The sequence below is a fragment of the Epinephelus moara genome, chromosome 1 (assembly GCF_006386435.1).
Source record: "Epinephelus moara isolate mb chromosome 1, YSFRI_EMoa_1.0, whole genome shotgun sequence".
NCBI classification, from domain to species: domain Eukaryota; kingdom Metazoa; phylum Chordata; class Actinopteri; order Perciformes; family Serranidae; genus Epinephelus; species Epinephelus moara.
In genome coordinates this window covers 16,488,102-16,540,723 of record NC_065506.1, presented here as the reverse complement: position 1 = coordinate 16,540,723, position 52,622 = coordinate 16,488,102, and the positions used below count along the sequence as shown (strand labels likewise).

Genomic DNA, 52,622 nt, shown 5'->3' with positions numbered 1-52,622 from the left:
AAACTGAGTAGCAGGTGGCACCTTGTACAGTAGCCTCGGCCACCAGTGTATGAATGTGTGTGTGAATGGGTGAATGTGACTCGTAGTGTAAAAAGTGCTTTGAGTGGTCACTAGATGACTAGAAAGGCGCTATACAAATGCAGGTCCATTTACCATTTACCATTGCAAATTTTCACAACGAATAGAACAATAAAATGCATCAGAATCAGTATACAAAGGCCTTTACTCCTGCCAGCGCATAGATCAAGTGATCGCAGCCTTCCAAAATACCTGGGCAATGCACAAATTACTGGCTCATGATTCTGTGGGACATGTACACATTGTGGTGCATTACTTTTGGTTGGAAAATGTACAAACAGTGCATGAGAACAGCCTGGTTTAATTCGTACAGAGAAAGCAGAGTCGTGCTTGCAGTTTCCATCTGTCTCCCATCTTTAGCTAAACTAACCAGCTGCTGGCTTTAGCTTCATATTTAGCATACAGATATGAGAGTTGTATCTATCTTTTCATCTAACTCTTGGAAAGAAAGCAAACAAGCATATTTCATAAATGTAGAGCCACTTTATTACAGGCCCATTGTTAAACCAGTGTTATTGCTGTGCACCTAAACAGGGGGAATAGTAATGGAGAGGGATGAAGAGACCAACACGCAGCTCATCCTCACTCGTCTGTACTTCAGAGTATGACTGACAAAACTGGTACACAAAGATGATGGACTCAAGTGCACAACTCAGGAGACAGCTCAGTTGGGTAATCAAAAGTCTTAACTTCACAAAAAAGGGTTCGGTACACAGGCAGGAAGAGAGACAGCCAAACAATCCAAAAAGGGCTAGGCAAAAGACGAGGTCAAGAAACATAAGCAAGGATCTAAAAAACCTGGAACACTAACAGACTAACAGCACACAGACTAAATACACAAGGGAGGTGGGGATAATTGGACACAGGTGAAACACATCAGGGCGGAGTAGACAATCACAGAAGCGGGAAACACATGAGAGCAGGAAGTGGGGATTTGAAACAAGAGGACGGTGAGTTACCAAATGAAACAGGAAATACATCTAAAGAATGAGTGGTAAGCATTGTCGCCTCACAGCAAGAGGGTTCCCTGTTCAAATCCGGGGTGAGGGAGCCCTTCTGTGCAGAGTTTTCATGTTCTCTCCCTGTCAGCGTGGGTTTTCTGCGGGTACTCCAGCTTCCTCCCACAGTCCAAAGACATGCAGGTTAGGTTGATTGGTGACTGAATTGTCCGTAGGTGTGAATGTGAGTGTGAATGGTTGTCTGTCTCTATGTGTCAGCCCTGTGATAGTCTGGTGACCTGTCCGGGTGTACCCTGCCTCTCACTCAGTGTCAGCTGGGATAGGATCCAGCCTCCTGCAATCCCTCGCGGGATAAGCAGTTGCGGAAAATGAATGAAAATGAAAGGAATAATGCAAACAAAAAGCATACCTTTCAACATACAAACACTGTCATTATCAGAATCACAGCTACCATGACAAGACTATCTTTTTAACTTTCTCTAAGAATCTGTATAACCTATCTGCATTACTCGTTTTGTATCATAGCCTTAGCAGTGACCATTACTGATACACATCTAGCCTACAATAGATTACTGCTGTAACTTAAATGAGACCAGAATGACATGAGCTTTTCTCTAAATTAAGTGTCTATCTACTTTACTGTCAATCAAGATGCTCATTCATCCAAGTCTTATGCTACTAGGAAGTCATACCAACTAGATTGCCTTTGCCAAAGTACATCTGGATATCTGTCTTTCCATTAATCCACACATCTACTTGTCTTTTTGTCTGCTCATGCAGTCAATTATTAGTACGAATCTATATTCTAAAACAATAATTTTCTTAGGTCTCACATCCATATCTCATCCAAACATCCACGCTGCAGCAGCAGGAGGAGGATGGCAGTGACGTTTCTCATGTTGAGGACAAGAGAGGAGAAAGGAGAGAAGGTGGGGAGATTGTCAGCAGTGTTGATTCCCTCCTCTCACAGTTGACGATGGATGGCTGCAACACTCCCGTCACTGTTGGCTTCTGATAAGCCCTCTTTTTGAGGCCCAAGGTGGAGGGCCCTCTTAATGGAATTGCTCTCATCCGGGTAGCAGTGGTCTATCGACCGCTCTCACCAGTGAAAGAGGACCCCCTTTGTGAACCGAATGAACTGGGAGATTGATGAGGCTTGGCTGTGTGAAATCAACCCAGCCCCATCTCCTATCTAGCCCGAAGCCTCCGAAGGACGTCTATTTGGGGGTATAATTCATATGCATGTGAAAATGAAATGCCTCCACTGGGTTGTTGAGAAAGCAATGTAATGCCAACATATGTCACACTCAAGTGAAACAGCCTGGAGATCCTCCATGTAATTGGCAACAGGAAACACAACATAATGTATGTCTCTGTCACAGTGCTGTGGATCATCAGCCTCAGAAAATATGTTAACATAGACTGTAGAACAATAGAAAAAGATGAGAAATGTTTATGTAATAGTACAAGAATAAATGGCACTGCATAAACTTTTAGCATGTCCTATTTTCTGCCTGAGAGAAATGATTCATGAGTTAATTGATACACTGTCAGAGGGATGTTTTCTTTCCTAAATGTATGCTGTACAAAGGCACAAAAACAGAAGGGTTCTTTGTCTGCTGGTAGCAGCGGCTGTCTAACATTGTGTATTACAACAGGTATCCTGTGAGAGTTCAGGAGGCAGACGACAGGCAGATAAGATAGTTATCGCCGCTGAGGCTCTACAGCCTTATCTTTCTCATAGAGGCTCTTACCTTTTGGCTCTCACACAGCCAGACAATGATCCATTCTCAACAGGAATTTCAGCTCTGTGCAGAGAAAACAATTTGTTTTCTTTGTCAGTTTTCTGTGACTGGGGAAACTCTTTGAGCTGCTGCTCTAACTTCATATATGTCTGAGAAGAAATGGAAATATATACATTGATAACTGATGTAAATTGTTGACATTGTGGTCAGAAATTGCAGACTTTTTATTGTAAAAACTCTATTTAACATTCTGTTTTTACTCATATCTGCAGGACATATCCTTGGTCATGATGAATACTAGCATTAATCCAGAAGATGCACTACACTTTTGTGCAAATAGCAATTCAAATATCACTGCATGGCAAAAAGCCAATTCTGTTAATGCAATTGTCCCCCAGTAATGGAAAGTCCTTTGTCTTTTCTGTTGCCCCCTGTCTCCTCCACAGTAGTGCAGCCATTTAGCCAATTTAGAGATCCCATCCATCAGGTTTGTGAGTGCCCTCATGTCTGATCATCTGTCACCGGCTTCCTTGCGTCCTTCATCCCTCCTGCTGCTTCTCAAAATAGAGCGGGAGATTAGGAAGAGAAGGAGCATTTTAGCCAAGTCCCAGGAGGTCCGTCACACCCCTCATCCCTTCTTCAAACCTCCCCATTCTCCAACCCCCTCTTTCCCCAGTCCCTCCTTTAAACCTCGACCTTGTCCACCCTTCTTTCCCCTCCTCCTCTTGTTCCTTTTCCCTGCCATTTCCTCTAGCATCTCCACCTGATGGAGCCATCAGGGGAAATCATTGTCCTGAAGATGTGCTGTATGCTTTGGGGGCCCACCATCAGTCACAGGCAGACACACTTGTCCAGACATGGACACACACTGGTAGGGCAGAAAGGATAAATATTGACTAGCAGAGACAAAATACACTGCCGATCAAGCAGTGAAAATGTGAAGTCATTGCAAATGGTCTAAAGGGAAAAAAACACACAAAAGGAATAGAAATTGGTGAACAAAGAATTGCTTGTAACTTTTGATTCACACAAGTGAACAAGACACACAAGTGGGCTCGACCTTCAGTGCTCAGGGGAATTTCTGTGGAGCACAGTTAATCATTCATTCATTAAAGTAATTTAGCATTCCATCCAATGTGTTCATGTTTATAACCATTGACTATTCAAGTTCCTCATAGGACTCTTTATTTATTAATTCCTTGAAACGTTCAAGAAAGAGGATAATAAACTCTGCTTCACAGACATTATTCTACCAAGGCTGCTAATTGACTTTTTTCACAGGAGACGTTTTGATGTGCCATTCCAAGACAAAGAACAAGTGAAACTAGAAAATACTTTTCCCGCAGAAAAGTGCATGTGAATGCTGGCAGCCAAAATGAGTTCAAAAGCATTGCTGAAAATGCAGAAATATGAAACAAACTGCACGTAAGATTAAGAAATCTGGCAGAACATTACTACCTAAAGAAGGTTAGAGCTGAAATACAGTACATCGCTAGAAAAGCTGGAAGCTAAACTGTAACACTGTCAATAGTGGAAGTTAAAATAAACTGAAAAGGCTGAAAGAAGAAATGCTCCTTACTTTAAAAAGTTGAATACAAGCATGCATTTCCTTATAGAGCATACTGTTTTGACATTTAAATGGTTTCTGAAGCTGAAAGTATGTAATACTGGTAGTTGATCAAAAAGTGTACAAGAGAAATGTAATTATTTTTGACCTGTTTAGAAATTAAAGTCTGTACATTTAAGTCTGTAGTTTATTTTTTTAATTACTGCAACTACTGAAAGCTTTACATTTTTTCATATCACTATCTAGCGGCATTCATTTTTGAAAATTTTGCTTTTTGTCTGGGTCCCCATTAATCTGATATGGGGACATTGGGGGGCTTTTATTTTTTAAATCCAGCCTTGTCCAGGTACCTCTGGTGATCTACTGTTACCATCTGGGTTTTTTTTGTTTTGAAAATCCAACCAGATTGCAACCAGTTTGGCCAAAGCCACCATTGTGAGCTACTGTTACCTGGCTGGTGCATCAGTGAAAGATGCCTAGAGGGTACAGATATTGCTAGAAAAGCTGGAAGCTAAACTGTAATACTCTAAATTACAGTTTAGCTTAGCTAGAATTGTCTAAAAGGGCTTAAAGAAGAAATGCTGTGTATGAATATCACTGCCATTATAAAAAAAGAGGTGAAAACAGCACAATATTTAAAAGAAAATAGTGGGGGAAAAAGCAGAATCATGACAAAGTTTCACACAAGGAGTAGACCCAAACGCTTGACTCCAGGACACAAGGGCTTTTTCAAAAACACAGAGTCTTTAATGAAGACGGCAGGTAAAGGTGAAAAAGTTACCAAAAAGGGCAAGACAGAGTCGAAGTCCAAAAACAGCAAAAGTCAAAACAATGGGAAACTGACACTAGAAAACAGAAGGCTGGAATGGTAGTAGAACTACTGATAGGCCGTTTACACGTTGCCGGCTATTTTCATAAACGGACATTTCACCGTCTCCGTTTTCAAAAAGATCTTCGTTTACACTTACCCGTGTATATATACACAAGAGCATGCCAAACCTGTAGGTGGCAGTGTAACGAGAAGCTCAAGCCTTTCATGTATCCATTGTCACCATAGCAACGTAGGTCGCACTTTTGACACAGGCGCAAGCTCCGGCACATACTGTGACGTCGGCTGCCTATAACTCCATTTATCTCCGTTTATCTCAGTTTACATGCAAACGCACAACTGGAGTTTTCCAAAATCTCCACTCTGGTTGGAGTTTTTAGGAAGACTCGTTTTCAGAAGAGAAATCTCCATTTGCGTGTAAACGAAGGGCACAAACGAAGGAAGATGTCTCCGTTTATCAAATTCACCGTGTACATGTAAACGGCCTCTCAGATGAACTGGCACTGAGAGGAGGGACCACACAGACTAAATACATGAGGAGAGGGAAGACAATGAGACACAGGTGCAACACATTAGGACGGGGCAGGTAATCACACTGGAGGGAAACTTGACAGGAAGTAATCTGAAATGAGAGGAGAGTAGACAAAATAAAACAGGAAATGCAGAACTTAAATGAGAAAACAAAACTTGACAAGACATGACAAAACATAACAGAAATGTCAACAGTTTGTCATCTGAATGATTTCTGTAGGGTTAGATAATAAATAGTGGGTAAATCAAAGATAGGAGGGCTTAATGTTTTAAAAGGCATAAACAGTTCAAAAAACAGCATAAACCAGACCAACCAAGACTTTGTTTATTTTGGGGCACAGCAGTTTTGAAAAACAGGTGCATGGGAACGTCTGCATGCTCCAGTGGCGTCACTCTCACTTTTGAGCACATCTGTCATGCATCTACATTGAAAACAATGCACATGCAGTGTGTACAGGCCCTCAGAGTCTATTTACTATTTCAAGCAGTATAGGGCAGAGAGAGCAACGTGCCGGAACAAAAGACACAATTCATCTAATGTTGCTCAGTCTGAATGTGTCAGACATCAAAACCACACACAAACAAACAAACAAACAAACAGAAAACAAAAAGAACAGCAAGACTGACAATAAAAAGGCAGTCAATGATAAACGAAATATAAAAGTGAAGGTAAAAAGTATAAAGACTAATAAGAAAAGTAAAAATAAGAGAATTAATGTAAAATAATAATGTGAAGAATTACATTAATTAAAAGCCAGACTAAATAAATAGGTTTTCAGCTGTTGTTTAAAAATGTTCACTGAGCCTGCATCTCTTTTGGAAAGGTATTCTATAACTTTGGAGCACAGTTAACAAAAGCTGCACTTCCTATTTTTTGTGCTATAATTGTGTGTATTTAAAAACCCAGCAGTAGAATATCTGACACCTCGTAAAGGATTAGTGTCGGTAATGTAAAATGGTCCCAAACCACTAAGAGCTTTAAAAACAAAGTAATAAAAAGCTCTTTGGTCACCTTTCCTGTGTGTGGAATAAAATTTTAATCTGAATCTAGAATAATAACCAATCATGTTACTTAAGATTTAATCTCAGCACCTAAATGCACAAGTAGAGTAAATCACGTTCAGTTTGGGGGCAATTAAGAGAATCTCAGTTTTATTTTTGTTTGTTTCAAAAAGTTATTGCTCATCCAGTTTTTAACTGCTGCTATCCCAGTACTCAGGGGACACAGGGCACTGCCATCGTCAGTATGAATGAGTGATATCTAGCTGCATATTATCAATGTGACTATGCAAAATCAAGTTTATGTTCCCTGTTAATGTTATGCACCAAGACAGTTTCCCTGGCTTTAATTCTATTTTCTTGATAATGAATGTGGGCTCTACACAGCAGCACTGTGGCTGAATACACAATAACAATACAAACAATACGTTTTTGAGATTTCCACCTTTGATTTGATTTGACTGGAATTTCATATGTGATGGTCTCCATAGGCTCTACTTGATTGAATTTGCTGTTATTTTCTTATTGGTTTGAGTGGAAGATATTAATGTCACTGAATAATGTGGGTGGTATTTTTAGTGTGGTATTCTTTGCCTTAAATGATTAACCAATCAGACATCTTGAGGTATTGGTGTTATGTACGTGGAGCCTGGTCTAACTCCGAAGTCGTGGAAATCTGGCGCTTGGGTAGTGACTTGCAGCATCAGAAACCAACGAAAAAAGGTGTCCTTAACGTCAGCATGATTCGCGGCTGGTTGCCATTATAGTTTAGGGGCACCCGGTGGCGTCAGGGGGAAACTTGCCGGGAGACTCAGACTGGTTCTGTGCATGGTTATTGGCATTTAATAATGCCTACTTAGAGGTCAAGAACAGTTAATTTGCATCTTCCATAGTGTTTTACAGAACAGCCTACTTAACAGGAATACTTGTTTATGGGCAGTATAAGGCTGGATATAAAGACACAGTTGTCTTTGCATTGGTTGTCAGCCATTTTAAATGCTGATGCAGGCTGAATGAATCTACCACGAATTTCCTATCTTAGAAATAAATATTTTTTTAAAATGTCAGAACAAATATGACATATTATAGTGATTAGCATTACCAAATCTTGGATGTATTTTGTTATAGGCCAGTATATCAAAGTAATTTAACCGTTTAATAGAAGTGTAATGGATTGAGGTAATTTTTTTTTTACAGATTTTACCGTAATTAAACATGAAAATAATAATATGAGGTAAATTTAACCCAACATTCAGGTCAATATAACCCAACATTTTGAAATATATTTAACTAATGTAAGTGATAGAATTAACCCAGCATTGTGGTAAATTTTATCCAACATTTGGATTGAATTTTCAACTCATCTTGCTGGGTTAAACAAACCATCCATTTTGCTGGGTTAGATTAAGCCAGCGTGTAGTTGTACCAATAGTTACCCAGCAGTGTAGATCAAAACTATCCATATTAGGTTGTTTTTTAACTTTGGCAGTCCTGTCAAATCATCCATCCACTGCGTGAGAGCATTGAGTGGGCCAGTCTGGTCCCGCAGAGTGAGTGATCTGACATGGTGCGTTCATAAATTCAATCTGATGCTCTACACTAAAATGAGAGCCCTGTTGGTCCAAGAAACCGAACACTCTATTTCTGTATGAATTAACGGACGAATGAATTAAGTTAGTCACACATTAACTCTGCTTGGCGCTCTGCTGCTCCGTCTCACCAGACAGAGTGGCCAGAGTGTGCTCTGCAACTCCAAGAGTCGGTGCTCTTGATAACCAAATAGTACCTGGGAAAAAATAAGGATACAGTTGGTGGGCTAGCGCGCTAATGCTAGCATGCAAATTTTTGCATGCTAATGCTAGCACGCTACAGCTAGCCCACTAACTTCAGCAGCCAGAAACAAACATCTATGACTCACTGTCCCTTTGACAATCCAGACAAATAGCAAATTTATTTGTAGTGGCCTTTCTAAAATGAGCAGGAATGAAAGTTAACATTGGAGTATTCTGTTATGATCAAGGAGTTAATACTAAGCAGCTAGCTCCCTAGCTGGCTAACTGTTAGCTCACCTTTGCAAACTAATGTGAGCTTATTTCCATGCTGGCAAAATACAAACAATTTATCTATAAAGCAAATATATATTTTAATGTCTGTAGTAGCAGACTAGTGTAAACTAAAGTAAAACTTTCAGGTTGGGTCTCATCTTGTTATTTTTGCCTCTCTGCATGGCTGTTTTGTAAATATCTTGCAGGGCCCATGAAGATGTCTCTCTGATGACATCATAAATGTTGATTGGCTGAGGCAGTTGTTGTCTTAGGGCTATCATACAAAATGTTGCTCTCAGGACAGATTCAACTTTGTCCAATACCATGACACGGTTATTTTGTCAGGTGGACTATAGTCTCTATATACAGACTCTACATTCAGTGAATGTAGAGAATGTAGAGCAAACCCCGGAGATCTTGCCTCCGGAAGAAGAGCGGAAGAGCCCTGGTTTCCGGTTGTAGGCTGTTTGTAGTGATATTGACCAATCACGTTTGAGCCGGCTGCGTTGTTGCCAGGTTAAACGGTGCGTGCGGTGTATAACAATTGTTGGTTTTAGTGGTGTAACTATTTTTTGTCGTGAAAGCTAAGCTGGCTGTTTCATCATGCTTTCTGTCTTCATGCTAAGATAAGCTAATCAGCTCCTGGCTCCAGCTCCATACTTAATGCACAGTCATATTAATCATATCAATATTTTTGTCTAACTCTTGGCAAAAAGCAAATAAGTGTATTTTCCGAAATGTTAAAGATTTTCTTTAATTTAGTCTAGAAAATCAAGATTCTTGTCTGTAAACTAGGAACAAAAACAAATATCAATATCATTAGGGCCTATAGGGTGACCATATTTTGATTTCCAAAAAAGAGGACACTCGGCCCGGCCACGACATAGCCTACTTAAATGATACTCGCAGTTTACTCAAAGATGCCTTATCATTTTAAGATATTTAAAATTTATATGTATGGATAGAAAATTCAGTTATATTACAAAATAATATCTCTCAAAGATAGAAATTCAGATAGGTCCCAATAGGGGACACATACACACACTGAGTGTGGCGATCCGAGCCCGACGGTACCCGACGGGTCGGGCGGGTTTGGTCAAAAATGTAGCTATNTATTTCTCCCTCTCCTCTCGCTAGAAGCGTCGGACCTCCCGCCTCCCGCTCCCGTCTCAAACACGGAGGTCTCCCTCTCCGCGGAGCACCCACAGCGCACGCCCGGCCTGTTAAATAGCCTGTAACCGTAACAACTGTGTGACACAAACTCAGTGCTCAGTGTCATTAAATAATGTCGGGCTCAGTTCAGGTTCGGACAGAAATATGCTGCCCGTGCCGCACTCTAACACACACACACAAACACACGGAAAACTGGACATTATCATCATTATAAAAAACCCCCGGATGCCCCGGACGGGACGTGAAAAGTGGACATGTCCGGTCAAAAGAGGACGTTTGGTCAGCCTAGTATGTGTACAAAGTGTAAGTGACTTTGTGACTTTGTGTTGCACCAACAGTTACAACATATTGTGCATACCCAGGATCAGCTGCTGTGCTGACTTCTATGTGGTGGCAGCAAAACCAGCACCTTTTTCCTCAGAGAGCGAGGATGTGGACACCCTTGGAGATTAAAGGTACCCTACACTCAGTGGCTTTCAGTGAGAATGCCTTCATTTCTATCTCTGTGTTTCCGTCAGTGTCTTTGTCTTTCTGTCCTATGCTGCTCATTGTGACTTGGATTGATTAGCTAATCGAACACTATCTCTCTTTAGGTGCCTTTGGAATATGGACAGACCTATGGGAGAAAGAGCCATTTCACCTCCCTTAATGACTTATAGAAGGTAGGAAGTCTTGTTTGTCAAATCAGATTTGTAGTTCTTAAACATGGGAACATTTGCCACAAATAATTAGCATGACCCATTTAGATTTACTCCGAATCAGATTAGACCAGTCTGCCATCGGTCAGATGAGGACACCAGGGCAGAAATCAAAGATGTGGAGAACTTTGTGGATCTGCTCAAGAACATGCTTCGTCTGGACGTCAGTAAATGGACAACGCCCAGCCTTCTTCTTGAGGATCCATTCATCACCATGAGTGACCTCACTGACAGCTACCCCAACAGCTTCTAGTAGTTCTACATTAAAATGCTCACCAATACAGAATATCTGTGCTGGTGCAAATGGACGAATGTTGATTTAATGATTGATTTCCTTTCAGTGTGAAATCACTCTGTGAAAAGGTGGAAGTCTGTCCGGATTAGAGTTCGAGCTCGAATGGCATGGTTTCAAACACATTTCATCTATGCAGAAGTCCATACAGCGGCTCACCGGAGAGAAAGAAGATGAAGATGAGCCTGGGGGATGAATCTGAAGAGGCTCCAACTGAAGCCCCGTCCACTGAGGTCAACATTAAAGCTGGATGAGACGACAGAGGCTCCAAAAGATGAGGTGGACACACAAACAAAAAGTAAGCTCATCTTTGACTCCTGTTCAGTGGGTCTCAGCTTAGTCATGTCTTATATATAAAAATAAAGAAGAAGGGCTGTGCGCACATCCAAAGACCGTATTAGGTACCAGGTGCAGGACAAACAGGTGAAATCAAAAAAGAAGGAAAGTGTCTGCACACTGAGTTTAAGCTCCCGCTTTTATTTGGTCTTGAGCCAAATAAAGTTCAGGCTAAAAGTTCAGATATTGATGACAAGTAGGTGTTATGTCACCTCCCTGTTTTGATGAGATTGTGCTGTTACAGTATGAAGATAATTAAACATTTAATATTTGCAGAAACTCAGATGACCCATCTCCAGAGAGCAGGACCAGATAAAGAAAAAGAAAAACATACCCTCTGGTGACGATGGCCCAGACCAGGGGCCTCTGTTATAAAATTGTGTGCAGGAAAGGTGACTTAAGGTGACGTACAAACAAAGCACAGAAAGTGCTTACGCACAAAATTGTAACAATGTTAACACAGTGCGCAAGCATGTCCCACGCCTGTTTCCCTTTATAAATCATAATCAACTCAAAATGTGGCGCAGATGAGAGAGCGTCTTGCCCCACCCATAGATGCCTATATATGGCCAGTGAAACACCCTGAATTAATATTCATTAACAAAAAAACAGCACGAAGGAGAGCACGGCAAATGTACAAGAAAAGTAAAAGAAAATGAAACTTCACACAATGTGAGGTTGAAGTTCTTGTTGGGGAGGTTGATAACAATGAAAGACGATGTTGTTTGGTGACTCAATATGGACATTACTAAGGCTAAAAATGCAGTGGAGTGGCAGCTGGTGGCAGATGCTGTAAATGTTGCTGCCTCAGACTGTTTCAGAGGTCAAGAAGAAGTGGTCCGATATAGGTGTTAAGGCTATTTGCGCTGATTTATTTAGACAGAAAACCGAGGGATGTTTGGAGCTGACAGTTTCAGTGACTGTCTGAAATAAACATTCTGAATGAGGGACACAGTTGCCATAGCTGTTTGACAAACAATCTGACTGTCTTGACTCAAATTAGTTCTTAAAATACGTTTTCATAAACAATGCATCACATCCGGACGCTGGCGCAGCAGCAGCAGCAGCATTTGGCTCAAATGCCTGGGGATAGAGGTGTCAAGCAGTAGTGATGCATTTTTCAGCTGTGTCACATTGTGCAGCACAGCACCGGCACAGCTTGGTTCCTGTGGGTGCTTCTTGGTAACGCCGGGCCTAACGTAGCGCAGAGATCCAGCAGCACTGCACGCAGCAGTCAGAATCGGCTCATATGCCACTCATCATCGTTGGCCAGTAGGTCTTGCTGGTCCCTGCCTCCAGAGTTTTTGTTCGTTTATTCATGTTTATCCATTTTTGCAAGTGCGCTCTTCATATATAAAAAGTGAGAGGTCATATCTGTCTTTATTTTACACAATGATGTCAAATTCACACTTCTTCCTTTTCATCTTTCTACACAAGGGTCGCAGTTTCTCATGTCTACAGTCAGAGCTTCCGTGGAAGACCGCACATTTTCCCGGCAAGTTAGATTTTTATAAATCCCAAAGTTTGCTTAGAAAGTGGCGTACGCCACCTTCTGTGCATACGCCTCACTTATAAATGAGGCCCCAGGAAACTGTGTTGCATCACTTCCTTTTTCGATGGTATATCCCATTAGACTTTACGATTCAAGAGACTGAAACCAGGTTTGATCTATGCAGAAATCCAGCTCTTCCACAGAGCAAGAAGATGAAGATGAGCCTGGATGAAGGTGCACCTGCACGTTCAGGTAGACTCATTTATGGCAACTCACACTTCAGATGAGCTGATTTTAAATCAAGTGAGGTCTGATACTTATGAAGCTTAAAATCTGTAACAGAAAGCTTGTATTGCAAACTTGAGATGTGGCGTTTGAAAGAAATTTGCTTTTAGGCCTCATGTAGGATCTAACTGAGGATGCTATTGGGTTGCATTGTGCAAATGAGTACATCTGGCACGGCATGGAGGAAGACTCAACCGACTTCACGGCCGCTATGGATAATGTGCCGCTAGGGGTGCTGTCTGAGGATGAAATACCCAGGAGGTTTCTCTGAGGGGGATGCTGAAGTTTTGATAGAGGATGTGGAGAACTCATTGTTCTTTCTCATTGTTAAAATAGTTATTTCACAGGTCATACTTTTTAAATAATCTTTGATGATACTTTTTAGATAATCTTTGCTGTAAGAAACACGACCTTGCTCTATACCCTGCAGAGGTACTCACACTACAAGATAAACCATTAGCTGCAAGGCTGTGCATGATAATAACTGTTGTGGTACCTACAGCAGCAAAGAACAAACAAAGGATTATCCTGCTTAACGTAATATAATGAAACAATAATGAACCAGCTAGACTTCACATTAATCAGACTGGGACCTGCACAACTCTGCATATGTATAAGTCATGGAAATGTGATGTTAGGAGGGCTAAGTTAGTTTCTTGAAATGCAGATCAAAAACCACCTTAACCCTAAAAGTTTGGTTTAGATTGCCTCATCTGGCCCACCTTTACATTCCTTTATCCCTGTAACAGTATAGGATTTTTATTTGGCCTTACAGCTGTGTGTCTCTCAACAAAATATCACAGTATGCACCCACCACATGGGAATGGTGGACAATTATAAGGAGTTGTGGCGCTCCAACTATAAAGGAGGAGATTTTCCCATTAAGAAATGAACATAGCTGACAACAAGAAACACTTACATTTTCTTACAAATTAGGAAGTCCATCCTTCCACCACTATATCTGTAGACCAGCAGAGCAATTTTCAGGTTTGTAAAAGGTATCTGTATCTGCTTATCTTCGGCAAATTAGGTATTGTCATTAAGATCCCACAGAACTTCTAAGGAGAGAGGAGAGCGCTGCATCTTTAGACAGTTTTAAATCGATGCTCAGACAATAATTCAGTTCCATCTCTTCTCTTCAGTCGAGGGGCTGCATAAGGGAATCACAACAAGATGGATGGTCCATTTCACTGAGATCATTGCTTTTCCTATTGATCGTCCGATGCAGGTCTAGCCTGAGTCCAGACACCGCTGGAGAAATATATACGTAGCGGTAGAGGAACATAACATGCACTCACTGCCTCGAGCTCCCCCACACACACAAACAGATGTTGATACAATGTGGTAGTTCTAGTTAAGCAAGCTGATGGGTCAGAGATGCATTTTAACTGTACTAATACCCATTAGCTGTTCTGTATTGCTTACTTTGCAGAGCCAGTTAGCAATCTGTCTTGTTTTCCTCTGCATCTGTTTTCTGTGTATGCACGCTGCTTTGTCAGACAGCACCCATGCTTTAGTCTCAGCACCACCATGCTGACGAAGACCCTCCATGCTGCTGTAATTGCCCCACAACTTATGCAAAAGGTATGAGGTGCAGCTCTCTCTGGACACTATCTCATACAGGAATGTTTGGTTTTGTTGTCCTCTTTGTTCTGTGTGGAGGAAACTTTCTGCTACAGTGCCCACACAGTATTGAGTAAGCATCTGGAATGAGTCATAGCCCCTCTAATGGAAATCCATTTAGCCTGGTCTGAAGTATAAGTCTGCGCAGGGAAGCATATCGTCACGCTGAACTGAACCCCTAGCTACCTTTCAGCAAAGGGAGGACAGGCAAGCAGCACTCAAGGTGAAAAGAACTCCTAAACAACCGGCAACAAAAGGCTCATTTTGAGGGCAAACAATGAAAAGGAGTAGATTGCAGGGCAGAGTGTTTGCAGCTGATTGCATCTTTATCACAATTTTTTTTAGTATTAACCATTTTCTGACTGGATACACACTAATGATCACATTCTTATTCAGTCAACAGTAAGTGATTGAAAACTGAGTGTCCTCAGTGGAAGAATTATCTGATCTGAGTGAGAAGAGCCATGAAAGCTCCAGAAGATGAGGCAAAATGCAGATCCATGGATCATTAATATTTACATATACTTCAAGCCGGGGAGAATTGTATTTTGAGGCCGGCCTTTTAGTGTAATGTATGCGCTCTGGCTCTTGATTGTGATGCTGCCGCAGCCTTAGAGGCAAACTGTGAATACATTTGAAGTGAATCTTTTAATGGAGACATGAAAGAAGGCCCGTGAAGGTCAGTCTCTCAGTGGTGTTGCTGTGCTCTCCTAAAATGTTTGGGTTAGAAATAAGACTGGCTTCCCTTCCAAAGGGGAGGTTTGGTAATGTATTGACTAAATTGTGCAGTCTTCTCTTTTACCAATGGAAATATGAAGCTTAGTGTTTTCTTTGGACCAGGGGATCATCATTGTAAGGTATTGTTGCTGGTGGATAACAGCACTGAAACTCTGAGAGCTCTTTTCAAAAACAAAGTAATGCACTAGTATTCTGTAACTTACAACATTACAGTAACAAAAAAGGCAGATGCTTTTAGCACTCAAGTGTCCATATCAATGCTATTTACACCCAGGTGTCATTGCAATGTCAAAATATTGTGTTACAGTAACACAAACGGTTTTATTAAGCTATTCTGCTAAAGTTTATGTAAACAGTCTGCATCCAGCAGCTTTATACATCCCACAAACTGATCATAATAACCCTAACTACATCTAAAAATAATAAACCAGCATTGTCTCACACAGGAATTGAACACTGTTCTTCTGTGTGAAAGCCCTGTGCTTGATCCATTCATTTGCCAGCCCCATCATTATTTCCTCCACAAACTGTCGCTCTTTACGCAGTGTGCCACTTGATTTCTGGTGGTGCATTTGTAAGTCTTTCTCAAAATGTACCCCTATAATCTTTGAGAATATCTGAGTTTGACTAATCCTAGATCTAATCATGACCTCTTTGCCCTGATACTAAGCGCTTCTGACATTAACGCATCAGCGTGAGGAGCACTAGCCCATCACAGTACACAGTGGGAGCCATAATACTGCGTCGTAGGGATGGGTGTTAATGGCCAAATAGCTGCAGACACTAAGAAAAAAAATCATGTGTTTCATTAAATGTTTGAACATTCATGATTTCACCAGTCTAGATTTATGAAACTTACTCTGCAACATATCAAAACAATCAAGGGAAACATAAAAGGTTAAGCTATCATCTTGATATTCCATTTTCTCAAGCAGAGGTGGTGTTAGAGTCCCTATTAAAGTGGCACACAACTGCTGAATGAGTAATGAGCTCCATCACTTTTTTCATCTCTTTGTTCATCCCTCTCTTCAACTTTTATCATTTTGTTCTCTCTCACTTTCGCTCTGGGAGTGTGTGTGTGTGTGTGTGTGTGTGTGTGTGTTTGTTCAAAAGATTTTATGATTCATTTACAATTCTGTGCCCTATCTCAGCCACCAATTTATTTTCAAGTCCTTGGAGGTAAATCTGTCACTGACTGGTGATGTGCATTGAAACAACCCCTTACAAGGACAGAGTGGCAATTAGATAAAGATGAAACAGATAGACAGACGGACAACTGGACAGGCAGACAGGCAGATAGATAGATAGATAGATAGATAGATAGATAGATAGATAGATAGATAGATAGATAGATAGATTATCCACTAATTTGGATTTCGATCCCGGCTTCTCCAGTCTGCATATCAAAGCACATTTAGGCAAGATACTAAACTCCAAATTGCTCCTGTGTGAGTGTGTGTGCAGGTGGCACCTTGTATGGTAGCCTCAGGCAGACTAAAAAGGTGCTATACAAGTGCCAGTCCATTGATAGATAATTATTGACTGTAATTATTTTTCTGTGGCTTTTGAATTTTTTTGATCCAGATTGTATTTACAGTATGTGGCCATTGATATATACATATGGAAAATAAATGGTAAATAGAGTGCATAAATCTGATCAACAGTGAATATAAGGCTTCTTTTTCTATCATAAAACCCCAAACTCTCCACTGTGCAAATTCAGTTTGCTGTCCATTTGAGCATCATCCCCCCTGAAAGCTCCTCTGAGTCCATCCAGCAAAAACTCACCCTGAAATACTTAAAAGATAAACACAGGGTTCCAAACACATACAGCATATTTTATTCAGTAGCCATTCACACCGCTCTCCCCATGAAAATTACTCCCCACATTGCCATTCACCACCAACAGAGAATTAGAATACATTATATCATTCACTATATATCCTGATTACCCATTTCCCAGCACTGTGAGCTGTTTTTTAAAGGTAAGTTTTATACCTTTGCTTCTAACGGCAATTGAAAAGATTTTTTTCATTAGATAAAAATTTTACAGTATGTGGAAAATAAAATGACCTTAAGCCTAATTTTTAAAAAGAAGGCTGTTTATGTGAAAGAGGAAAAAGCTGTATAGAGCTGTATAGTCAGAGTGTCTGTGGGGATGACACCTGTCTTATTGCTCTCCAGATGCTCTGCTGTAACATGAGGTCATTTCGAGTCACAATGGGACTGGTCCTTCTTCAGCCACTGATTCTGCCGTGTCTTTCAAAGCCAGACGTCATTACTGCAGCTCTGTGCCTGTGTTCTCAATTTGCTCTAACAAGGCTCACACAGACCACTATAAAAGTGTTGCTTGTCTATTAATATCAGGAATCACCTGCTGTCTGTAAAAGCGTCTGGTTTTGTCTCTATGCTGCTGCACGGTTTAAAGCATCTTTGGGACACTGACCAGAGGAGTTGGCAGGAACAGATTACATTAATTAAATGAATCTGGGGTGAAAAAAAGATAACTGCAGGCTCTTGCAGTTAGTTACATACTAATGAGACTGTATAGTGTGTAGATCAGTTGAGACTCAGAAGGTTACTGCTCCCAACCAAGACACAGTCAGGCACAAAACCCCTTTAAAACTGCAAATTGTTTTTACACTTTGCTCTTTGTGAGGATTAAACAAACAGGATGTGTTGCACTGAGTAGGCTCAGAGATGCCGCTAGGCCGATTTAGTTACCTTTGGACAGAACAAGGCAAGCCAATTCCCCTGTTTCCAGTCAGTATGCTAAGCTAAGCTAACCAGCTGCTGATTTTTTTAAAGAAATAGATATGAAAGTGGTATCAGTCTTCTGATTTAATTTTCAAAAAATAAAGTGAATATCCATATTTCCCAAAATGTCAAACAATTCCTTCAACATAACTACAAAATCTGTTGATGGAGTAGAAGCTGTGGGAAACAAATACATATTGTATGCAAATTAAAAACAACTATGTCAGTAATAATATGTTCAATTTTCAATTCAATTTTATTTATAAAGCCCAATATCACAAATCACAATTTGCCTCACAGGGCTTTACAGCATACGACATCCCTCTGTCCTTAGGACCCTCGCAGCGGATAAGGAAAAACTCCCCAAAAAAACCTTTAACTGGGAGAAAAATGGTAGAAACCTCAGGAAGAGCAACTGAGGAGGGATCCCTCTTCCAGGACGGACAGACGTGCAATAGATGTCATACAGAACAGATCAACATAATAAATTAACAGTGATCCATATGACACAATGAGACAGAGAGAGAGAGACAGAGAAAGACCGAGAGAGATGCAGGACAGACAGTAATGATAGCTTGCAACAACATTAATTTAAGTAAAATATTACAATGTATATGTGTATTATAGGTGATGTATTATAGGAGGTCCCCCTGCAGACTAGGCCTATGTCTGTGTCAACTAGGGGCTGGTCCACGGCAAGTCTGAGCCAGCCCTAACTATAACCTTTGTCAAAAAGGAAAGTCTTAAGTCTCGTCTTAAATGTGGAGACAGTGTCTGCCTCCTGGACTGAAACAGGAAGATGATTCCACAGGAGTTACAATAAAAGTTGTTACATTTGTATGTTTCATACGCATCATATCAACATTTATAAAGTGATGTACTTTGGATTGCATGTGTATTTTCTTATCAGGGGGAGGGGGTGGGGGTGGTGTCCATCACCATGACACCTCGACAAGATGGCTGCCAAGCAGCAAACAGCAGCAGACCACTGTTCGACATCAACAAACAAAAGCTGTAGGGGACAAAATGAATTTCAGGCACTCATGTGTGGAGCAGGAACAAATGCACTCAATTTAAGTTACAAAGCCTTTATTCAAAAAACATGGCTGGCTACATTAAAACATAGACCGGTTTCGACCCTTAGGTCTTCATCAGGGTCCTCCTGCACCCTGATGCGCTGACCCTTTTCTCCAGGAGCACCTGTGTTTTTTCTTGAGTCTCATGATAAAGACAGTCCTCGAGCACACTACCACCTCGTTCTCCAAATAAAAGCTTTATTTTGTAATGACATGTTGGGACATTTCCTGCCGTGTTTGTGGTGACCAAACCAACCAAAACATGATCTTGTTCAAAACCTAATCAAGTGTTTTTTGTGCCTAATGTGTGGTTAACACACTAACCGCAGCATTGTCACCACAACAATAAAAAAAGAAACATAAAGTTTCATAATATCCCCTACATATGAAACGTTCAATCGTAACATATCCCTGGTTTGCAGAAATGTACATTTATTCTGGCAATTTGATTTGTAAAACAGCATCTGACCCTGCTGACCGAACAGAGGAGGGTGGTCAGCAAGGCAAAAGGCTAAACTCCTCGCAGCTCCTCTGATACACTCAGTCTGAATCCGGGTTTACACTTGAGTATGTTACTGATAGAAGGCAAAGCAGTGAAAGCCAGGCTCTGATGGATGCAGCTTTTACGCCGCAGGCTATCAATCAACTCCAGCTGATTCTGAATGCGGCCCACCGTGTGCTGTGCTGTGGCCCGGGGTGAAGGAGGAAAAGTCAGCTATTTCTTGCTGTCTCAGAGTGGGAACCAGCAAGTTAATCACAGAGATGCACAGCCTTTTTCCTTCGGGCCCAGAGCCTTGACGGCCTCCTCACAGTGTTGTGTCTGAGGCGAGCGACAGGCTGGACAAACAGATTGGCTGGAGCTGTATAATGAGGCGTGCTCCTCTCCAGCCAAGAGGCCAGCTAGCCAAACCCACACATAAACAAAAATAAAAAAGTGCTGCAATAATAGGCAATTAGCCTTTCACTGGCAAACTGCAGGCTTCCACTTCTGTCTCTCCTCCTACTACAAGCTGCCCTGTGATTTGCATTAGATCCACCATATCATGAAAAAGTACTGGTTCTTGGTTTGACTGATTTCTAATATCCATAACTATCCAGGCTGCAACAACACAATCGACCACAGACTCAATAGGTCACCCTGTTATCTACTACAGCCCTCCTGCTCCTCATAAGAACTGATGGGGATTGATTCAGCTATTTATCACAAACCTGACATCTATGAGAGCAGCGCTCGCCATCCCACCATGACAGTATCGGACTCAAACACACTGATGGGAGAATATGAGCTGTCCATATCAGACTGTGTCCCATCAGCAGCAGTCTGCTCAGTGAAACCAATGACCTTCATTCAGTCAACCTTGAAAGAAACGAGCTACAGAGATGATAGGAGCAGGAATGGGTGTGATAATGGAGCACCGACTGCTGACTGATGTTACAGGCGGACAGGAGTTCTTGGCTGTAGCCAATGACTGAGAAAACAATAGCCTGGAGTTACAAGAGTGCTCCAATACCATCTAGTGGTGACTTTTAGCGTGGATGCACACATACACACACGCAAACACACACGCAAACACACACAAAAGGTGGAAAGCCAACAAACCTGGAATAAGTTGTAGGAAATGACAAAAGAAAATCTATTTGTACAAAAACTAAAGAGGAGAAACTCTGCTCATCCCACTCACCCAGCACAGCACCTGTTCCAGCGCTTACCCTCAGGAAGCTGCTATAAATCACTGCCCACCCAGACACACTGGTTCAGAATCTGATTTTTACTCACTGCTGCCTGCTGTTTACCCGTCCACTGCCCTCTGGCCAAACTGCACCAGCTGTGGGCTGGCTGTTGGTTGTTTGAAGTTGGTATCTGATGTAGCCTAATGTATATATCATCCATATTCTGTATTATATATAGTGTGTACTGCCTACTGGTGTGGAGTTTATCAGTTACTATATTTTATGAATATTCATTCATTCATTTTCCATAACGGCTTATACTGTTGGGGGTTATCCCAGCTGACACTGGGTGAGAGGCAGGGTACACCCTGGACAGGTCACCAGACTATCACAGGACTGACACATAGAGACAGACAACCATTCACACTCACATTCACACCTACAGGCAATTTAGAGTCACCAATTAATCTGCATGTTTTTGAACTGTGGGAGGAAGCTGGAGTACTCGGAGAAAACCCACGCTGACACAGGGAGAACATGCAAACTCTGCGCAGAGGGGCTCCCCTACCCCGGGGTTCGAACCCTCCACCCCAGGTTTGAACCAGGAACCCTCTTGCTGTGAGGCAATAAAGCTAACCACTGCATCACCGTGCCAGTAAGTTTTATGAATACCGGTGATTAAATTTAAAACCAGTACATGGGCTAGATTGAGAGCGCATTTATATTTCTAGTAAAACATACATTAACCATAATTGTTGCATGTCCTGATAAACCATACAGTGAGTGAAGGCATCAGTGAATAATTAAAAAAATGTTGAATGATTCTTAATTGCAAAAGCTCTTATCAGTCAGGAATAGGCATGGTTTTAAACATTAATAGCTATTTACAGACTGGGCTAAAACACACAAGAGGCCTAATTCTTTTTGCAATAATTCACTACATGCTTACAGTCAAATAGGCTAACTCATAATTTTGGCTCTTACAGCATATTTTTTTGCTGCTTCATCTCATGTGCTGGCTACTCCATGTCTTTGTGAAAAGCCCTGGCTGAAAGACGTTTTAAGGGCTCTATCTGAGTTGTGTATTACACATGAATGTGAGGGAGCACTATATGTCTGTTAAAACACTTTTCAATACCACAGTAGCTCCCTAACATCATGTCACATTGCCTTACCTTGGCTTCTGCTGAAACGACGCCCCTGATGTCCTGTTATTAAACACTGTGAATGTGTGAAAATGTTAGCAGAGCTGTGCTGCCACCCACGGGAAACAAACCACATCTGCTTTGCTGCATGGCTGTTCAAGTGTATTGAATTAAATCAGCATACCTGGGTTGTAATGTTTTGGTTTTAATTAGTCAGTAGCTCGAATACTTGGAGCCTTACACCCTTACATGCACACAGTTAGGTCAACAACAGCTACAGCAATGTGTGTCAGAGACAAACCTGAGGGCCACTGCCCTTAAGTACACTACCTCATCTCCTGAGGCAAAAAGGACAGAGGTGGTTGTCTCCCTGGATGTTGACAGCAGCCCTGGATTAGGACTGACACCTGAATGTTTTAGCAAAGAACACCATCTACTGGAAAACACAAGAAATGCATAACCAAGAGAACCGGGATCCACTTGGAACAGCTGTGTTATAGTGCTCTATTAAATTATATGTTGGTTGGCTATGTAATGCATGAAGTTGAATTTTGCTGTAACTCAAGATCCAGTTTAACCTCAGCCAATCAATGCTTTCTTTACATTCTTTTCTTTATTCAATAGCAGGGAGTAGACCTGGTCGATACGGACACAATCTAGTTACAATACATTTTACCAAGTACCTTGATATCGGTATTATACCGATTGTACGGTCGACTATTGGTGGCTGATTTCTGATAATCATCTGTAATGTGGATATAATGACCAAAAGGGTAAAGGCAAATAATACAACAGCTTAAACAGTCAGGTTAGTACAGAAAATGACACCACTGTACTGTAACGCAGCCTTTAAAACCAGGAAAAGACAACCCGGTATTTTGATATCCAAAATCTAAGATGAAATCTAGTCTCATCGTGATAGATGTAAAATCGATATATTGCCCAGCCCTAGCAGCGAGATTTTGGATAGATGACTCTTACAGGAAACAAGCAGTTTTTCTTACTGATAAACAGAATACGGAGATATTTCATAAAATTCTTTATTTATAAACTTGATGCAAGTTTACAAATTACTTTACATGGTCAAAATCACCCTTGCAATGGAAAAAAATGAAACCAAACCAAAGCATGCTAACAGTGCATAACTTTATAACCCGGCCACTGCAGTTAATGAAGCAAGGGAAAGAACCCAGAATCAGGCTAATTCAGACCTCAGACCAATACGTCGCTCGCCAAAGCAGAGAAGGGTTTTTTTTTTTGTTAGTCAGACAACAGGAGTTGGTGTGAGAGAAGCTGTTATTAAGTGCACAACAGACTTGAGTACACCATTATTCCAAAGGTCAGGTTAAAGATGTGGGCTTACAATTGTTCTGATGGCACACAAATCTGAACTGCTACTTTTTGTTGGGCGTCTTTAAAGGTAATTCAAGCAGGTAGGATGTCTTGTAAGTCCATGCGTCTCTCGTAGTATCTGACCCGGTTCAATAAGCGGCGCACAGGGGGGAATTATCCTGTGCGCTGATGTAGGAAACCACAAGTTAAATAAACAATGAAAAACGGATACATCTAGTCTTTTTACCACCCTACTCAACCACTCGTTGCCTTCAGTAGCTTGGGGAAAAACACCCATTGATATATTGACATGCAAAATACAGCAATATCAAAGAGACAGGGTAGATGTGTTCTGAACCCCTCATCAAGCGCAGGTTAATCTGAGGGTGGGAGCAAATCACGGCTCCACAAATCTGATCATTCCAAATAACTTGCTTAATAATTATTTATCAACCTTAACAGTATTCAGAAAACCTAAGTGTGTGCAATTCAACAGCAAAACACACCGCGATGCCTATTGGTAAAACTTGGGGCGTCATTTTAAAATGGCCCAAAAAATAAAAAAAAGGGGAAAAAAAAAAGATCGACACATTCAATCTTGCATTTGATGACGGTATTCTGAAGCAATCCTTAGCAAAGTCGAGTGTGCAGTATGTATTCCTGAGTTTGCTTCTCCAGAGAATGCAGGGGTGGACTTGACAAAGTGACCAGAATGAAGTGATTAGCACATTACCAATGGCATCACAACAGCTAACAACCATGCCAATGATCCATAGTCTTGTTAGGATTTTACTTGTGGTGAGACAAGAAAAGGAGGGTGACGCTTGTTACACATATCCTGCAAGTCCAAACACATGTCAGACGTACTGAATATGAACATGTTACGAACCCATCTCTACATGTTTGGAAAATATCGGTGTTGTGACTGAGGTTAGTATCACTGAGAAAACTCTAACTCAACTTAAACATGAGGAATGACTGTATGAATTAGCATAACTAAGCTTTCTATGCTGGTTTTCAGGACAATATACTTAAAACAATGCAAGTAACCACACAATAGAACACCCACAACAAACGTGTAACTGCATTAATTGGAATGCTCCACACAGTTTTCTGCATATTATTCACATTACATCAAAGACCCAGCACGCTGAGGGGTACAGCAGTGCTGAGAGTGGTTATGAATAGTAACCAGAGAGGTGGAAATGGGAAGAGCTGGGTCCCTCCTGTGGCAAATCTGAACAAATATTTATCAAACCTACACAAATATTCTGGAAATGGAACAGACTCCAGTCGATCTTCCCAGGTGTGAAGCCAGAAGGTATGTGGTCGAGACTATTGCTGTGAATTTGAAACTCTGGCTGAGTTTAAAAAACCAGCCATGAGGTCAAGGAAAAGTCAGAAGGTAAAAAGGTCACTTTTTCTCCAGACTGTAACAACTGCAGGATTGGCAAAGTGCTCAGGATGTGAACCAGCTACAAGAACTAAGCAGGTAACTACACTGTTAAGCTGTTAAGACTAATTTTTCTTCAGTACAACAAAACTCCACGAGACGGTGTCTTCACTGCATAGCCTTACTGAGGTTCATCCGGTTTGAGTGATTAGATATGAATAGCCAAACCTGTGGAATGCAGCTGGAAACAGCTGTGTCTATGCCATTATTGTTACGGACATTGTAGTTAAGAGGTGCCATAAAATAAGGGGGAATGGTACTGTCGATGTCGCCAATAACATGAGGATTACAAATCAATATTTAAAAAAAAAAAAAAAAAAAGAACAAAACCGCAGTAGTCATTAAGCTTAAGATCACGGTGTACTTTTGTTTCCTTCAGCAAGAGTATCCATGAAGCAACTTTTTCTTATTCTAAATGGGTCTTGAGAAGTTGCAGTGCCCCTGCTGTTAATAGTCAAGGGTATATAGTAATACAGTCTTTGCCCAGCCAAAGACCCAGACAAGGTTACATTATAAACAATTAAATCCTTTTGCAGAAATACAAATTTACATGTTTACATGTGGAGTTAAAATCAACTACATTACAGTGTGATCCAAACCAAACACGCCCCTGCTTTGCCTGGTCATGTTTCTTGTGTTGCCAGCCTACGACAAGCCAAACCTCTCCTGCAGGGAGTTGCTGGTTGTGATGATGACAGTGGTCTCCAACTTTGGAGCTCAGCAGGATGCTGTTCTTCATTACTGTCTGTCCCCACCCTGGCTGCAGAAGTCTCTTTATCTTCCTCCCCTACCTCAGGGCTTCAAGCTTTAAAAGATAAGAGGTTTGAAAGCAAGCTAGCCTCAGAAGCGTGTTATTCCAGAGGAGGGATCTTGGCATTACAAAGATAATACATGAGCACAATATTACAGAGGCCGTCCATGGAGAGAAAAGGTAGTGGTTCTTCCAACACCAGCATTTAAATGTCCTTCGCAGCCACCACTGTATCGTATCAGGGAATGTCACATGCCATTCTCAGATCCAGTCTGTGGGCAGAGAGGCAGCGTCTGGCGACTCGAGCGTCAGACCGCCGCTGCTGGCGGATAAAGCCATGCTGCACCTTTCAACTCACAGCCAGCAAGTAACCATGGCATGCTCAACGCCAAAAACCAAAGGGTGAGCTCGCGTGATATTTAGTCCACCATTTTTCCTGGAGTATGGGATGAATGTCGCAATGGAAAAAAAAATGCGATTGTATCAGACAACAGATGTACAGAGAGATAAATATTGAGGAGAAGACACCCTTGCAAGTAGCCGATGAGCTTGGATGTAAATTTCAGGTGGGGCTGTGTGTTTATGTGGTAGTTTCTGGATGGGCACTGAATGAGAAATTTGGTTTGGAGTTCAAACTCTCATGTAGAGAACAAAATGGTTTGCAGGATTAAAAAAAAATATATTGGTCGCAAGGAAAAAATTAAATCAAAGACATGTGGTCCCAGTGCAGGAAAGGCAGGAGTCTGTTTTAGCCGTCCTCCTTCGGGGGTGTGTACCAGCCTAGGGGAAAAAAACACACGATGAAGAATGACTACATAGTAAACAAAAACAACAATTTGCAGTCAATACAGTGAGGTATGACAAAGCAAGATTTATGGGTTAGCGAGGTAGGTTGAGCCAAACCTGGCTGGTCACCATGGTAACTTGTGCTTTGTTATTATGGTGTGTTCAGATTCTCAGATTGAAATCAGCTATAATGAACGCCACCCTTCCATGGATAAACTGCTTTGGAAATAGCGTCATTGTTCTCACAAAAATCCATGGACTCTGAGGCTAGGATTGTCAAAGGTTGTGAGAGGGAGGGAATGTTTAGAGACTGACTGACTCTGTAAGCAATATGGAATAAAAATAAAGTGGTAAAATATATATATGTGTTAACTTAATTTTCTGCCAGCATTCTTCTCTCTTGCCTTTTTTGCAGTTGACAGTGTTGATGTAATAGCTCTTTGTTTTCTTCATAGCAATCCATCAAAATGACCTGTCTTAACTGAAGTATCCAGCATGTTAGGGATGCACCGATCCGATATCCGGATAGAAATATCATGGAGCAAAGGAGACAATCTGCTGTGTGGAGGTATTTCACATTATTTCAAGTGCTGTTGCAAAATTGTTTATTTTTGTTAAAAATAAATAGTTCATCATTGCATTAATCTGTTTCATCTTGTTTCATTTTATCTTAGGAAAGAACTGCGTAGTCATCAATGCCCGATGCCTCTAGTCTTTTCTGTTCTACATGTAAAGGTATATAGCTTTTTAGGTCAACCATGGTATCGGATCGGTATCGGGTATCGGCTGATACTCAAAGCCACAGCATCGGGATCAGTATCGAAACTGAAAAAGTGGGATCGGTGCATCTCTACAGCATGTGTTTGGTCCATTTTGTGTGGCAGAAGACACACCAAACGCCCCCTTTTATGGGGACACACACAGACACACACTTGCTTCATAGTACACCTCTGAGCTCTCCACCCACAAAAGCATCAGGTTACTGTATACTGAACAAAAATTTAAACACAATACTTTTGCTCCCATTTTTCACAGGTTTCAGTTATAGATCCACAACTTTTTAAATGCACTTAACAGATACATTTCTCTCAAATTTAATCCATCCACCTGACAGGTGTGGCATTTCAAGATGCTGATAAACAGCATCATCACTACAAAGTCGTACCTTGGGATGCTCACAATAAAAGGCCACTCTGAAATGTTCAGTTTTACTTCACAATACAATGCCACAGATGTTGATGGATGTACTGCCAAATTCAGGAAAATGACACTGGAGACGGTTTATGATAGTGAAATAAACATTCAGTTCACAGGCAACAGCTCTGGTGGACATTCCTGCAGTCATCATAACAATGGCACGCTCCCTTTTAACTTGGGACATCTGTGTGTGTGTGATCAAACTGCACATTTCAGAGCGGCCTTTTGTTGTGACGACCCCAAGGCAAACCTGTGTAGTAATGAAGCTGTTTATCAGCATCTTAGTATGCCACACCTGGCATGAGGATGGATTATTTTGGAAAATTAACAGGGATGTTAACAAATTTGTGAAAAGAAATTGAGAGGAATGTATCTATTGAGTGCATCAAACAAAAAGTGTTGCAATTAAATATTTGCTTTGCATGTGCATTGTTTTTTCTGCCTCATCGACTTGTGCCTGAGTTTCTAACCATGTCTGACCAAAACAGGCCCAGGGCACATATTTTTATGAATTAAAAAAAAAAAAAAAAAAAAGCTTTCAGCTCATTTACATATTTTCACCTGCACGTCTGGTTTTAAATTGCAGCATGGTGTTTTAAAAGAGGTCAAGGAGAACAACAAAAATTTGCATTAATGGTCAACTTTGAACAACAGATTAACCAGGGCTGTTTCTCCATAAAATTAGCCCAACTTTCAAATGTGAATGTTGATTTTTTTCTTATTGATTCTATTGTCAATTCTATATTAACCTGCATATTGATACCATTTGTCGGGGCATATCACTATTTTATTCTGCTCAGCTTGTAAACAGCCGAATATCAATTATAATGATTTAAGTCACAAAGCACTCAGTTCATATATTGGCAGGTGCTATGTCTGTAAAGTAATGTTCGACCCTTTATTATTGGACATCAACATGACATTTTAAATTTCACTGCATTTGATTAACAGAAAGTTACATAAATCACCTTTGCACTTCTTGTCTGACAATACTGTATAACCAACACTTCTACACTTTGTATTTCAGTTAATGATAAATTCGCATTAAACTGCTGTAAAGAAGCTTAATAGACATCAGAAATTACACATTTAATAACAGTAGCACTAAAGCACTATGTTACACACTCCTGAACTCCAAATTCTTAGCTGAAGACAAAAGGTCTGATTAGGTTTGTCTACATTTGTCTGTCATTGTTTTGTATTTTACTAAATCCATTTGTCAAGAGTCATGTACAAAAGCATTTATCTCACCAATGAGACGTGATGCTTTCCAACAGATCCTTCTGTCTCTCTTTTACAAGGGCATTTTTAGCAGCAAACTTGACATTTAGAAACCTGAGTATCTGCTGTAACAAAAGCTTGCCAGACACTAGCTGATGTCTGTTTGGTTTTAGGCTCAAACAGGCTTCAATCAGACCCCCAAAATTAGCTGTACCTCACTGTTAGGTCAGTCAGATATTTTACTGTAAGTGTAAATAATGGTAAATGTAAGATATTAAATGAGTTGCCAGTAACAGTCTTAAACAGACTTATGTTGACAGCACAGCCAAAGTGACATGGTTATTATTTAAGTTTGAATCTAGAGTGAATGAATGACAGTGAATCACAAGCTTGTGGTGCTTACAGTTCATGTATTGCTGCTGCGAGCTACTCTACCAGTTATACAAACTGAGAATAATATTTTGGACGACATGCATGTAAGTGTTATCCATGTTTGGTTCATACACAGCAGTACAAGCACTAATGTCCCCCAGCTTTGATGCATGGGAGGGATTTAGTTTCAGTAAACAAGGTCAGTAATGCACTCCGTATGAAACTGGAGACAAAAACACTCACCGTTCTTTTCGTGGATCTGAACCAGGGATTTGTAGGACTGCTGTGCTCTGGCAAGATTGTACTGGTTCTGCATTAAAAGATGAAAATGAAGTCAACCTTAGAGTGTGCACTGGGTTTATGATGACAATACAGAACAGGAAACAGCAATGGCAGCTGTTTTCTACACGCAAAAAAAAAGCTTATCACACTATTTCCAATTTCAAGAATAAAACCCAGTGTATAGAGATCATGCATACTGCCCTTGTTTGACCATTCATACCAGACTGCTTTCACACACACCTGCTTATCACCATTCACAAAAGACCTGGCTCAGCATGGCTTTGCATTTAGCGACTGCACAGAATTACAAAGACTTTGTACAAATCTATATGACAGAGGTTCACTTCATCAAGACTGTAGCAATGTTTACAGCTCCATACTATGGCTTTGATAAAACTGATAGCCTAAGTTCATCCACTGCACAATGCTATCTAGTTCCTGACTATCTTAGGGTGGACTAATTAGCCACAAATTCTGGTTACGTTAAGACCTTTGTCAGATTAAAAAACATGGCTGACTGCTAAAATTGCTCGGCTGCCTTCAATCCAGCGAAAATCGTTCTCAGAGAATTCAACCATTACAAGAGCATGTTACAGGAAAATTCAGCAGAGTGTAACCAGAAAAAAATAAAAACTTAACGCAGTGCGGACCTGTCGCAGAACTGAAATGCTGTAATTTCTTAATGTGACAGGGTTTAGTACTTTTGCAAAGGCACGATGCGAATAGGTATCAGAGCGCAGTGGTGCCATTGTTGCACTGTGTCTCAAAGGGCTATTACATAAACAAAAATCCACTATGCCCTCACTGGTTAATGCATGGTCTCTAAAAACTCTTTACTATCTTATTGGCCGCTGCACAACATTCTTCGCATACCACAAATTATGAGCCACATACTCCTCGTTTTCGGTATTTTGGTGCCACTGGTCAACAGGTGTCAATATCTGTTAATATGGAAACACGGCTCTGTAGATTTATGTCAGCTTGGGGGTAGGGTAGCTGCCAGGAAAAACCTAATTTTTGGCCAAGAGGGCTTAAAGTTTCAGACAATAACTAGGGTAACGGCTTACCTACACAGGAGGTGTTGAGCTGCATTTTCTCAGTTGTCCTTCTCACGTGTGTCTAAAACCGATACACTCCTATCTGTATCAATACAGCTGTTTACACAGACCATGTAAAAGGCTTGTGTTTCACTCAAGCTATACATGCAAAACTGCAAAATGAAGCGTGCTTTTATGCCTTAAGTCTATTTTCTATACTCTGCCAGAACGCATCCAGTCTATTCCATTAAAGCTATAATACAGCTGTACAATTTACACATTTTCTAAACGACATTCAAAACAAATATTTCATCTGAAAAACACCCGCTAACATTTAAGTCCTGTTAGGCCTCGAGTGAAAACTGTTAGGGGTCCAATTTTACGGTTGACAAAAATACAAATTGCTCTCCCATGAAAATAACCTCACATGCTCACTACAATGCTGACATTATGCAATAAGAGCCAAAAAAATAAGCAGTGACCCATTTGCTCATGGTTCTCCAAGGGAAAAAATAATAATTTCAGTGGGTGTTGTAAGAGACACTCAGTAATCAGCTGATCAAAGTACTTCTTAGCACTGAAACAGTGCAGAGATCAAATTGTAAAGAGAAAAAAAAACATGTATGTTTTCCTAATAAACTTTATCCCAGTTGCACGTTAGGCTTCCCCAGCATTTATCAGATTGAAAAAGGATGAAAGCCAAACACATGAAACTAAAAAAGTGAGAAACATCATCTAATTTAAGTCTACATCAAAACATGACACACTAAAATGGGATTTGCATCTATGAGCTTCTCAGAGGGGCTTAAATATCTATGCTGCCTTGGTACTTAACTTATCGAACTCTGAGAGAAGCTTGTTGCCAGATTAGGTTTCATTAAGAGAGCATGACAAGTACAAGTGACAGCACAAAAAGATAAGCATCTACCTCAGCCATGCCAATGGTGACAAGCTGCACCTCCCACGCTCCTCCAATTGTATTTAAAAAACAACACACAAATAGCTTTGGCTGATGAAACTTGAGATTCTTACACAGCACAACAGGCTATTGGTGAGGCCCTGACACACCAAGCCACTGGTTGGCCGTCGATAATTGTTTGCTGCCCTAGTCTTTGCAGTGTGACCTGCACTGTTGGCTTTTTTCCAGCTGATTCAGCATGTTGGATCTGTGTCAGAGATGACGGAGCCCGTCAGAGAATGAAATCAATCTTATTAGCAGTTTAGCTCAGGGCACAGGAAGAGAAATGGAAGTGAGGAAAGTAAACAAACAGCTAAAGTCAAGAGGGTGTGAGATCAAATCAAACTTGTTAAATAAGGTAAGATAGTTTTTTTTTTTTTTACCATAGAGCTATAACAAAAACTTTTGGTGGTGGTTCGTGTCAGTGTTCACTGGCGCATGCTTTGTTCTTTGTGCAGACTGGCTAACATGCGTCATGACAGTCTCCCGGTTTCCCTCTTTGAATGATGATTACAGACTACCGCCGTCTGGTGGTGTGGAGAGTGTTTATCTCTCAAGCTGGCACAGAACGTATGTGCTGGCTGGCCATCAGCTGTAGTCTTTGCGGTGTGTTCATGTGCAACTTTTTGGCCGAGAAACAGGCGAAGCAACAGTTGGCCTTTGTCGCTGCTTGTTCTGAAATGTTGTTTTGGTGTGTCTGGGCCTCAAGAGGCAGGGATCCAGGCCTCTGTGTCAAAGCACTGTCACCGTGGTCCACATCATTTATTTTGTGGGCTGAACATTATCACAGGACACTTCCTGAGCTGAAAAGAAATCTCTAACGCATTCTCACTTACTTTATTGGCTCCAAACTGCACTCTGGCTTTTCCTTTGACTAAAGTAGCATTGATCTGCATGATGACAGACTCAATGGAATAGGCACTGCTCCAACCCTGCAATCAGAAAACCCAGTATCAATGAAAGCAGATTTTGAAAATGTAAAACATATGCAAATACAATCCAGAGTTATATTTAATATCATTCAATGGAAATTCACATTTATTTATGGCTTTTAAAAAGCATTTTACAAACCTGTTTGGTGAGAAGCTCCATGCACAGGGCACCTCCACCAAGGACGTAACTACAGAAAGGACAGAAAAAAATTATCAGAGAAAAAGGTGCCAGAAAAACACAATGAAGTCATCCTGCAAAGAAGACTCAGCCTCAACTTAGAAATTGATAAAGAAGTGAACCAGTTAAATACACTCACCCTCCAGAAAGCACAGGCGAAACCACCCGCACAAATGGTGGATCAAAGGGGAAATTATCCTGTAGAGCAGGACCAGCAAAAATTGTTCATTTACAGACTTAAAAGACTCCAAATGGTATTTCATTTTTCATTAATGTAGAGTCAAATTTACTCACTTTATATGAGAAGTTTAGTAAAATGTAGTCCATTCCTTCCTTTTCCTTTAGGACTTGTAGATCACTGTGTAAGGGGCTATCTGGATCCACCCTGTTGGTCATCAAATTATGCAGTCAGTCCGTGCTTATGCTGACATGGAGAAACATAATGCGTGACTCAAGTTACTTACGTCCTTAGTTTAACGTGCCACTCATACAGGCTGTCGTTAACAAGCTCGACTGAATAGATGCCTGCAAAACAAATTGATTAAACATGAGCTCTCAGATGTTTCTCAGTGCAAGGTCTAGTTTAAACTGCAATGATTTAATCTCCCTTTACATTTTTAAACTGAGAGGTTAAGCAGTAAGGCAATGCAACATCTGTATTTTAACTGGTACCTCCACTCTCACAGAACTATCCATTAATTCTGCAGCTATTACTTGGAGAATTTATGCAGAATGAAGGACTTTATAAAGGATTTTTGCTAATTTTTCAAGGAATGACACTTTTCTCATTTAAACTGCAGTGGAAAGTGTGTTAATGTGCTTATAGCTATAACTAAAAACACACAAGAGACGGTTGCAAGTCACAGTAAAAGGGTGTAGTAACCTACAGTACTGCCACCACACCCACGAGTGTGACAATGACTTCATATGGACAAGTCATTAAAAGTGAAGTGCCTATTGAATTCTGCAGAACTACATTCACACTCAACTGTTCATGTTCACCAATGCTCATCTATCCCATCCAGTGCATTACTGTGTGTGAAGGGTGGGCCTGTTTATTTAATCTAACCGCAATCATTTCACATTATCATTGGATTCTACAATCAAGAGAATTTAAAGCCAATGTTACAAAGGTGGCAACGGATAAAAAGTGAATTTTTGCATCAGCTTGGTAGACGCGCAACCCAAGCACAAGGTTCAAATGTCAGGGACAAGACATGGAAAGAAAGAGCTGTTGGGCAGATTCTTCAGTTTCACCTCATATGAGACCATATTTGTTGCTTTCCGAAGTAACATGATAACAGAGAGGTGCTGATAACAGCCCTCTTGATTTATAGTGGAGAGTCTCCCCTACGGGTGCAAGATTGTGTCTGACAGCTTTGGGGAAAGTTATGCTAGTCGTTGTCATGTCCATCCAGATTTTATTATTAGATAATTGTATGGTGAGGCGAGGGAGGACTCGCACACAGAGAACAAAAATAGATTCAGATTAGAGTAACAAGTCTGAATTATTTTTAATTGCTTCCATATGATATATTACAGGGCTGTAGTGCAAAGAGTTAAAAAGTGCAAACGTAATCCATGTTGGACTTTTATCAGTGCACTCCCTTTCTGCACTTTATTTTGTCCCTGACTACTGCACAACAGAAGAAGACAAACGAAGGTTTTTAAGGTGCAGTTCAGCCCTTTCAAACCACTAATGATATAATCCACATTAAGATGTTTGTATGAAACATTACGTTATAGGCTAGATTGGGCTCTTTCAGGAGCGGTGTGTGGTCGAGAGAGTGACAAATGATGGCTGTCAAAGCAGAGAAGACATTAACAGTAAAGCTGCGTTGTAGTAAATGAACGATTTAGGTATCACTTTGTCTCTGAATTAACATTTCAGCTTCTCAGTAGCCAAGAAAGTTCCTGTATCTTGCTTCATAACTGCTGGATAAAGGGGGTTAGCCCCAAAGTGAGCATCAACTGTGGCCCTGCAGGCAAAACAAAGCCCCCCTCCCTTGCCTCCTGACCACAGTCTGGAGCAGTAAACAATAGCTTTGTGTTTACCAGATGCAATAAATTCAAACTTCCTTTTACATTAAGTTTTGAACCACTTTTCCTTTACATTAGGTAGGCCTATACAAGAGTTTTAAAACTTAAAAAAAAAATAATAAATCTATGTGCAGCACAGCGAGAGGTGAAACATTATTTCAGCAAACTGTTTAACTGACAGAGATTGACACTATTTTGCCAACAATCGCATCATGTTAATGAGCAGCCACTAAAATTAACAACATGGATTCTAGTTGGGGTGTGAGGCATAAAATGCATTTTTTTGTGTGACAACTACAATTGCATGATTGTTACAGCCCTAGTGAGGGTTTGAAGGTATGCTCATTTTTTGGTAGTGTTGTTTGCATGGTATGTTTTCACTCAGATCAACAAAGAGCAGACCACTGTGCAGAGTGCATACCTGTCTTGTAACTCTGAGACCTGTAGATCTCTCTAAGCTCCTTCATCAGGCGGTCGGAGGCTTGCACTGAACCAGACACAGCTCCCTGCAACAATTCAAAACAACAACAGGAAAAATAAAGACAAAGGACACAATGCTTTGCAATTCACCATGAGGGTAAAGCTGTCATATGTACTTAATGTTGGCCAACATCAAAGGTAAAGCCTTATTCCACGAGACATCAATATTTATATCAATACGCCCCTGGAGAGAATCTTTCACTGATCCTCAAAAAATCTATATATAAAACGGGTAAAATTAGTGCACCGGGTCCATAGCAAAGATATAAATGTATTTCAGACACACTTCACGTACCAAGACAGCTCCACAGCTGACCCACTGAACAGAATGATGAGCAAACTGAGAACCATTTCTCAGAGGAAAAACAAATCTCCTCATAAGTTTATGCTGCATTGAGGCGCAGATGCTACGAGAAACCTCCAGTCAGATATACTGTGTGTACAAAATGTCGCATCACTGCCATGTTTCTTAACTTTCCTCTTCAAAATCTCCTAGGTAAAATATGTTATCGACCATAAGATCCTAAGCACCCAAAAATATACTGTATGTTCTCAACAGAATAAAGACTTACATTTAAGTGGTCCTGCCTCTGATTCTTTCGGATCTTCTCCAGGATGGCCAGATTCTCCTTCTCAATGCCATCATCCTCAGATTTCTTACCATCCACAGGCTCCTCCTCTTTCATTTCATAGTGGTCCAGATCCTCTATGTCCTGTTGGTTCATATTTGATATTTTAGACATTTTAAATTTTTCTTCAGCAATATATGCAACATAAAAAAGAGCTCACAAGCTCAAAAGAGATGTGACAAAACTTCCATGATGACTAGAATAACACTGTAACAAAGACATATTAACATTAGCTTGCCAATATCCAGGATGACGAGATCCAAATCAAATCAAACTTAAAAATGATAATAATAATAATAATAATGATCATGTTTATGTATTGGGGGAGGATGAGGACAGCCATACCAATCAAAAGGTATTTAAACATTGGCATCTTTATTGAAAGATATGCTTTTCTAAACCACATACCATATCACCATGCAATACCAACAGCTTAAACATTCATCTTTCAAATCATGTGTGACTAATATGGGAGGAAATTATACGTGTCATGTTACTGAGCATCTAGCACAGCCTTGTTAGAGCAATATATTAGGTGTTTAGACAAAAATGATAACTTACCTCTCCCATCTCCTCCTCCTCTTCTTCTTCAGATGTGACCTCCTCTGTCCCATGCTATACACACAAACACACATACCATAAACAAGGCATTAAGTCCAACTGAATAAAGTGGCCTGAAAGATACTGCCTGAGCTGATTGGTCTATTTATTTTTTATAAGACCACCTTTTACTGACCATAACCACAGGAAGAGTCTATTGATCAGCTTAGAGAACAACTTCACACAAATTACCAAGGCCCTCTGTAATCTAAACTGTTATTTCATTACTGAACAAAAGTGGCTTGGAAGTGCACAATAAAACATCCTTATTTAAATAGGCATGTCTTGTTAGAAGTAATCAAATACTGGCCATGCCAGTCCAGACCATGCAGAGGTATTTCACAAGCGCTAACTAGGCAGCCTTGCCTTTCGGTCTTGTCCCACGGGGCCTGCAGGAAGGGGCTGGTCCAGCATCTCCACATCTGGATGTTGGGGAAGGTTGTACAGCCGACAAAGGTCACAAATGAGTTTCTTCAGCTGCTGCAAAAGCTAGAAAAGACAAAACCACAAAGGGGAGGGGATACAGAGTTAGATATCATTCAAGATTGCAAGTGCAGCTACATAGCAATGCCACGTGGCAGACACATGACAGAAAGACTATTGCAGGCATGAACAATTTTGGATTATCAAGTATATTTCAGTAAAGTTTATTTATATAGCACAATATCACAAATTTGCCTCAAGGGGCTTTGCAATCTGCACAAAATACAACACCCTCTGTCCTTTGACATTCACTTCAGATAAAGAAAACCTTTGTTGATTTATTTATTGTATGTATTATGTGAGTAGATTTTTCATACTTTAGTGTTGCCAACTCACATAATATACTGTAGATATACCATTTTTATATGACAGGTTCCTGGATGTAAAACTAGCAAAGTGTGACATGAGATAATTACCTTATTCAACTAGCAGTGTGTTGCAAGGCATTCAAACTGCAACTATGGAACAATGTGGAATCTTGCAAACTATAAGTGTAGCAATAAAATTAGCCCAATTACTGTCACATATGACTTCAAAGTAGAGATTGAAACATAATAGCACTGACAGTGTTTGTACTCATACAATAAGAGTCATGCCACAAAGTCATTAAGGTACCATCAGCTTGTGTGCTCTGCCTTTGCAAATTTGGTGCACTTGAAATATAGGGTGCTGCTACAACATCTGTGCGACAGTAAGAAAACAGATTGATCTTATCTATCCACAGGAATGTAAGGTTTGTCCCTTAACTAAAGCACATTAACTATGCTGTACTCCTTATCTGAATGTGGACTAAATTATGTTGCAAACTACAAACAAAAAAAACTTATGATTCAAAAACTGACAGCACTTCTATAAAAAGCATATTTTGTGTCCTACAAACAGAGCAGCATGAATAAGTAGGCTAACTAAGCTCAGGATGTCACCACACAAGTAGGATTATATAAGTATCTGCTTGTCATAGACTTTTCGACCACAAAGGCTGTCCCAATGATCTAATGCCAAAGCCATTTGGTCTGTTGAAAACCTGCCTGATTGTACTTACTAGTTATACTTGTTCAACTCATTCCCTGAGTACAAAGTCACACACATTAATTCAGCACATGAAAGCTGTTTCTTTATGCTTGAAAGCCCATAAACACATTGGAATGAGCTCCTAGTTGTGTGTACATCTTGTGGATGTAACACCAAAATGGCAAAAACTCAACCTGCAGCAGTGGACACTCTCTTAACTAGTTCAGCATAGCAAAAGTCTGGCAAGAATGATACAAAAATATGAAATGTAGACTAGAATACAAACATAATAGCATGATAGCTGGCTCAACAACTCAAAGTCTACAATAAAGGAGGGGCTCCAAATCATAATTTAACACCATAAATATCTGCCTCCTGGTGAGGCTCAACATAATAGACTGGCATAATGTCACAGTAATGCAAAGAAAATGCCCCTGCTGAGAGGCAGCCTGGTCAATACTTGTTTTGGCAAACAACTCAGTTTAGTCAACCAAAGTGTTGTCTTTTCATTCAGCCATATGCCATATACCTCAGACATAATATGACAACATTTTAGCTGCTACATCAGCTCTGTTTTTGATCAGGATAAATTAGGAATAAGTCAGCTGGGGAAATTATCTGGTCATTGTTTATTTTTGCTGACCTGAAGCTAACTACTGCATCACATGTTAACCTTTGTTTTGTAGTATTCACACTAGCAGTTCCCTAAAACCTAGTATGTGAGTTCAATACCATGTTTTGGATCAAGGGTTTGAGGTTAGCATTCAATATGAATACTAAACTTGCCAGCAGATCTTCACCTTGTGTGCACAAATAGTTAAGTTTCCCTCAGTGACACACACTGAAAAACAAGAGTAAGGATAACTACCAGGGTGCTGCCTTTTCTCACATCTTCCAACCTCTCCAAAACTTGCGCCAAGCTCGGGTCATCAGAGTCCACAAACCATATTGGCGGCGTAGATGGATAAGATTCCTACAGACAGTGAGACACAGCAAAAAAACAGATTGTTAACAACATCGATACATTTGACCTATTTAGTTGTGTGTCGCAGGACTAAACATAGATTCAGTAAATAATGTAAAATTTGATCAGGCGTCATTAGCATTCTGGGTGCAGCGTTAGCTAACAGCTAAGGCTGGTTATCAACAGTTTAATGTCATATTATCAAACCAACTAATCCCCATATTAGGACTGCGTAGCTCCCACTGACACTGGCTTATAAAACTACGCAAAACCTGTCCCGCATAGCACCAGATTGTACCGTTGCTGAGGTAGCCTGCTACCTGGCTAGCAAGTTAACCAGCTAACTTTAGCTCGCTAACGACCATCAAGGGAAGTAGATAAATCCCGGCAGTTGTGTTCATGTCCCCTTACCGTTATATTGCAGTGGATAATTAACAGCTTTTCCCCAGTTACATTAAACTGGCAGCTCAGCTCGTCAGGCTTCCAGTCAATGATCCTAAAGCGTTCGTGGTTTGGATCAAAAATGGACTCCAAAAACTTCAGTTCGGCCTTCAGCCCCGACACCGACATCTTCCACGCATCTCCGGCTGGGCCGCTGGGGAGGGGGAGAAGTCGGGACTTAGCTTTTAGCTAGCTAAAGCCACAACAGAAATTTATGTACAAAATTGTTTAGAAAATGTGTCAAAGAAGTGACTGACTGTCCCAGTAGATGTAGCTGGATACCCAGTGCCAGCTATAAAACAGCGTCCGGTCAAATTTCAGCGCAACCGGACAGATTTGCTGATGAAGTAGCTAACGTTAGCTAGCTTTCAGTTAGCATTTGAAAACAGCGCAGTAGCTTGGCAATATGCTAGCGAGCGAGTTAGCCAGCTAGTCCGTTGTTGTTGTCTTTCCGTCTATTGTTGTTGTCTGCCTATGGTAACAACAGTTTAAGGCTCTCGCGGTGTCCCGTGACCATCTCCTCACAGTCCCCTCGTGCAGTTCCTCATTGTTTACTTAACCGGGGAACAATCACACCATCTCCACGATCTGAACTTATATCCCGCTGTAGGGATAGTGTTTTTCATCCCGGTGTACAACTGTAGCTGGCCTCTTGTGGGGTTTAAAGATGGCGTTCTGCAACCTCCCCGTTCCCGCAGAATCCCAGCATTCAGCGCGTCCTCAATTTATTTAAGGGTAAGAAAATAAAGAAAAGTTTACAACAGTGAATCATTTGGTCAGGCACATAAACGGGACAGTAGCTTCAATGTGATTTTATTTATTTTTGTCAGTTAAAAGAACCTATTTCCTGCCCTACATAATAGCCTACATACCAGAGTAAAACTGGTGCACAGAACTTAGATAAAATTGGCCCTTATGAGTCAATCATTTTGCTTTGGTACCAAAAAAATGGCTGGAATTATTTAGACTAGGTTCCCATGAAAAGTGTGTTTAATGCAGTGTCAGTTACATGTAACTCTGCATTAGTGTACAATAATATCACAACATAATCAAACACATTAATTTCAAAGGGGAAATATGCCCATTTTCAAATTTCATAGGTTATTTCTTTAGTCTAAGACAGTCCAAAAATAATTGTAACAATGAACAGCTGTCTCCTAGATCCAACAGCTAGAGTGCTGAAACTCAAACTTGTGATGTCATAGAGTGTAAAATCTGGAGAGGCTCCATAGACAGTAAATTGGGAAAGATGTTGTAGATGACACTGAGTGTACCCAGGGGAATGTTCTGAGTATATGGGTACATTTTCTGTCTTGAAACCTGAGAAAACTATATTAGAATAAAGCTCATTTGGGTATTAAAAAAAGAAAACAAACATTCTGCGGGTTCACAGAATCAGCCTCCCAACCATTGTCTGTGAAGCAGCTCCAGACTTCACAAGTTTGAGACTTTCTCCTCTGGTGTCTCTCTTTGAGATAGAGTGGCTCATGTTCATAAATATTGATTTAACTTTCCAAGGCTCTGGACATAACGTACTAGAATTATTTTCTAGGTGGTGTCCCTCTGTGAAATTTGCAAAAAGATAGGCTGTTGCGGTGTAAATGCTTTGCATAGGCTTTGTTTGACAATTTAAGCAACTGAGCATTTAAGTGTTCATCAGTACAGTCTACAAACACCATTCTTATTGACTTGCTGTATTATTTTCAGTTCAGCACATTAGCCTGATTTGGCCTAAATGAGGCTTTAAGTCCAACAATTTTTATTCTAAATTCTAATCTGTATGTTCTTTAATGTCTTTACAGTTGGCCATAAGAAATGTATGTATCACCTTGGTTACAGTAGGCTACCTGGACGTCATAGGTTATTAAAAAGAAGAATATATGTGACAGTGACCACAATTAATATATTTGAATGTCATGCATAAAAAATATATATGTAGATAGCGATATACAATACGTAAACATGAGCCATATACATTTTTATCATGTCCAAGGATGGCCAGCAAGCAGGCTACAAAATGGTCTAGCCGGGAACAATAAGCAGGTTTGTTATGACATCCACCTCCATAGTTAATTCATTTCTACACGTGTGAGCCCAGCCATCAGATTTCTGTAAGTAGGCTGTAAAGCTAGTTACCAAATTATGAATCTGGCCATTGTGTGTGTGTGTGTGTGTGTGTGTGTGTGTGTGTGTGTTGTTTTGGTGTTTTATTTAAGTAACCAGGGATAAACACAATGTATTTTGTAAGGTAATATATCTTAACAAGTATAGAATCCAATACAAGAAAAAAATTGACTATAAATATGTAATTTAATAGCTGTTGAGCCCAGCTGTCATTTTCCCAGCACCTGATGATGCATGCTGGGTTTTTAAAAAAAATCTACTCTGCTCACAAGGATACAGGAAGTGAACATTTTGTAGTCCACATGCTCTCTGTTTAAACAGTTTAGATACTTGTGTATCACATCATACCTATAGTAGCAGCTGGTGCCCACTAGGAGGTGGTGTTGGCTCAAGGTTTGAACTGCGAGGGTAAGGGTTAGAGTGGGGTGAGCTTATGAATACACACTATGTTGATGGTCCTACTCTCCACTAATGTGTGGTTAATGTGTTTCATGCTACATGAATATCTCTCCTGTATATTTTTGTATTACAAATGTTGACATTATTTTGATGGTTGAACAAATGACAAAAGTGTTTACATTATTTGCATGTTTGCCGGGAAACTACTCTTTGACCACTATCTCTCATTAAAACTTGGAAATATTTTGACTTTCAGGTAGAGAGCCAGACAGGTTCAATACCAGGTAGATAGCAGAGAGTCTTCAGGAAGCAGTTATTTTAGTCCTTGAATTCAATTAGACAGATTGTGTGGGTTTCAGGGAGCACACCAAACCTTAAAAGCAAACTTTAAAAGCCATTCCCTTTGTGAGTAAGTCTGTTATCAGAAGAGATTTGGAAGTAGCTGACTGGCCCAGAATAGTGCTGTGCTGTCGCCTCTAATTATGCTATCATGAGGTCTCCCTTTCAACAGGGATAACCTTTCTTTTATTCGGCCCTCCTCAAATAAGTTTTCCGCAATAGACGGTGGAGGAAACGGGCAACTCACTAGCATATTACTGGTAGAAGTTTGGTGCTTCGTGTCTCAGACCTGTCATAACTCTGACATTCAGTGGACTGAGCAGAGGAATGCAAATGTACCAGCACAAGCAACCCATATCAGTGTGTGGAAATTGTTTTAGTTCTAGAGCTATGTTACAGTTTAAGGTTTCAGTGTTGAGGAACAACATATTGATTTGCCATTTTAAAGGCCCATAAACTATAAGGGCTCGGGGGATTTGGCCCTCATGTCCAAACCTGTGCACACCACCAGTAATGTGTATGGACATACACCTGCAGATCCAGGCCTAGTGTGTGCAGTGACCAGGAATTACCTTTTACAGCATTCTTATATGCGACATATGTGAGTTAATACAATCTTAAAATGACTGTGCAGAATATTGTAGCTGTGTGCATTAAAGTCTAACAATCTACCTGAGCCCACTGAGTGTGCAGTGAGGTCAGGGATTTTGTTAATGCAATGATTCTCAGGAAAGGTCAAGGTTCCAGTCTAGCAAACACTGTAATTCATTTCAGGCAGCAAGAGTGGAGGTGGTGGTGTAAAATCAACAAGGATAGATGTAGAGAGCCCAAACTATGGCTGCATTTTCCATTCTTTTTTGTTTGGCCATGTATGCATCTGTATTAATGAATGCTAGAGTGAGGGATAGTGGCTGCTTCTGTGTGTGCACTTCTGTTCATGTGTGATTGTGCAATGCATAATGACATTCAGAGATCAAGGTATTGGCCAGACTATGACCATAATAATTTATTCAGAGGAGGTCACAAAGGTTTGAGTAATTATTGAGGGGAGTGATTTAGTTCCCTGCTCAAATTATATTATCACAGCTTACTTCCAGAAATGAAGATAGACTGGTTGAATAGGTTGCAGAAATAAGGAAACACATTTCACCGTATCAGCCATGAGCAATAAAACCTGTTATAATAGGTGAAAGCATGGGTAGATTATGAGACAATGGGCCTGTGGGCGCAGATATGCAAAGGGGCCCCACCACCTCTCCTACACTGAAGCAAGACACACAACATTTGTGGTGATTTTGTGTCTCTTTGTAATCATTTTGTGTCTTCTTATGGTTGTTTTGTCTCTTTTTAAGGTAATTTTGTATCGTTTTTAGCCATTTTTTGTCTCGTGTTGGGGTAAATTTTTTTGTCTTTTTTTGTCATTCTGTGTCTCCATGTGGCTGTTTTGTGTTGTTTTGTAGTCATTCAGGTCTCTGTGAGGTCATTTTGTGTCTTATTGAGGTCATTTTGTATTTATTTATTTTTTTTGGTCATTTTTCTGTTGCTTTGTTGTAGTTTTGTGTCTCCTTGTGGTTGTTTAGTGTCTCTTTGCAGTTTCTTTGCATCTCTTTGTCATTTCTTTTGAGTCTCTTCATAGTTACTTGTTAGTTTGAGTGACACTTTGCAAGTGAAGGCCACAGGGCCCCCTGACACTTTGATCCCCTGGACCTGTGCCCGGTAAGCCTGTTCAGTTATCCATCCTTGGGTGAAAGTAATAATAAGCTTTGTGAGATAGATCTCTTATTGATTAAACAATATCTTGATCTGTGTCTGTTTATGACTCTATCACTGACAGACCTGTAGAGAAAAGTCCCTCTTTCTCATTCTTTTAGTGCTTCCACCTCACTGCCTCACTCCATTCAAATGCAGCTTACCTGTATTATATTGACTTCACACAAGCAGGTTAACCAATTAGTTTACAATCTGGTTGGTGTGTAATTACTCTGCATTGCTTGTTGATTGAGTATACTGTGTTGAGGGGCTTGTCCTCTACATGTGTCTACTGTTAGGATGCCTAGAAGACAGCAGTTGTAAAACATCCCGCCAAAAGCAATTAACCCACCACGCTTAACTTCTTCCCACAACTGACAGTCAGTCAAATGCAGTATGCGTATGTATGTTTGCATGGAAAAAACATTAGCATATTTTATGTTGTATATGGCTCCATATTGATTGCACCTACAGTCCATTTCCCTCATGAAGAGGACATGCAAATGAATGGGAGGAGAGAGACAATTGAGAAATGGATTGTAGGCCTGAGTGCTAGAATAATGTTTCATATATTTTAGGCTGAGGGTACATAAAACATTCTTGGCAGAGCATATCTTCAGGGATGTCACAGAGACCAAACTTGTCAAGGGTCAAACCAACCAAAACAAATGTCTTTGGTTGAATCCTGATTGTCTTTTCAGCCTTGTTTTATGATTGAGCAGCTGACGTGCAGTTTGTCACAGCGTGCCTGTGTACGCACTAATAAAGAGGCAGATTGCTGTTGTCCTCTGTGATTTATCCTGCTCTCCTGTCCTCCATCTGCACCAGACGAAAAAGTTAATTAAAACCCTGCCTTGTCTCCTCATTCCATCCCAGACAGCAAGAGCAAATCATCTTCCACCATTTACGGCTTTATTATTTCTTCATGAACAACGCCAGAGCTGAGGTCAGAATGGGCACCACGAAGGCATGCCTTCTTTGTCAGGTTGAGCTTAAACCTCATTATAAGATATAAATGCACAACTGCTAGCATGTTTGATTTCCATCATCCCATTTAGATACTCTCTTACAAATGGCTGCATGTGTATAAGAGGTAGTACTTTCCTAATTAAACTTTAAAATGCTTGTCCATGTATTGTAGTTACATATAATTAATAGTAAAGCAGAAGTGAAACCAAACCAAATGATCCTCCTTAAGCTCTGCTTCACAGAAGAGTCTTCTGTGCATTGTGTCCACGAGTTCAGCTCATTAGTTCTTATCAACAGTGTTAATAAAATAAATGTTGAAAGAAGCTGCATCTAAGCCACTGTGGTGTTAAAGCAATGTCTTGTAGGGATTTGGAGGTGTTCAGATGTTTAGCTTTGGATAGCCGAAGCCATTCCTCAACCGCCCCGACTGCTGATTCACCACATGCAGCAGGGCAGTTTATCAGAGGAGACTGCACCATTCTCACCAAGGAGGAGCGATATTCAATTTTCTTGTGGGGAACAGTGAGTGTGCGATCAGAGACAGAGAGGAAAGTTCACATCCAGGACATAAAGTCCTCAGTTAGAGTAGCATATGTCCATATGTTGTATAATCCACATAACTGACAGAGATGGTCGTCGGTCCAGAGAGAGGTATTATCTCTCACACCCAGTGCTGGACACAAAGGCTTCATTTAGACTAGATACAGCTGTTCTGAATATTACCTCTCCTGCTGGCTTTTAAATGTTTATGCTGCCAAGAGTAATGACATACATAAGTCTAATATACCAAAATATGAGAGCTGTCCTTGAGGCCACAAGCTATTAAACATTTGTGTCTGTGGAAAGTGAAGGCTCCTATATGTAAAATCAAGAGAGGCCTTATCAGGACAGCTGATCACGTGCATTGAATGGGTGGCAGTAAAAAAAGAAACATAGTGATGCAGCACCAGTTCATCAATATATACAATAAAATCCTAATATATACAGCATGGAGCAAACTCCACCAGCTGCAGGAGTGATTAGGACAGTGAGTAGCACAGCTCTCCAGGCTTATTTCTTATATATAATGAGAGGTGTGTGTCCCCCAAATACTGACAAGCATCTTGGGAAATTGCTCCCCAGAGGACCATGATAGTAACAAGAGCACTGCATCCAGCACACTGGCTAAAAAATGAACTGAAATTCTGACATGATGAGACAGCAAGCAACAGTCAATTATATATACAAGGCTGAACAATAGAAATCGTTATAGGCTGAAAGATTTAAATCCCTGCGTTCCTGTGAAAATTGGCTCAGGCCAAAAAACCTTGTTAAGTCACAGAGATTCAACACATACCCTCCTCCTTAAAAGAGGTAATGTTGTTGCCTGCCACTCTGGTAATACTGTGCAGAGCCATGTGTTTCTATTCTATTATACTGTGGCTCCACAAGAAAGAAAGAAGGAAAAAGAACAAAAGATCAGGTCTATTATAGATAAGGTATACAGTATATTTTATCAATTGGTTACACTTTTTACACCAACGTCTTTCAAAAGATAATTACATTAAAAAGGCACTTGTCAATTCCATGGGTCTTAGTCGACTTAAGTGTTTCTCCAATGAGCCCACAGAGGGCCATTACTCTCAAAGAGTACTGAAAAAAGAGCAAATGTCACCTTGAACTGCAGTGGTAACAGCCAAAGTGTCTTAACAGGCCCTTTACTTCATCGGTAAAAAAAAGTAAAAGCGATAGATGGAATCTGGTTGGAAGGAGAAGTCTACAGGTGTGACACTTTCTATTCAAAAGGATACTATATGAACATGTAGGACTCTGTATGCATCACACTGATAAGCTGTTGATGATTCATTGATAAGTTTACATCATAGTCAGTGTAGAGACAGTGTTGTGACAACACAGGAGCAGTAGCAATAAGTGCAACATCAATGAGAGAAACAGCCTCTACAACACTATCAACTTTAATAATACAACGCAGCTCATCATTGACGCTGTGTGCTGGTTTTATAGCTTGAGATCAGGGTAGCGTGGCGTTCATACTTTGTGCTCTCTATAATAAAATGTCAAGCATGAATCCAAATGAAGCTATTATACACAATGATGTATAGAGTAAAGGTGTGAGGAGAGGCAGGTTAAAGAAGAACTTTATTGTTACATGGCAACACCTCAGCCCGATAAGACGCAAAGAGAAACTGTTTAATGGCAGTCTTAATATTTTGTAAAGTCATGTATTTTTCATAAGTTTTACAGTGTAATGGGTAAATGGACTGTGTTGTGCCAGTCTAATTGGATAAGGGTTATCTGTGGAGCATCGCTGTTCAGTGGGATCTGTTGTTCCTCATGTGGTCTAACCAAGTAAACTGCTGCCTAATCACATTCAAGCCAAAGTCTATTTACTTTCTGGGGCACTGCTGCTCTGGCGAGAGGCAAAATGGACCGGTGGAAGGGGGTCTCGCAAATGAGTGCACCATTGCCAATCTATCCATCCTAATGCTAACACAGTTTACAGGGCCAGTGGGAGACCCTGACAGGCTGACAATGGGGGAAGGAGGCCCGGCTTAAATCAATTAGCTAAGAGGACAAATATCAACTAAATCATACCCTGCCTGGCTCTTGGCAACAGGCCTAAAATGGGAGGCACATGCAGGCAGGAGAGTAGCACTTAGTCAGTCCTGGCCAGTTATGAGTTACGATAAAGGTGCTGACAGTTGAGCATACGCTTACTGTATCAACCAGCTCACAACTGAGCGTGCATCAAAAGTGCAACTGGAGATCAAACTTTGAATAAATCTTTTGCCTCATCAATCAAAACACCGTTTCTGCTGCGTTACAGTGAGTCCTACAGTATGTCCACTTAGCCTTCTAAGCCAGAAGTTTATAGCTCTTATCTGGATCAGGTTTAAGACCTCATAAGGGTTGCACAAAATTACTCAGTTTGAGCCTTAATACAAAATTTGACCAACAAAAAAAAAACCAAGTGATGCCTCTTACAGCTAATAAGCATAGCAAAGCTCCAGAAGCACCGCAGTTACCTCCATAATCCAGCTGGTGTGCTGCCGAGGATGGATGTCCTGGGAGTCGGGCTGTTTGCTGGTGGATTAACAGAGTGGAGGAGGAAGTTGTTGGAGGGAAAAACTACAAAAGATGGTCTTTTTGGCTCGCTGCAGCCTCGGCAGAAGGTGGTGTGTGTGGCGAGCAAGGAGAAAGAGATGGTCTGTTTGCACTCGTTACTGGCAGGTGAGCTGGATGTCAGGTGAATGTTCAGTGTGAGCCACAGTTTGCCAGAACCGCCACACCAGTGAAGCTATTTTAGCAGCGTGTAGAGAAATTGTGCTGTGTATTGCATCATCTGATGGGCCTTCAAACTATTAGAATGAATAGGCCTATCAGCTGATAACGATCGATAGCCAATCAGTCAGAGCACCCTTATCTGGTGTTCAGTTTATAATCCTTGCTCATCCTGACTGTGGCTGCTTAAAGTAGAGATAGCGAGTTAAATGAGTATGGGGAGATTTTCAAAGACTAATGTTGTTATTCAATTAGCAGTGCTGCTAAATGAATGCAGGGGAAACACTGCCACAGTATTTATTCACTGTATCTTCAGAGAACTGTATTCTGGTCAGGTTGGAAAAGTCCCTGAAGCATCATTTTACATGAAGTAGGCTACTCACTGTTTAATGCTTGGGCCACACTGCCTGCGTGAGCGGCACATGACAACAACTTCGCTAAACTGCTGCAGCTAGCACATGTACGGTGTTTACACAGACAGTGTTGCTGCTGTGGCACTGCTGCAGAGCTGCTTGCAGCTATGAGTTTCCAAATACTTCCAAATAATTAAAAGCCGGTACTCCACTCATTATGGGGCCATGCAAGAAACTGCATTATCAATAACATGGTCCTGCAAATATTTCACAATAAAGAGCCTTTTGTTGACCAATGAATGGATTCTGTCCACAGAAAGTGTAGAGTGAAACATCAATATTTTGTTGACAGATACAGACATGGAAACTTAAGTGAAATGTGGTATGGTCAATATGATCAAACCCATTGTCATTTTTGTTGAGAATCACACGTCACACGGAAAAATAGTTGAGACTCCTGTTCTCTATATCAGGAATGTCAAACTAATTTTAGTTCATGAGCTACATACAGCCCAAGTAGATCTCAAGTGGACTTGACCACGAACATAACCTAAAAATAACAACACCTCCAAATTGTTCTCCTTCTTTCACTGATATAATGATTAGCATAATAATTCAGGTACACCCTTTCTGAGAGTGATGAACTTTTAATTCCTAAGAATTTTCAGACATTGTAATTGGAATATGAAAAAAAAAATTAAAAAGATCTGCAGGGGGCGTTGCGATCCTTTTTTGTGACTTCCCAAACACATAATCTTACACTTACACAGTACGTCTGTCTGTCCGTCCTGGAAGAGGGATCCCTCCTCAGTTGCTCTTCCTGAGGTTTCTACCATTTTTTTTTTTTACCCCGTTAAAGGTTTTTTATTGGGAGTTTTTCTCTATCTGCTGTGAGGGTCCAAGGACAGAGGAATGTCCTATGCTGTAAAGCCCTCTGAGGCAAACTGTGATTTGTTATATTGGGCCTTATAAATAAAATTAAATTGAATTAACTGGCCAGGTGTGCCCAAGTATAAAAGTACAGTAGGCAGGTTTGAACTTCTCACTCAAACGTTATTTTTATTCTTGACATGTCACTTTTCCTTTGTACAACCAATTGCAGGATAATGATTTTCTTTTTTCTTTTTTTTTTTGTCAAAAACAAACTTTCTGTCCATCTCGATTACTTTAGACTCAAAGCCTCTGACTTTGGGTTTGGGGGTAATGTGGAAATATTATGTGCAAATTTGTGTGGAGAACTGTGAAACTAACTGTATAACAATTAGGTATAAAGGGTCAGTTTTGTCGTTCTGATGGGGCTAAAGTTCGTTAACTAACCCAACAAATCTTGCTTCATGAGACTGGCAGCTTGATCCTTTCACTTTCTTTCACAGGAGAATTGTGACTGAGGAGCAGGACAGTCTGGACACTAAGATTGTCGTCCTCCTGTCTAGTGTCCGCCTTCCTGTCCTGTGAGTATGGACGAGTGTGGAGAATAGGGAGGGACATCACACGAGGGGAAAAGTTTGGGACATATGGTGGCTGTGCTGAGAAGCTGTGTGTGGCAGATAACATTTTCCACCAATGATTCTGATCACAGTGGAGACTTCAAGAAGGAGAGGGTCTCAAGGGGAGCAACATACCATCTGGAATCTTGTGAGCTGTGACACATCCAATTTACCTCTACCTGTGGACCAGTCTGTAACCTCTCTGTAGTCCTCACCAGGGCAACAGCAAGACAGATTAGATGTAGTCACACCTGACAAGACACACTTCTCAGACAGGTCAAATTGTTCTCTAAAGTAGAGCAGAGCAGATTTTTACAATCTACTTTTTCGTCTGCATTGTATAATAAATTGATGTTGTCTTGATGTAGTTTTTTATTCTGCAAGCTCATACTGTACCTATAAAGATAAAAAGCAGTATTTGCTAAGAAGCCAAACTTTTCCTTTGGTTGTCCTCAACTGAACAGGGACATAATTCATTGTTAAGATTAGCAGATTGCAGGCTAAATTATGCAATGCTAGGATCACAACATACATCTAATCAAGCCAAGGGCATTGTCCTAACCTCGCTATCTGGTCTCACGCCAAGAAAAGGCTCTTTCATTCATACCACAACATAACTTGATCGTTAAACGGAGCATGAAAAGTCATCAAACATATTTTATAGCAGGAGGATTTGTAATTGTATCCAATAAATCACTTAGCTTTCTTTCAAACAAATGTCTTAAGATTAGACAAACAAAAGGGAACGAAAGCAATAAAATGCCACATCAAAGAAATGAATCACCCTGGAATTGCATTAGATGTCTCAAATGTCTACTCAAGGGCATAAGATAGGGCTATACAATTTATTTTCTTGTGACTTCTAGCCAACATCAGCATGTAATCTGAGCAGCCCCTTTGGGGTGAATGTATCCTTTATAATAATCTTTACAGTGTTTTTTTTTTTTTGCCAATACAATGGTTGCCCAACACTGCTGTATCCGAAGTTATTTACTTATTTAATACAGCTTAAAATAAAATAGCAAACTCTGCAAACAGCACAGATATTTTAATCACTCAAAATTTTGATAAGTAGCCTACACTTTGTCACTTTCTGGCAGAGTTATATGAGAAGATTAATACGACTCAGGTTTTTCACAGTAATGTGAGGCTACAGCCAACAGCTGCTGCAGCTGGGAGACATTTTCTTCCAGGGTTTTCAACCAGAAAGAGTTATCTTGGTTTAGTTTAGGAAAGAAATCATGGTTTAGGTCCAAATTAATAGATTTCTGTCAAAAAGGGCTTTCTTGGAGCAAGGCTACAAGGAAAACTGCTACTGTGTGCGCAGCTGCTTAGCTTAGCTTAGCTTAGTTTAGCCTAGCCTAGCTTATCTTAGCTTAGTTTAGTTTAGCATGAAGTCTGGACTGCGGGAACCAGCTAGCTAACAAGTGTAAAAAAAAACCAATATGTCATGAAACAGGGAGTTATGAGTCAGACTATGTCTTGACCGTGACTTCCTGAACCTTCTGTTGGTTGCCTGGCTCAGAGCCAACAGTATTTAGTGAGCTTTAGATTTGCTAGAAAGCGGATTTTGTTACCATTTGACAAAGTCCAGCTAGCTGTTTACCCCCAGTTCCAATCTTTGTTTTGAGCTAACTGCCTGCCCACTGCTGCCTAACATTTAACAGACAGACATGAGAGTGGTATTGATTATTTCATTTAACTCTCTGCCAGAGAGCAAATATGCATATTCACTCAAATTACGAACTTTTGCTTTTTACTCATACCTTGCATACAAAAAAAATTTAAAAATAAAATCACCTTTTAAGGTAGAATGTGCAAGTGCAGGCAGGTCCTGTTAAATATTCATAAAATCCAAGGAAATTCTGTTCTGTTTTTTTTTTTTTTAACCCTTTGAAACCTGGAGTGACATCACTTTTCTTGTGCTGCTTTCAAACGCCTTTGGCAAGTATTTAAACTTTTGAACCTTGGGCAACTTGGTAAGAAATGTCCCACAAAGTGCAAAAATAATAGTTTTAGGAAATTACTTAAAAAAAACAAAAACTAGGGAAAAAACAAAAAAAAGATAGATTATTATGATTATTATTATGACCTATTTGAAATAATGGTGCAGAATTATTGTGATTTTTAAGCACTTCGTCCAGGTTATTTTCTTGTTTGTTTGCTTTTAACTTTCTTTTTTTACAACTGATTTTCTTGTTTTTGATTTTCTCTTTTAGTCATTTTTGAAATTTTTTGAGTCATTTCTTCTTTCATTGCTCATTGCCTTCTTCCTATGTTTTTGAAAGAAATCAAGCCAATTTGCTCAGGTTTAAAAGGGTTAATTGTTGTATTGTATTCTGAACACCCATCTAGTTTTTACAAAACTGATATTACCCCATAATTCAAGATCACAGTATCTCGTGGTGCTATACAGCCACGGGATGGAAAGCACCTATGTGATTACACCTCAGGGCCGCTCCACAGGTAACAAACTATCACCTTCGGCCTGGGGGTATTTACTTACAGCTAATTGATGGATGGTTGGATTTCCATGTGGGAAATTCAGCTTCGCATGCAATCTGTTTCACTTATTTTGGAGTAACTACCAGCCACGCTGCCTATGGTTAGTTGATTGTCTCTGCCCTGCATCATTAGCAGCCAGTCCAGAACGACGCGCTGCAATCAGTCACTTCACCATCTGAACCCCGCCCCCCCCCCCCCCCCCCCCCCCCCCGCCTCCCTTCGTCCCTCC

General features: G+C 40.5%; 1 protein-coding gene across 2 annotated transcripts; it reads right to left on the bottom strand.

Annotated features, from left to right (window-relative positions):
• Positions 1–23,063: 23,063 nt before the first annotated feature.
• ube2q1 (ubiquitin-conjugating enzyme E2Q family member 1) lies at positions 23,064–39,866 on the bottom strand. Of its 2 annotated transcripts, XM_050045020.1 has the most exons (14): positions 39,444–39,866; positions 39,157–39,340; positions 38,650–38,754; positions 36,654–36,776; positions 36,249–36,302; positions 35,631–35,771; positions 35,000–35,084; positions 33,003–33,063; positions 32,833–32,923; positions 32,678–32,736; positions 32,500–32,548; positions 32,265–32,360; positions 29,395–29,461; positions 23,064–26,355 (listed from the first exon to the last, which is right to left on the bottom strand). In XM_050045020.1, exons 2-14 carry the CDS (start codon positions 39,313–39,315, stop codon positions 26,324–26,326), a joined length of 1,122 nt encoding a protein of 373 aa, XP_049900977.1. In that variant the 5' UTR covers positions 39,316–39,340; positions 39,444–39,866; the 3' UTR covers positions 23,064–26,323. The 2 variants fall into 2 exon arrangements, with proteins under 2 accessions (XP_049900977.1, XP_049900970.1); XM_050045013.1 differs by having other exon boundaries at positions 39,157–39,866.
• Between the last annotated feature and the right edge of the window lie 12,756 nt (positions 39,867–52,622).

What these genes read in the sequence shown, in the direction of transcription:
- ube2q1 (XM_050045013.1), bottom strand. Translation starts at nt 39,315, where the DNA reads ATGTCGGTGTCGGGGCTGAAGGCCGAACTGAAGTTTTTGGAGTCCATT. An exon ending in CCGTGGGACAAGACCGAAAG is followed by an intron (nt 36,303 to 36,653) that starts GCAAGGCTGCCT and finishes TTGTGTGTATAG; the next exon opens with CATGGGACAGAGGAGGTCAC. An exon ending in TGGCACGTTAAACTAAGGAC is followed by an intron (nt 32,924 to 33,002) that starts GTAAGTAACTTG and finishes GATGACCAACAG; the next exon opens with GGTGGATCCAGATAGCCCCT.